This window comes from Alosa pseudoharengus, unplaced genomic scaffold (genome assembly GCF_046254945.1).
Source record: "Alosa pseudoharengus isolate Yale_2024_CS ecotype anadromous, Long Island Sound unplaced genomic scaffold, YU_APseudo_1.1 YU_APseudo_1.1_scf_15, whole genome shotgun sequence".
Lineage (NCBI taxonomy): Eukaryota > Metazoa > Chordata > Actinopteri > Clupeiformes > Clupeidae > Alosa > Alosa pseudoharengus.
In genome coordinates, this window is record NW_027468620.1 from 18,132,180 (window position 1) to 18,204,268 (window position 72,089).

At 40.6% G+C, this 72,089-nt stretch overlaps 1 protein-coding gene and 5 long non-coding RNA genes across 7 annotated transcripts; 2 read left to right on the plus strand and 4 right to left on the minus strand.

Moving 5' to 3' along the window:
• The first annotated feature begins 11 nt into the window (after nt 1–11).
• On the plus strand, nt 12–7,766 carry LOC143124343 (rho-related GTP-binding protein RhoQ-like). The gene is made up of 5 exons (XM_076285777.1): nt 12–391; nt 659–717; nt 5,273–5,437; nt 5,713–5,808; nt 6,644–7,766. The coding sequence occupies exons 1-5, from the start codon at nt 187–189 to the stop codon at nt 6,806–6,808; spliced, it is 690 nt and encodes a 229-aa protein (XP_076141892.1). The 5' UTR covers nt 12–186; the 3' UTR covers nt 6,809–7,766.
• A 16,970-nt stretch (nt 7,767–24,736) lies between these two features.
• Nucleotides 24,737–26,202, plus strand: LOC143123782 (uncharacterized). The gene is made up of 4 exons (XR_012986898.1): nt 24,737–24,840; nt 25,285–25,533; nt 25,655–25,925; nt 26,023–26,202. It is a non-coding gene; the product is annotated as an uncharacterized LOC143123782 (long non-coding RNA).
• Nucleotides 26,203–28,433: 2,231 nt separating this feature from the next.
• Nucleotides 28,434–29,459, minus strand: LOC143123783 (uncharacterized). Its single transcript, XR_012986899.1, has 3 exons — nt 29,135–29,459; nt 28,737–28,915; nt 28,434–28,602 (listed from the first exon to the last, which is right to left on the minus strand). It is a non-coding gene; the product is annotated as an uncharacterized LOC143123783 (long non-coding RNA).
• A 241-nt stretch (nt 29,460–29,700) lies between these two features.
• Nucleotides 29,701–30,709, minus strand: LOC143123784 (uncharacterized). The gene is made up of 3 exons (XR_012986900.1): nt 30,627–30,709; nt 30,347–30,517; nt 29,701–29,799 (listed from the first exon to the last, which is right to left on the minus strand). It is a non-coding gene; the product is annotated as an uncharacterized LOC143123784 (long non-coding RNA).
• A 1,046-nt stretch (nt 30,710–31,755) lies between these two features.
• Nucleotides 31,756–32,256, minus strand: LOC143123785 (uncharacterized). The gene is made up of 3 exons (XR_012986901.1): nt 32,188–32,256; nt 31,983–32,083; nt 31,756–31,841 (listed from the first exon to the last, which is right to left on the minus strand). It is a non-coding gene; the product is annotated as an uncharacterized LOC143123785 (long non-coding RNA).
• Nucleotides 32,257–70,188: 37,932 nt separating this feature from the next.
• LOC143123786 (uncharacterized) lies at nt 70,189–71,116 on the minus strand. Of its 2 annotated transcripts, none has more exons than XR_012986903.1 (3): nt 71,057–71,116; nt 70,885–70,968; nt 70,189–70,447 (listed from the first exon to the last, which is right to left on the minus strand). It is a non-coding gene; the product is annotated as an uncharacterized LOC143123786 (long non-coding RNA). The 2 variants fall into 2 exon arrangements; XR_012986902.1 differs by lacking the exon at nt 70,189–70,447 and adding an exon at nt 70,636–70,713.
• Nucleotides 71,117–72,089: the final 973 nt, after the last annotated feature.

Below are 72,089 nucleotides of genomic sequence, written 5' to 3' on the forward strand. Positions count from 1 at the left end.
AAAGGGAAACACTGGCTGGTGTCACCATGACCATAGGACTGTCATCCTCCTTACTAGTGTCGCAACTGTCACATGTCGCATGATATAATATATTAATTTAACTGGTTTATTTAGTGCGCCAAGGGTAATGTTTATTAAGCCATAGCCTACTAGAGATGTCAAATTAGAATTTGCGGCTGGCGCACCATGACTCTCCACCGGAGTTCACCGACCAACTCTGGACTGGTGGCTGATGATGATTTCTCCAGTATAGCAAACGGGACGGCCGTTACTGCGCTTAAATGCGTGGTTGTCGGTGACGGCGCAGTAGGGAAAACCTGCTTGCTAATGAGTTATGCCAATGATGCGTTTCCCGAGGAATATGTGCCGACTGTTTTTGACCATTACGCAGGTAAGTTATATTCGGCTGTTGGGAAAGTGTATTCTTAATGTGTCAAATCTAAAACATTCTGTTTAGTTAGATCTTAATTACGTGAAGGTGGGAAACATTGCGCCATAACTGTTGTTAAAATTTGGCTTGGATTAAAGAGTGATTGATTGTATTCAATCGTTGGACACTTGTTGCTTTCGCTAACCGAATGATGAGTGCTTTCCCACTGGCTTGGGTGTTGTTCTTTGTCCTCACAGCCCTCTAACACTGTCTTTGTTAATTCTACAGTGAGTGTGAGCGTCGGAGGAAAACAGTATTTACTGGGCCTGTATGACACAGCTGGACAGGTAATGTTTGCCATCACCATGGATGTTTGTGACACTGACAATAAACCTATGTCAGCTTAGGCAAAACATTGTTGAATATTATGTGTACAAAAGTTATTGGAGAATAGCGTATTAGTACACTGAAGGTTGAAGGTCACTTCTGTGAAAATACAATCATGGAAGATACTACAGTTACAAGCTTAGCGTTACAAACTTAAAGTAAATGCACTTATATCAAGTCTTATGTCATTGTCATTTAAAATGTAATGCATTTTTTCCAATATTTTCCAATATCCAGTAGTGAGGATTTGGAAGTTGAAGCTGAGTGGATCAAGTGTGAGAATTGGAGAATATGTGTGGTGATTGAAACAGTACAAGCTCAGTTACCTATTTGGATCTTGGTCTGATTATGTTTGTCTGTCTTTCTCAGCTGCTGGTTTGTGTGTGTGTGTGTGTGTGTGTGTGTGTGTGTGTGTGTGTGTGTGTGTGTGTCAGTGTATGGCCTGATGGAATAGAGAAAGTCTGTGGTTCAGACACCACCAAAAAAGAATTCGTTTTAGAACCGTTTTAGTGCTACCTGACTGAATGTGTGTGTGTGTGTGTGTGTGTGTGTGTGTGTATGTGTGTGTGTCAAGGGGACTACTTCTTGACACACAGTATTGCCTCTATTCTGGACATAGTTTCCATGTCATGGGTACACTGATTGACACATGAATGGGCAGTCTCTCTCTCTCTCTTTTTTTCTGTGTGTGTGTGACATCATACAGGCAATGACTCATACCTGTCACACCAAAATTAAATTAATCTCAGCAGATGAGAGCATAGATTGGGAGTCTTGTTGAGCACCACTGCTTTGTCATCAGACATGAGTGCAGCAACTGCTAATGTTTTTAATGAAAGATGAGAAAAAATAATGGTGTTCATAATGGTTTTACTCATGGCATCTTTAAACAATCTAAAGACATCTGAGCTAAATAATCTTTCATTTGAGTTTAGCTTTACTGATTCAACAATGCAAGCTGACAATACATTTGTGTTTCTGACTTGTTTGTGAAGGTCTGTACAGACAGGCAGGCAGCCTCTCATTCCTCTCTCTAGTGGAAAGTGTACACAGAGGACCAGCTGGGTTATCTCTGCTGAGACACTGGCACAATAAGCAGTGATATGTTTCTCAGGTGCTGCAAACTTAAGCTGGATGTTTACTATAAACTGCTCAGATGTGTTGCTAAATGGGACATGTCTTATGCCCGGTGCATCGCAGCTCCAGGTGCACCATAATTACAGTGCATGAAAATGCACTGTACTGTTCTTCCTAGGCTTCTTATTACAGTGCATGAAAATGCACTGTACTGTTCTTCCTAGGCTTCTTCTTCTTCTTCTTCTAACGCATTTAATGCAGCTTCAACCGTTTAACGTAGAAACTTCATTCAAACTATGTTACGTAGGTCTTACTTACCTGGGCAATGTATTTTTCAACTTTGTAACTTTTATACATTTTAAACTATTAATTAAAAACTGTTCAAAATTTCCCCATAGACTTAACATGGGCTGATGACATCACAATAGAGCCGTTAAGCAATTAGAATCCTATGGCAGGTGTTCGGGCCACCTGCATCAACTGCCAGTCTCAGGCTTTAAGCATACAAACTGGCCCTATTAAGACTACACATCCTGTTCAACTGCTTAGTTAGTGCATAGTTACTGCATAGTTAGCATGCTAACATGTTAGCAAACTAGTTAGCATTGTTAACATAACTGCTAAAAATGATTAGCGAAGTTAGCTAAGTCACATGGTTAGCATAGTTAACATGCTAGTTAGCATAGTTAGCATAACTGCTAAAAATGATTAGTGAAGTTAGCTAAGTCACATGGTGAACATAGTTAGCATGCTAGCATGTTAGCATGTTAGTTAGCATAGTTAGCATAACTGTTAAAAATGATGATGAGTTAGCTAAGTCACATGGTTAGCATAATTAGCATGTTAGCATGCTAGTTAGCATAGTTAACATTTTAACATTGTTAGCATGCTAGTTAGCATAGTAACTTGGTTAACATTATTATCTTTGTTAACATAGTTAGCAGAACTGCTAGCAAACATTGGAGCCATTCCAACTGTTAGTTATCGTCAACTATCTGCCTAAATAATTTAACCATTTCAATTATCAACCTATTTAACTGTTCAGTCATTCCAACTATATTAAACCTTATCTACCAAGCAAATAATTTAACCATATGAACTCATATTTTTGCATTTTCATGCACTGTATTTCCTTCAGGAAATGCTTTTCTAGTTCTTATTCTTATTCTTCCGCTAACGCGTTTAATGCAGCTTCAACCGTTTAACGTAGAAACTTCATTCAAACTTTGTTACGTAGGTAAGAGTGCTATGTATTTTTCATCTTTGTAACTTTTATACTTTTTAAACTATTAATTAAAAACTACTCAAAATGTCCCCATTGACTTAACATTGGGCCTTTATGACATCACAGCAATTAGAATCCTATGGCAGGTGTTCAGGCCACCTGTCCCAACTGCCATTCTCAGGCTTTAAGCATACAAACTGGCCCTATTAAGACTACACACCCTATTCAACTGCTTCCTCTGCCAAAAACTGTTTCAAAATAAAAGTCCTCACTACAATATTTCACTGTTAAACAATTTAACCCTTTAAACTACTGAACTTTTTAACTGTTCAGCCATTGGAACTGTTACTTGTCATCAACTATGACTCCTACCCACTGTAGCTAGTTAGCATGGTTAGCATAGTTAGCATGTTAACATTGCTAACATTTTTAGCAAAACTGCTAAAAATGATTAGCTAAGTTAGCTAAGTAACATGGTTAACATAGTTAGCATGCTAACATGCTAGTTAGCATTTTTAGCAAAACTGCTAAGAATGATTAGCTAAGTTAGCTAAGTAACATGGTTAGCATAGTTAGCATGCTAACATGTTAACATGCTAGCTAGCATTTTTAGCAAAACTGCTAAAAATGATTAGCTAAGTTAGCTAAGTAACATGGTTAGCATAATTGGCATGTTAGCATGCTAGTTTACATAACTAATAAAAATGATTAGCTAGGTTAGCTAAGTCATATGGTTAGCATAGTTAACATTTTAACATTGTTAGCATGTTTGTTAACATAGTTAGCATAACTACTAGCAAACATTGGAGCCATTCCAACTGTTAGTTATCGTCAACTATCTGCCTAAATAATTTAACCATTTCAATTATCAACCTATTTAACTGTTCAGTCATTCCAACTATATTAAACCTTATCTACCAAGCAAATAATTTAACCATATGAACTCATATTTTTGCATTTTCATGCACTATATTTCCTTCAGGAAATGCTTTTCTAGTTATCTTTGCTAGCTTGTGGCCAATGCTGTCATCATTTTTCGGCCAGGTTGATAATGTGTTTTGTGAGTTGCCTGTGTTTTTTTTATTTGTTGTGTTTTTTTCTATTTGTTGTTCACTTTGCATTTCAGGACCACCATAGGGTTTATCTTTTAAAATTCTTTCAACTTTATGTAAACATTTATTTGAAAGTGTACTGAAATGAGAGCAGCTCGATTATGTATGTGTTTAGTATGTCAGTCAAACTATGTTTAAAATCTTGACGTTTGTATTGTAAATTTTCTCAGTCACATTGGTGCCTTTCTCGAATCATAATGCACATTTGCACAGCAGTTAGTACATTTCTCTAAACAATTAGTGCAAACTGCACCGCATAACCTGCAAAAGTGTGCACCTTGCTCAAAATGCTTAGTTAATGCCTCAAAAGCAAATATTTATGCTAACAAAACGGTCAGTGCAATCAAAATTACAAGTCATGATGCCATTGTTTATGTCAAGAGAGTCAAACTGTTTTGTCTTGTTGTCAATATGACAGATTACTCTGTAAGTATTTTCTAATGAACAATGTACAAGGCAGTACTATTTTCTATTTCAAAACTACAGTTATACATTATTGTGTGTGGAAGGGGTTGATTGCAAGACAGTACATTTGTTTCAAAGTTTTTTCTGTTGACAAGACATTGTGACAGTATGAAGTAAATAAAGGCTTTTACAGCATTGTGCAAATGGAAAATAGCCAATACAGTAAACACCCCTTGGTCAGAGTCAGAGCTGTGCACTGTACATCTTTCTATATATTCTGACGTTCCTGTCTGTCAGATCACATAGTATTTATGTATGCTAGACAGACTATGATAACTACTGTAGTTATGACATCTAGTTCAACACATTTGCATGTAATGGCACAAGCGATGAAATAGATTCAATGATATGCACAAGTGATAAGATGATATGAAGTTTGAACAAACAGTTTTGAGACTTACCATTCTGATCTGAGAAATGTGCCAAAGCAACTGAGAAAAACTGTAATAAATGAACATATTTCTACTTCTATCATATTAATGTATATTTGATATATGTTTCCTGCCTTCATTTGAATGTGATGAACAGCATACAGGTAGTAGTGCTATTCACTGCTTACTCTACAGGCTAAGACTACGTACTGTATCATCTGTATTAGGGCTAGCTCACGTAATCACAGTGCCCTCTGCTTCGCAGGAGGACTATGACCGCTTGCGTCCTCTGTCCTACCCTATGACGGATGTCTTCCTCATCTGCTTCTCTGTGGTGAATCCGGCCAGCTTCCACAACGCTCGGCTGGAGTGGGTACCAGAACTCGAGGAACATGCACCTGGGGTTCCCTTTCTTCTCATCGGAACACAGGTGACCCCCCCCCCCCCCAACAGTGTACAGATGTATTTAGAACTAATCTTACTATGGCTGAAACAAATGTTAATTACCGGCTCACATTGAATATTCAGCTCATATGTCTTTAAGGATATTCTTTAGTTAGTTATCCTCTTTGAGGATAATCTTTAGATAACAATCTTTCATCAAAATCAAATGCAAATGCAAGCAGTCACATAGACACTAATACTCTACAGTAATGCAGACAATCTTAGCATCGTAGACTGTATTCTCCCTGTCCCTTTGATCAGATTGACTTGCGTGATGATCCGAAGACCATCACCAGGCTGAACAGCATGAAGGAAAGAGCCATTACAGCAGAGCAGGGTCACAAGCTCGCCAGAGAGGTGCAGTAAAATCTTCTCTAACGGTACAGAGAGGTGCAGTAACATCTTCTCTAACTCTATAGGGTGCAGTAACATCTTCTCTAACTCTAGAGGTGCAGTAACACTATAGAGAGGTGCAGTAACATCTTATCTAACTCTAGAGGTGCAGTAACATCTTCTCTAACTCTAGAGGTGCAGTGACATCTTCTCTCAGTAACACTATAGAGAGGTGCAGTAACATCTTATCTAACTCTAGAGGTGCAGTAACATCTTCTCTAACTCTAGAGGTGCAGTGACATCTTCTCTCAGTAACACTATAGAGAGGTGCAGTAACATCTTCTCTAACTCTAGAGGTGCAGTAACATCTTCTCTAACTCTAGAGGTGCAGTGACATCTTCTCTCAGTAACACTATAGAGAGGTGCAGTAACATCTTCTCTCAGTAACACTATAGAGAGGTGCAGTAACATCTTCTCTAACTCTAGAGGTGCAGTAACATCTTCTCTAACGGTACAGAGAGGTGCAGTAACATCTTCTCTAACGGTACAGAGGTGCAGTAACATCTTCTCTCAGTAACACTACAGAGGTGCAGTAACATCTTCTCTAACTCTAGAGGTGCAGTAACATCTTCTCTAACCAAGGGAGAAGATTAAGAATGAAGTCAGGAATTATTAGGTGCACTGTGTAGTAGTATTCTGATTCCAAGTTTGGTGTAATTGACAAGGAATTACCACCAAACATTAGCACAACAACTTTGTACCCATACTGTATAATTAGTGTACAATCCTCCACACCACACACCACACCTTGCCATTCCATGCAAGTGCCATCATGTCCTCTTTTCTACTTGTCCTTCAGGTAGGGGCTCGTTGTTACTCTGAGTGCTCCGCACTGACCCAGCAGGGCCTGAAGGCTGTGTTCGATGAGGCCATCATCACTATCCTCACGCCGAAAAAGAGGAAGAGGAGGGCTCTGAGGAGATGGCTGTGGCCCGGCTGCCTTCACTGCTGCCCGATCACATGATCCGCGGGACACGAGAAGGAGCAGTGGACTACTGGAAGATGGACGATTAAAACTGAGCACTCCAACTCTGTCCACTGTCATGGCTGGTTTGGTATGAGGTCAAGAGCCTCATGGAAAAAAATTGTCGTCTGTCACATTTTTGTCATTGAAACAATAGGCTATAGCAAAATAGTGGAATAGAAGAGCCTGAAACTACATGCACAAGGAAAGCTTTGGTGGACTTATTAATGCAAATGAGAGACTGGAGGGGATAAGAGAAAGGCAGATACGATGGAGATCAGAACAGACTTTCAAATGAATGAAAGCACAAATTCTGGTAGCACATTTACACCAGAATGATTGCTCTGAAACACACTATGAATTTGTTGTTATTTATTTTCTAAGAGGTGTTCATATGAGATTAATGTTGCATACAGTAGTTGTCTGTCACTTTATATTATATTTTAACTGTGCCATTTACAAAATCCTCCATTTTGAGGAAAATAATTTTCACTTTCTGTTTTCTATGGGACATCAAACACCTCTTGGTCAAGCCTTTTTTGTCACTTATGGTCAAGCTGGATGCCACAGCTCTTAGACACAGTGATCTACTGATGCAATATTTCATATGTCAGCACTGTGCCCGTGACTGTGAGATCTGTTAAAAATGAACTGCTATTCTAAGAGCTCCCACACTACTTCTTAGGTTCTTTGATGGCATTAAGATATGGATTAGTTAAACAAAAACTTACAATACCTTTAACATCATGGCCATAACTTTTTGCATAATGTTATATTGCTGATATATTTCAAATAGTGTTACTGCTGCAGATATCCAGCATATGTCTAGCCTACCACTAGCAATTATATTCACCATCACAAAAAAAATATACTGAATTGCAAATACTCTACCTTATTCCCCCATTAATTTATAAAAAAATACAATGGACTTTCTCAATAAACAGTATTGTGTACTCTCGCTTGTACATGTGTTCCTGATCGTATATTTCCTTCGATAAATTTATGTGATTTTTAATTTCTCATTTCACTTTCATTTTCCTTTCCTGTTTTGTTCCTTCTTTTACTCCATCTTTTTCCTGAACCTTACCACAACGGTTCAGTAAGATCCCTTGCCTGAGCATAGCAGTGGTCCCTGCATCAAACTTTCAAGTTGAGTGAAAACAATTTTCACAGAGATATGAAAATACTATTCCCCTAATACATCACTGTCATGGTGACCTTATTGGCAGGCCTATAGATATTTTTTTTTTATTATGTTACAAACTGAAATGTTTTTTTTTTATTAAAAAAAACAACAACATATATATAAACATTTTGGAGCTGAGTTGTATCTTATCTTATGATTTGAGAGGAGCCATGCTTTGTTCCCACCATGAGTATGTGGTATTGAGAAAGCACAAGGTATCAGTGGTTCCATTTCACATGTTTCTTACTACAATTAATATTTCTGATTACTGCGGTTATCTGAAGAAGCTGTGACTTTGCAGTATTCTATCAGCATTGACACTGCAATGTTCATCACAACATCTCACAGTCAGCACATGCCTCAAGCAGTATAACACAATAATCTTGATGTTTCATGTAAACTTAAACTGTTAAGTTGTGTTTTCCGGCCATGAGTGAATTTTGTAAACTGGAGGAAAAATGTTGCATTGATTTAACAGATTTTGTTACATTTTGTTAATGTGCCACCACATAACACAAGACATGCCATATAGTAGATTAATTTATTAGTGATGTATAATGATTGAGCATTTCATAAATAATTGAGTGCAAGTGCAGAAAAGACCACTCCTAAAAAAATACATTAATTGATTTCACACAGATTACACATCTGACATTATATTATGTAATTTAGAGAAGTTAACAATTACTTAAAGGATAAATAAATTATGTGATTATTTTAAATTAAAATACACAATTCAGCAATCTAAAAGATAAATGGAAGAAAAAGTAGCATGAATACAAATTAATTAATACACAATAGAATTTAAAGTACGCTACTGCGCACATGCCCATATAGGTTCATGGTCAATGCAGCATCAGGAGCGATATGAGCAACACACACATCCTCAGGGCCAAGGAGTTCTGGTGAGACACATCTCCTCTATTAGTGGAAGGGTGAACTGGGAACAAAGCAATACACAATAGCACATTAACAACAACAAAAACAGAAAGTAGAACCAACAGCAACAGTGATGTAATGGTGTGTTGCTGCTTGAGAACCAGAGCCTAAAATAAGTGAACTGATGCTGTAATGTTTAAAATAAAATATAATGTTTAAAGTGTATAAATGTATATTGTTCTGAATTGGTCAGTGTGGACAGACCCTGCATTCTGTGTATCTTGATAAAATATGCTAATTTACTCGAATTCCTGTCGTGCTAACTAGCATCTAGAGCAGATTGGAACATATCATAGTATTGTAAAACAACAGTCCAGTTTAGCTGTGCAGATAAGGGAAAGTGGACAGATTGGGAGTCAGAGTTAAAACAGAGTACAAACATCTGAATAAAAATGTGTGAGTAGGAACATAAATGTATGGTCCATTCATTGGATCCTACCTGTTGTGGTGGCGGTGGTGGTGGTGGTGTTGGTGTTACTGGCATCGTTTGTAGCATTGGCCAAAGGTGTGGCAGTAACAGTGGCAACAGAGGCTTTCCCTCCCGTCAAACCAAGACCCAGCTTGTCGAGCTCCGACTGAAGCTGCTCAGTGATCCATGCCTGGATAATGGAGTTGTTCTCAAAGGTCTTCAGGTCGTTAATGTTGATTGAGCCGAGGAGTCCAAGAACTTCGCTCACTCTTAGATTCTGAAAATTTTGAGAGAAAAAAACAAAATAATAAATAATATATCATCAATATCATGTTTCAGGCATATTCTTGAAACAACAACAAAAATCAACTTGAGAATGGAAAAAGCATGTAATAATATTACTTTCTTGTATTAAGTCCTATCATGATTATAGGTTTGAGGCTACAGTAATAATGAATTGGATTGGGAAAAAATCATCTGAGGCTACAATAATAATGACTAATAAAAAATGACAATGCATATTCATGTATATTCATGTATATTCATGTCCATTGCTATTCTCTTGACATTCACTGTACAGATAGGTTGTTGAATTTTAGTGGTCTGTGTTCTCCCAGAGATTTGAAACAATGACACATTGCTCAGCCACAGAAGGGTTATTACTGATGTCAATCCAATCGGATACCATAAATCATGCTAATACACAGGCTGGTGTTTACCTTAATGACATCAAGATTGAGGGTAAGGAATGTGGTGATGTCCATGCTAACGTTCTCTGCTGCCAGGCTACGGATGTCAGCCAGGGGAGCACCGCCTGAGGGAGAGAGTCAATAAGTCTGTCCTTAGTGTCACATAACTATAATAACCATACTATTTATTCATATAGCACATGTAAATCACATACTATATGTGCTTTATATAATACAATGGTAACAAGGTTATGAGTTTGATACAGTGTAGCTTCTTTCTCTACTTTGGAGCCATGAGAGCTGATGAGCCTTGGTGTTGCTAGCACCTGGTTGACACTCTACACAGGCACACATGCTTACCCAGGTACTGGCTGATGAGTTGGTAATACGAGGTGGAGGCTCTGGTGCTCCTTTGCTGTCTAACTGAGATGAAGGAGACCTTGGCAGTGGTGTAGAGGGCAGTCTTCTGCTGGCCGGAGCAGGAGCTCAGGTCCACAGTCTCTGCGTCCCTGTAAAGGGAGAGAGAGATAGAGAGAGAGAAAGGGTACATTAAGGGCTACTTTGGGGCACTGGGTGGACTAGTGTTAAAATAGGGAGAAAAGCAGCAGGTGGGAGATTAGGGTCAGTGGTGAGGTACTATTTTAGGTGGGTGTTCTAGGAATAAAATGGTGACAGGAAGTGGGGATTCCATGCTTACATGTCACATTGTAACCCCTGAGTAGGAAAATGCAAATGTTTGAGGTTTGTAAGAGCTCTGGGTACAAATTCAAAAGGTAGTGTTGGAAATCCCAGTCACTTTCCTGTCACTCTACTGGGAGACATGCCCACTTCCTGAAGCTTCCTCCATCTGAGGATAATTACCAATCAACCTCACTAGTGTGTGTCTCTCTGTGCTGACTGCTTGCTCCTCTGCCTGCTGCATGGGTTTGCTGCGTCTATGACTTTGTACGTTTATTTAATAATTTGTAATTGACATTAATTTGATAACTGTTAAATGTTTCACTTGGTTAAAGATTTCCTTTGTGGTTATGTGAATGTACAGAACTTATTATTATAATGATCTGTATCAGTAAAGCTGGCTTTGTTTGATTGTAGATACCAGCAATATGCATCAATTGTAAACCAACATTGAGAAAGCAAACAACAAGGAATGAAGCAAATGGCAATAAAGATCAATTGTGAAGTAATTCCTGGACTCATTCCTGTGTTCTAATCGACACACCATTCTGGTAGCACTCATCCTGAACCAGCCAAACACCAGATATTTTACAGGTAGTAATGTAATTTTAGCAAGGGATATACGGTAGTAAACATCAGTGAGTTAAGTACTTTGCTAGCCTATTCACTCTGCCTTATCAAAAACACAAATATTCTGGTGGATCTTGCCATTTGTTGCAATTTGTTTGTGTCTTTGCAGTGATCTAATATCCAACAATTGGTGGATATCAGAAATAGTTTGTGGGGCAGCATACATTGGCCTTCAGGGATAATGTGTGCACTCACTTTAAGCTGGCTGATGTAATGTTACTCAGCACACTGGTGTCCAGACCGCAAAGATTGGAGCCAATGGTGTTGATCTCGTCGCTGCCAAGTGTGTTCTTGGCTGTGCTCAGGTACTTCATAATGACTGCTTTACTCTGAAAACCAACACAGGGTAGAGAAATAGTGAGTGTGTGTGAGAATAAGATGGTTGTGGGCCCTTTATGTTGCCTACCAAAAATATTTGAGGAGAAAAATTCCAAGACAAACCAGCCGTCTCATTCTCATATTCGTGACCTCTCAGACTCTGAGACAAAACAGTTCTTAAGAGGAAGTTAGTGATTGATTGTAGTTGTGAATACTAAAGATAGCATTGCATAAGCTAATAAAAATAAGCTTCAATGAGTCCAAAATAGGTACTAAAATATCTATAGAAATTATGGTTATAGGAACCACAATTGACCCCACCTTCCCACGCGAAAAAGGTGGAGTTCCTCAAAATGTTCATCTGATGTGAATCGACCATCTCTCCATTATCTTTTCCCTACTTCTTGACACTCACCATTGTGGTGTTCCACTCTCCATCGTCTGTGTTCATTAGTGCTGCCAGCGTGTCGATCAGGGTGATGTTCCACTTACTGATGTCCTCTGTGGTGGCCACACGGGCTGTGGAACCCAGGAGCTGGAGCTCTGAGTCCTTTAGGCCCTCTGGGTATGCCTGATAGAATGCAGCACAAGACAAATGGAATATAATAATTTGTGACATAGCTCAATGTACATGTAGGACATGAGAATATTAATGTTGGCATGTGTGTAGTCTATGCCTGATTTCATACTGCATATAAACATTTATGCCAGACGTATGTGTGGTGGAAAACCCACGCCAGCCGTCCACTAAAAGACCAATTAGCACTCTGGAGAAAACTCGACCCAAAGAAGACACGCCGAGACCAGAGAGCTGCCGTTGACCATGTGCAAAATCTGTAGATGAAGCTGCTGTGCTCCGACTTTTATGCTAGAAGCGGGGTCCATGGACCTCCTGTTTCCTATACATACTGTAACACGTCCAATCAGGATTTGGGGTTCGTCCCCTCAGCAGGTGACTGACTTTTTGGCTAACCAATTAGGGTTTTTAGAAGGAAACGGATTAATCATATTGCTGGAAAGGTCCGCCATCATTTCCATAAAATAACATATGACATCAGTTTAGCCTTATGTCATATGTGCTGATTATTCTGAATAAAGCGTCTATCATTTGTGCTGACTGTTCTGTATAAAGCGTCCTTGGGTTTTGGGTTAGGCTTGGGTCTGTGGACATTAGGTGCTGACCTAGGGGATTTTGTACTGGGCAAGTTCCAACAGGTGCTTACCTGAGTCAGGTTAACTAGCAATGGCTTCTGTTGCATAGTTGGTACATAGGCTTTTCTGGATAATTACTACATATGCCAAACATTTCTTGCCAGATTAGAAATTAGAAAGTGATTAGGGTTATTCAACTGGCTGCTACAATGTGAAACAAAGAATAATTGCTCTATTTCCAGAACTGTAAGTGACACTAATGGAGATACCTGGTTTAACTTGGCCAGGATAATGGTCTGGAAGTCTTCATCGTCCACCCTTTCAGTTACTGTGGCCAGGTTGTTCTTGAGGATGTCCAAGTCCAGACAGAGGTTGAACTGCGTTGCATCGTAACCGAATGGGAAGGACGGATCATTGACGGTCGACTCAGTGATGTTCCCAAGCACACATCCTGGAGTAAGAGTTAAAAAGTATTAGTAAAGCTATAGTGATGCTAAAGTAAGCTTCTACAAGTGGTTCCATGTCTTCTTCTTTTTTCATCTCATACTCTTATTCTACATTTATATTTTCACCAATTATTACATGGCTGGCATGTAATATGGAATATAAAATATAAATATATTTACATTTTGAATATAGATACACACATAAAGATGTATGTATTCTTGCAGCATATGATGAATTATGTATAAATTATGTGTGGACCAAGAGCCCTAAAATGGGATTTTCAGTATCACTTGGGCTTGACTTTTGACCCAATGACATTGAATACCAGTCCATCTGACCTTCTTAGTGATTAAGTGTTTGATGAAGATCCTTGTGTAAGATAAGTGAAAAACTCATTTTGAGTTGGAGATCTACTACCTCTTAGGCAATGAAATCACACCATCCGATTCAAAATGAGTTACCAGATCCAACTTGCAGCATTACATTCCAGACATGCATACCTTTCAGAGAAATATACTGAAAATTTGACCCCCTGAAGTGCTATTGGTGACTTCAGCTCATGCACTAAATGACAGGAGTGTAGAAGGATGTATTGTGTGGTAAGATGATGGAGTATGATTAAGTACTGTGCAGTGTGGGACAGTATGGTGGAGTATGATTAAGTGTGCAGTGTGGGACAGTATGATGGAGTATGATTAAGCATTGTGCAGTGTGGGACAGTATGGTGGAGTATGATTAAGTGTGCAGTGTGGGACAGTATGGTGGAGTATGATTAAGTATTGTGCAGTGTGGGACAGTATGGTGGAGTATGATTAAGTATTGTGCAGTGTGGGACAGTATGGTGGAGTATGATTAAGTATTGTGCAGTGTGGGACAGTATGGTGGAGTATGATTAAGTATTGTGCAGTGTGGGACAGTATGGTGGAGTATGATTAAGTATTGTGCAGTGTGGGACAGTATGGTGGAGCACAGTGATTGACGCAGCGATGTTTCCCGACCTGCTCCGCGTATGAACCGGCGTCTGAACTGGCTGTGGCACCGCCTGAAGAGCATCCGCAGTTTCCTCTTCTGGACCTTGTGGCTCCTCAGTGACGGCAGGAAGGACCTGAGGAACGCTCTTTTCTCCGACTGTCAGCAGATGAAGACACAATGCCAATGCGGGTTAACATTGGTGGTTTCATTAAGACACACATAGGTGAAGAATAAGGCTGAAAAGGAACGAGGAGGCTGCATAGAGCTTGCATGGCAACCATGTTGGGGAACCTCACCGTGCTGAAATTGTCCCAGAAGGTCTGTGTGAGGTACAGGGGGAGGATGCCCAGATCCTGCAGAGTCTGCTGATTCCAAGTGGATGAGTTTCTAAAGAGAATAAACACATAAGAAATGTATCAGATGCATGCTGAATGTTACTACACAATAACGATTCTAAATCAATGCTGAAACAATGATTAACCTGAATGTTCATTTCAATGCATACTAGTGACTAAACTCATTGTTTAGTTGATGTTAATTTCTGGGACCTTATGAATTAAAACATAGTTATACATGGTTGACGTACCCATATGTTGTGTTTCTTGTGAATAGGAGGGTCTCTATGGCTGAGACCTGGGCATCTGTGAAGTCTGGGCAGTTCTTCAGTTTCTCCAGAATGGCCGGGTCAGAGTTCTGGATGTAGGTGCCATCCAGGGTGCACACCATGTTGCCCAGGATACCCACGTCCTCAGAGCTGAGGTTGAAACCAATGATACCCTATGGTGCGCCAAGGACACAGAGAAAACATTCTCAAATTAAATATTTCTTTACTGAACCATAATGAAACAATGGATTGAACTGCTTTGGTTTGGCAAATGTAAAAAAAAAAACATTGGTTTGGCAAATGTAAAAAATTTTTTTTGGGGGGACACAGTATGAACAAACAAAAATATGAACAAACCCAATGGTAGTAGTACGCCTTTTTGACAATCTGTAAATGTATGTACAGTAAAGCTAGGCCTACGTCCTGACTGCCAGTGTGGTTTATTATCAGTTTGTAAAGTTTAGGTGAAGAAACGGTAGGAAGAAACGTGTCAGTCATTTTAGTGTCTAGTTTTAGTCAAAAGAAAACTAAAGGTATCTTAGTCAAGTTTTAGTCAAAACATGTTGACTTTTTTTTAACGTAATAACACATTATTTCTGATTACCATTTCAGTCAAATAGTGTTTCACACATCTCAAAATATTGTGTGTCTACAGGGCTACTCATCTGTTATAATTACTCATTCTGATTTTTTTGTCAGTATGTTTACATGCACAGGTAATTCGAGCTACAGTTATAGCTTGGCTGTGATTTGACCACAGTAAAAGACTTGACTGGACCACTGTCATGATCTTCGTAGACCAAGTATTAATGTTTTACAGATTTTATCTTAGTTTTTATTTTATGCAAAACATTTTAGTCTCGTCTTTTTTCGTCAACAATAATGCATCTTAAGATAGTCTAGGCCAGTGTTTCTCAAACTTTTTTTCTGGGGACCCACTTTTTAAAAATGACAGACTATCGCGACCCACTCGTGACTGTGGTAGTTAACAAACTAGATCCTATAGAAAGCTGTTAGCTTTCCTAAGCTATATAAGGTATAAGGAACCAATGAGATAGACAACAAATTTTATGTTATTGTGTAGCTTAGTACCCTGGGAGTGAGACAGCTACTTTTTGAGTCACTCCTTAGAGCAGTGGTTCTCAAACGTTTTCTTTCATTCCCCACTTTGATCAAGGGGGCATTCTCGAGCCCCACCTGTCCCTCATCGCTCTAAGAAAGTGGTAGGTCAAGCTTAAATTGTCAAATTGAAATAATGACAAGTTCTAAATATATCCTCTTCAACAGAGTTAAAATCAGCTGGTGCTGCAGATATAATAATAAATAAATAAATACATAATAACACACATATTTCTGTTTTCCAGCAACATAAGCATAGGCCATTTTACAGCATTGTACAATATATTCAATGAAATACCAACATGCTGCATTAAATGGATCCATAATCCAGTCATACTGAGCACTGCTGGTTGGGAAATATTTTTGAAATAAACTTTGCAGGGATGTGATATAGGCCTAATGTTTAACACATGGGATCACAAGAGTGGCTCCCGAATCAGACGTTTCAGCGATTTCGCTCAGAAATCTCAAATGCATAATACTGTCGCGATCGAGGCGCCTGTCCCATACCTCAAGTTTTTTTGGTGAATGCAGTAATCTTATTTGCTAGGTGAGGTAGGTGCTTGTCTTTGCCTTGTAACTGGACATTTAACTCATGTATCGCTAAGATATATCAAATATATCGCTAGGCCAGCTTCCTCAAGAAATGTTCATTAGTGAACGTGCTTGCAGATTCAAACATGCACTCTTCCTCCAAGAAGAGGCGACTCGGAGCTCAAACACGCGCGACAGCACTTTAGGCTACCTCGGGAAAGCCATCTTGCCTCGCTGTGAAACAGTACAGCCTTTTGGTCAGCTACCATCTCTTCGCAAAGTGCGGAGAATAGACGCGCTTTTAAGGGCCGGGTTTTGATGAAATTCACCACTCTCACAACAACTCACAACAACGTTCAAAATCTCATGTAGGTCGGGACCAACTAAGCTGCCTTGACACGAGCGCTTCCCTGTGAATAGCACAGTGCGTCTATTGCGCATCGGGTGCTAGCCTATCTGGGCCCAGGCTGCAGATAAAAAAATAAATAAAAAAAACTCCTGTTTTTCACGTCAGTTCGCGCCCCACCTGGCATGTCTCCGCGACCCAGTAGTGGGTCGCGACCCACAGTTTGAGAAACGCTGACGTAGCCTAACCGGCCGGCTGATCCGACTAACCCGGATTGCTACTGAGTCCCATGGTCTGCGAGTCTGCAATGTTTCCGGCTCTGCGGGAAGTTAACCAGTTATCTCGGACTGCCTGCTCACTCAGTCGCTTGAGTTGATTTGTGGAGTTGTGGTTGCCTACAAAATTGTTACATTTTTGGCAGCTACGATGGCTAGGGCTAGGAGGCTAGCTAATGTTGCAAGAGGTTTGTGTGTGGCGCTGTTTATCGTTTTAGATTGAATTGTAGTAGGACTCAACTGATCCGAGTTAATGATACTAGAGACTCGCGACTCATGGGTTAATTGAAAGACACGGGTGAAAGATCCGAGTGAGTCACGACTCAAACACCTTTAATGTTAAATTAGATATAGCCTAGTCACCTACAAATGAAACAGAGGGCGCTTGTTTTATTGAGCAGGTCTTGCATAGAAGCCATAATAAGGCCATATCTGTGTATTATTTGAAATTTTAGGCTATGGTATGTTCATTTTTTCTTTACACAGGATGTTAGTGGGCCGTGGCACAAAAAAGGTTGAAAAACACTGCCATAACACACTCACTCACACACACACACACACACACACACACACACAAACCACTATCAGTTTGAAAGATGACATCAGTCACCTGTTGATTGGCCGATCATGTATTGTTTGTTGAAGCGTTGAAGCCGAAGATGTTTTCTGACTGTACAACTGACAGATGAGCAAAAACACTGTTAAATCCTTCCACTCTGCAAAGCAATCAAAAGATGTGTGAGCTTACAACACAGCTCCAGCCCTCTCATACAGTATACATTTTATTTATACTTACCACACACATATATGCACATACATCCTATATGTTAAACTTGGAGAGGAAACAATTACACTCAAAAGACATCCTTTCCACTTATGCTATTCCTTAAAGGGAAACTTGGCAAGATTTCCCCCTCTGCTGGAGAAATTGTGCATTATGCTATTTCAAACTGTGGAAAAGGGTAACGATAAAGCACATGGATTTGTTTAAAAGCTAGCAAAACGGTTAGCATAAGTTCGGCAGTACAATGTGGATGTTACAAGGTAAGAAACACAATTTAAAACAAGTTTCTTGTTTCTCACTTCTCTTTCCGGAACGGTAGTCTCAATGTTGCAAGGTTGGTTTTCAGCCTGGGGACGCTAGGGGCAGCGGGAAAAGTCACCATTTTCACCGGAACAGGTCATTTAACCATCCAAATGATTTCTAAACGGGTTTATTACATTGAAATAGTTGCCAAGTTCCCCTTTCCTTAAAGCAACACTATGCAGCAATTACACTTTGCAACCACTTTTTGCGGTCATGCAACACGTTTTGATGTCATCTTCAAATTCATTTTGATATATGGTCATGAGAAAGACATGCCTTTCCCACCAGCCATCCAGGACATTCAAAATATATTTCACAGAAGAACACTGATTAGATGACTATATTGCCAAAAGACACGCGTTAGTATGTTAGAATGTTTCTAGCAGTGGCAACAAATCTGCTTTTTCACATATACAGATTTTTCATGTATTGTAGCCAAAAGATTGTACAACACTTTGTAGTGTTGCTTTAATATCTATGCTAATTGTGATGGATGTTTCAGTTGGGGTTTAAACATTTACATTATACAGAACATTCATTGTAATGTCCATCACAGAGTAAATATTACAGTAATAGAGAGGCAGACTCACATTTCACGGTAGGAGTCACAGCTAATGTTTGTTGGAATTACGGCAAGGCCCGTAGGATCGATGCTGGTAGGAAAAGAACAAGATAGTTCAGGAACCACAGAGTGAAATTCTCTGGACTGAAGTAGTGGAACTTGGGAGCAAGTCCAGTCAGGGTCAGGTTCAAAACAATGTCCCGCACACCGGTAGGGATGGCTGTCAAGTTTTTCTGAAAACACAAAATTAGGAATGAGGAGTTAATAGATACAGGTTTGAGTAAAATAGTTTTCACCAAATAATGTTGATGTAGAAAATTTACAAATTAGAAAAAAAACAATGTATATGGTAGAATATAGGATGCCTTTTGGTAGAATGTGTAAAGCACAAACAAAGCCACATGAATGCTTCCACCAGGGCTCACCTCAACTGCAATGTTATTGACTGAAGTGAAAAAACCTGTGAGTTGACTCTCATAATTAGACTCTAGCAGGCTAGTAACAATATTCCCAACGAGAGATTCATCCTGGGTTGCACCATTACTGGAGTCCAGTATGAACTCTGCTTTCTGCCCTGCGGTGAAAGATGAGATCACTGATGCCTGAAGAAAAAAGAAAGAAAAGAAGATTGCACCACAAAAAAAGATTGCACCACAATTTCTCATCTGACTGTTAAAAAACTGAGACTGATAAAAATGAACTATTTGTGGTAAGGGCACACATACCTAAAACTTGTGAGAAGAAAGGAGGATGAGAATTTGAAAGTACAAATAAGGTGTTTCTTACTCCTATAATATTCAGCTCCTTCAAAGCAGAGGAGCATGCGAGGTCTCCCATGCTGAAATTGCAAAGCGTCCCAGTGGAGTTCACAGAGGCCAGGAGATCCTGCTCTGAGATGCTGTGTCACAATGGAAAACACGTTACTGACATGTCTGACACAGACTACTTCAAAACTTGACTATGCCTCTAATGGTTCACTCACCTGCTGGCGTTAGCACAAAGACTCTCCTCTGTAGAAGACAAGATTCACATGAAGATTTTAGGGACCAAACCAATTTTAAGAAAAATACATGTTTCTTTGAAAAGACAAATACTAGGCACCCTGGAGAGGGACTTACCATCCACCACGGTCTCTGCGCACTGGAGGAGAGAAAAACATACAGTAACTCAGCTGAATCATTGAAATAACAAGGTACTTGGAAATACATTAAGTCAATGTGAGGGCATGTTTTGCAGTGTGATTTTGCTTTAGAGGCTACTTACCACGTCCACTGGAGGTGGTGGTGGTGTACAGCCTGTATGAGGAGACAAAAAGGGCAAAGCTTAGAGGAGAGCAGGCCACAGTCATACCAAGAAGGAATCACATACTCTACACATAAGCATCACATCACCAGTTGTGCATCTCGTACCTGGAGGCAACCTCTGTTCCAGGTAGTCTCTGCTTGACTGGAGGTCTGCTGAGACACCCGGTGGGAGCGTCTTCAAAGATTCGTCAAAAGCCCCGATTCTAAGTCAAAGGAAATTTCACATGCATCAGCTGGAGATTGCATATCTTGTCATTTGCCTCATTTAAACTTTACCCTGGTGTTAGGACCTCTGCTGAAATTGAAAAAAAAAAGAGGTATGAGTGTCTCACATGGCTTTGAGAGAGTCGCAGCTGATGTTCATGGGGATGACGTTCAGACTCGCAGGACGGATGCTGACCAGCAGAACAGCCAGATTGACTTGGAACCACAAGGTGAAGTCGCTGGGTTGGAAGGTGGGGAATCTGGGAGCCAGGGTCGTCAGTGTCAGGTTGAGCATGGTGTCTCTCACAGCAGTGTTTATAATGTAGGTGATGTTTTGCTAAAAGGCAAAAAGACAAATGAGTTAGGCATGAGGCCAGACACAGACCTATATTGGTTGCCACTGTCGATCCAGGTGCGTTTTGGGCAGTGGTCAAGTTTGACCTTTATTGCTACACCCTCACCTGTATTGTGAAAATGACAAAAGTCTGGAAGAAGTCGTCGAGTTGCTCAACTTCTGGAGATGCTGTTACGCTGACAAAGACTTCCTTCAAGACAGTCACATTCTCCAGAGCACCGGTGCTGGGATCCAGAACCAGCTCAGCTTTCTGCTCTGGTGAAAGCAAATCCAAAGTTGCCAGCTGTGGAAGCAAAATAATTATTGGTGAAAAAAAGTTCATGCAAGTGCCCGCAGCTAAATCTTGAAATGGCAAAAAGCACTTTCTTTAATGGTGCGGCGTGCGCTGTGGACAGGAAAGTTGGAGAGTACAAATAAGGTGTTTCTTACTCCTGTAATGTTCAGCTCCTTCAAAGCAGAGTAGTCTACTTCTTTGGCGAAAGGACCCAGGTTGACCTCTAGCCATTGGGCATCATTCTGGATGTCAAGTCTGCAGGCTACAAAATAAACCAAACCTTGGTCAAAGCCTGAGGTAAGTGCCACCATTTCTGGAATTTTGAGCAAGACTAAGAAAATGGCAAGCTCCAACAAGGCTCGGGAAACCTTTCGTCAAAACCCAGGTTAAGTACGATAGTGTGGTCAAATACCTATCTCGCTGAAGGTGGCGGAAAATTGCTTGAGGTGTTGGACGAGGACGTTGGCGATTCCTTTTCTTCTGGTCAGCGGCATCTTTTCGAAGACCATGCCCATTCCTCTCACACTACGAGAGAAGAATTGTTCACATATCAAAAGTTAGGAAGCTTGCTAGCCCACATCAGGCATTTCTACTGCCGTGGCAACTGGCATCATTCAGGTCTGGTGATGTAGAGCCATCAGAGAGATTGCACCGTGCTTACATGACTTGGTAGTTGGTGCAGTTTGCCTGTGCAGTTGTTTGAGTGAGCATCACTGTAGTGAAACTGGGGAGGATAGGAATGAGTTTCACTTGGAACCAGGAGATCCAGGCTGATACATCAAAGTGCAAGAAATTGACACTGATGACTTGGAAGGTGCTGTTCATGACAAAGTCTCTCACGGGAGGGGCAATATCTGGAATCTGTGAAAACAGGACATACAGTACAGTACATCAGCGCTCATATCCCTTATGAAGCGCACCAGTGTGGTGTGCTGGAAATCTTTGTCGTCTTAACTTGATGGTGTGAATTACCTCAGGAGCCGCGCTCAGCGTCGTCAGAAACGCATCAACATTTACGAGAGCATCTCCCACCAACAGGACTTGAAAGATGGCCGTGATTTTGGTGGAGTCATTCAGTGCTCCGGACGTCAGAGTCAGCTGCGCTGCCTGGGATGGTGTCAGCAGTTCCAGAGACTCAAACTGCAGTGGGCAACGCAAAAGCAGTTAGAGGCCTGCTGGGCTGGGAAGCTAACAGGATATTTTGTGTGCACAATCAGGAAAAAGTACAAGCCACTTACGCTGGAGAAGTTGACATTGAGTTTTTGTAGATCTTCCAGAGGCGCATAAACCGAAAATTGGCCAAAGTTCGTCTGAAGCCAATCTTTGCTGCCCATGGTGCCAATAATGCAGCCAGGATCTGAAACAAATGCAGCAAAGAAAGACTATAGCCACGCAGGTTCTCTGACTGTTGAGAGACATTACCATGTCAAGTATGAACCTTTTGTCAAAGCCTAGAAGTCTTTTCCCAAGCACAAACCTGATGAGTCTCCTCTTGATAGGAACGGATACAGGAAGCGAGTGAAGATGGCTTTCTTTTGCTCCTCATTCATGGCTGTTGACCGGTTGCTGAGAGCTGCCACCTTGAATGGAGAAAGACAGAAGAATACATAAGATCACCTTGCTCGTGAGGAACATTGAAGCGGCGTTAAGTATTGAGTGTCTGTAGAGTGTCTGTACGTACACAGCCTGGAAGGTCTCACAACTGAAACTCTGGTTGGTTAGGCATGTCAGGAACTTTGGGGTCTGATGTTAAACCACTGGCTGATGAATGCTTTGTCTTTCAACTGTGCTTCAGTTAAGTTGTTGAGTTTGACTTCTCGTATCACTTCGAGGACCGTGGGCACGGACAGAGTGAGGTTTTGGACCTGTAAAGAGGGGGGGGGGGGGCATTGTTCATGTCCACGTCCGCTTATGATGCTGAAGAGTTGGGTAAGACTGGAGAACCACACCTACCTTGCCAGAATATTGGACAAGGGCTTCATCAAGGATGCCGGCCACTTTGACAAAGAAGGCCTTCCAGGTTTCTTTGGGATAAGTGTTGCTGTTGGGAAGCTTGCACTCCAGCAGTGTGGCCAAGCCGTCCGCAGATAGAGATTCCAGCTTAAGGAAGACAAGAAAAGTGTGATTAATGACAACGGGCCCAAGCCTAACTTTAGCTGTTGGATGCCAAAACACCAAATGATGCCTGCCAGCACTTCCGAAAGCATTTGTCGGCAAGGTTCGTGTACGCCTACCGAGGAGCATGCGAGGTCTCCCATGCTGAAATTGCAAAGCGTCCCAGTGGAGTTCACAGAGGCCAGGAGATCCTGCTCTGAGATGCTGTGTGTCACAATGGAAAACACGTTACTGGCATGTCTGACACAGACTACTTCAAAACTTGACTATGCCTCTAATGGTTCACTCACCTGCTGGCGTTAGCACAAAGACTCTCCTCTGTAGAAGACAAGATTCACATGAAGAAAGATTTTAGGGACCAAACCCACCTTATGTTCTCAAAGGACACTTGCAATTCATCGCGTTAGCATGACAAGGGTAAAATTGGCTAGCGGTTATGGAGGACCGCAGGTGTCACTGAAAAAGTAATACAAGATTTCATTAATTTGCCATTGTAAACATTAAAATATGAAAACAACTTTTAAATTATGTATTAATCCATCAATAAATGCTTTTAATTCAAAGGGGGATTTACAAAACCAACATTAAACACCCAATAAAAAAATTAAATTGCAAAGTACATTAATGAATTTGTAATTAAATGATGGATTTTCATAATCTTTTTGAAAATTCAGTTTAATAAAATAGATAAGTAATTGGGTACTCCAATTTAATATTATAATCTCGCATTTTAAATTATTTATTTTGGTTATCTGTTTTCCAGCTGCTTTTCCTTTTCCTTTTTCAAATTCGATTTGCAAAAGAACCATTGAAAAGAACGCTTCTTAAGAATGTTGATGGACGGCTGGTGGAGTCATAGCGCGTAGTGCTCTAGAATCTGTGGTCATAGCCTAAACAAGAATGGAAGAGGTGACAATAAGGTGCAACGTAACTGCCCTAATTTCACTGTCACATTATGTTGACACCGTGGCAGTGGACTATGATTGTGCGTTAGCCAGGCTGCTTCAAATAAAAGAAAACCTGGAAGAAACGAGCCAGCTGGAGGATGATATTGGGATCAGATTTGATCAAGCTGAGCATCTACTGCGCAAACACATCGCCCTTTCTCCCAACACTGATGCCTGCCGTAATATGGAAAGAGAGCAATTAAAGCGTCAGATCAAACTTGGACTTCCGCGCAAGGAAATGGCGAGGAACTTTGGTGTGTCTCTGAAGACTGCAACGCAGGATTGCCCAATGGGGGTTAAGGTAAGAAAGCAAAATTGAGTTGTATGACGCCAAGTTAGCTAGCATTAGATAGTTAGGCTATAGGTTGCCTAGTAACGCTAACGCTTTGGAACTTGACAGCTCCGTCTGAATAGTAGGCCTATTTATTCATCGTCACTGGTTGTAGAACTAATGCCTTTCATGTGTGTGGTCTCAGACGGGATGATTTGGATAACAGTATCAGTGACCAGGAATTGGATGTAATTGTGTCTGACATTCATCGCCATTACCCCAGCGCTGGCTACAAGATGATATTGGGTCACCTGAGATCAAGGCAACATTTTGTTAAAAGTAAGTTATGCACACTTAGTGAACAGCTCATGTCAAAGTCAGAAACTGATTAGCATGTAACGTTATTTTTTGCTATTGCATAACAAATGTCTTGAACAGAAATATTGTGCCCTTGCTTTTGTAGAGAGGCGAGTGCTGGCATCATTAAGGCGTGTGGATCGATCCGCAAGGTGTACTGATGCGCAGGCTGTCACTACGAACCATAAGGCGAAGGCGTTACTCTGTTCCGGCCCCCAACAGCCTTTGGCATATCGACGGAAATCACAAACTTATACGGTATGACTACAACCTTTGTTTGTACAGCAGGCAGCCAGAGGCTGTAACACTGCTGAAAAAAACCTCACCTCCTGTCTAGCATTCGCACTTTAGCTGTTACTAGTTTACCTGTTTACTTTTTACTACTGCACTGTTTACATTGACTGTATTGCACTGCTTACCTGTTTACATTTACTCCGATACTGTCTCACCTATAGCCTAACCTTGCACTGCTAACACCCCATACTATACATTATATTTATAGTCTACCTGCACTTGGTATTTAATGCTTCTTTGCACTTCTGGTTGGATGTCAACTGCATTTCATTGGCTCTGCACCTGTACTCTGCTAAATGACAATAAAGTTGAATCTAATCTGAATCTAATTTCTAAAAGCAGCACTAGAAGCTTTACCCAATATGAACATGATACTGTGTAATCAAAGTTTCTTTTTCATATTCGTAGATGGAGAGTGGTTGTGCACGGAGGTATTGATGGGTTTTCACGACTGATCGTTTACCTGACAGCGGCAAATAACAACAGAGCTCAAACTGTTGTTGAGAGTTTCCTTACTGCTGTATACCACTACGGTATCCCCTCAAGAGTGCGTTCAGACAAAGGAGGAGAGAACATCCTTGTGGCACGTTTCATGGTGACCAATAATGGACTCAATAGGAACTCTCATATTGCTGGAAGAAGTGTCCACAATCAGAGGTGCTTACTTAGCCTAACACCAGAATTTCGATCTATTGTAATAGACAACATAGCAGTTTCAAAGAATGGCAATGACAGGTGAATGGTGAAACAAACTGACTTTCTTTTTTTTTTTTTTTAGAGTGGAACGGCTGTGGAGGGATGTTTTTGAAAATGTCCTGGATCTGTTTTACACTACGTTCCTGCGACTGGAAACTATGGGATTGCTGAATCCTGTTAATGACACAGACCTGTATGCGTTACATAGATGTTACATGCCTCACATACAGTCCAATCTGCAGCAATTCCAGAGAGCCTGGAACAACCACTCTGTAAGATCAGAAAGAAACAAAACTCCTCTGCAATTGTGGTTTAGCAAAGCAAGAGATGGGAACAGGACAAGCCCTTGTCAGGTGATTGAAATACTTTCAATTAATTCAAAGTACATAAGCTTACCAGACTCAAATAACTGAACAATGTCACTTTTATCCCTAATGAACACAATTACAGGCAGATGATACCCGTATAGTTGACTGGAGTGGGCCACAGAGACCAGATGAAGTTCACATCCCTGAATTGGAGCTGTCCCGTGCTTTGTCTGCCACAGAATTGGCAACACTGCCAAATCCCTCTGTCCCATTCCCAGAGACAATACCTACTTACATTGAGACTGTACGTATTCTTCGAACCTTGTTGGAGCATTGATTTGGGAGTTAAAGACTGCATCAGATGAAATGACAAAATTAATGTTGATGAATGTAATGTAAATTATTTTAATAATAAAATGACATTTTAAAATACCAGTATATCTTCAATTCATCACATAAATGGAGTGTTTACATGTTTTCACATAAATGGAGTGTTTACATGTTTAAATAACAATTTGTTTTTCAAGTAATACTAGTTAACTTTTGTTCAAGTAACAGGTTTTTAAGCTAATACAGTGTTTACATGTTAAAATAACAATTTGTTTTTCAAGTAATACTAGTTAACTTTTGTTCAAGTAACAGGTTTTTAAGCTAACAAGCAAAAACAACTAAACAAACATCATATGAGAGGCACTTTTTAGTAGCACGCACGCGCGCACACACACACACACAATTTGTTTTTCAAGTAATACTAGTTAGCTTAAAAACCTGTTACTTGAACAAAAGTTAACAAGCAAAAACAACTAAACAAACATCATATGAGAGGCACTTTTTAGTAGCATGCACGCACACACACACACACCGCGCGCGCACACACACACACACACACACACACACAACGCACGCACACACACACGCGCACACACACACGCACACACACACAATTTTATGCTACGCCAAATGTTGGAGCCCATAGAATTCCATTGCACATGTTTCTTTTGAATAATTCGAAATCTCTGAGAATGGGCAATTTTAAAATTATATTGCACGTGTTGGCCTCAGGGAAAATCTTGCCGGATTCTGAAGATAAAAACTCTATAGTTGGCTGGAAAAGGAAGCCATTTGGGGGGACAGAAGATGAGCCCGAACAGAACTCCAGGACTTTTTCCAACGTTAAAGGGGCACTTTCTCCTTCTGAAACGAAAGTTGAGTTTGTTGTTGAAAACGGATTTTCCCTGCATTTCAAACACCTGTCCCCTGTTATGGTTATGAGATTTGGCTGGCAGTTTTGTCCAAAGCTACTTACAAATAAAACAATACAATAGTGAAATTAACAATGAACAGTTTTCAAAAGTTGTTAAGACTATATTAAGGAGAATAGCAATAATAAACATTTTAAATGCAATCATTAGCCTAATTAAAATAAACATTGTAAATAAAAATAATAAAATACTATAATATAATATACAAACCCTTACTCACAAGAAACACTTCATTTACTAAGTGCATGCTTAAAGGTTGTATCAGCGATAGCGGGGATACGTCACTTCTGTTGATGTTCAAACAAAACAGAGAGCTAGCTCGCTACTCCCTCCCCCCCGTGCAATTAAAACTCTCCTAAACGTGCATCTCGTCGGTTATTGGTTGCAATTGTTGGTAGCAATTGTTTTTGTGTACAGATCTCGGAGCCTAGGCTGCCTACAGAGACGCGTTTTTTTGACGGCCTGCTTATGGGGCAGGCAGCTAGCGGATCGTTAGGAAAGATTAGATGAATGTGATCATTTATGTTTGGGCCTTTTCTTGGGCCTGAAATCGATGATACAACCTTTAACAGATATGCCTTTACATCCCTTCTTAAAGACCCAAAACTAGAACAGGAACGGAGAGCACTGGGCAACTCATTCCAACTAGGAACCACTGAGGAAACAAGGAAGGCTTTAAAAAGGCAGATGGTTTATTACCTTCAACATCAATGAGCCAGTCTCTCCAGAAGCATATGGTTTGATTTTCCCGTTCTCTAGCGTGGGTTCCTGTTGCTGAGAAGTTTACTTGAAAGAGTGATGACAAGTCAGTGGCCTTCAAGGGGGCCGCATTCTCCACAAACAATCCATGGAAGAGATCCGGGTGAGCCCTTATCTCCTGGAGGAGTCCGAGGGTGTTGAAACCCTCCACAAACCTGAGCACACAAATCAATGTTAACATTAGTTATTACAAGGCTCTCTTAATAATGCTGTAGAATGCTCCATTCACTTGAATGAGCCCACCCTACGTTCAGATGTCTGACAATTTTGTATAATAGACTGCTGCCAAGGAAATATGTTTTGTGCCTCTGAATTCAGTCTTTCATATATATAATAATACGTCCCTTCAGGACGAAGCAAGACCCATCCGCGTCGGGGTCCTGTTCGCCCTGTGGGGACTTAATTTTTCGATAATGACTGGCGGACAATACAGTATCCCTTACTTATTTAATCATGGAGAGTCCTAAAATTTAAGGTGTAGAGAAATACCAGAACAAATCTGTCTCACAAGTTTAAACTAATACTTACTGTTGCAATGCAGCATGTAATCTGCCCCCAACAAAGAATTCGACAGCCGAATTCACCAGGGCATCCCTCTGTTTGAGAGTTGTGATGTTCCTACACGCTCCAACAAGAGCCAGGCTGTCCTCTGCGTTCTCAATTGCCGCTTTCGCGTTTTGGACTGTTCTCGCTTCTTTGATCTAAAATAGGTATAAACAATTGTTGCACTGACAATCTGGAATAGACTTTTATCAAAAATCCATGATATTCCAGAAATTTCATGACCTGTGGGAACCCTAATTAAAAAAATAATAAATAAAATAAAAAAACTCACCTTCAACATTTTCTCCTTAAACGCCTCATCACTTATGTCATCAATTGTTGCTTGGGGAGTAGGTTTGTCGCAAAGCTGGCAAAATAGTCTCTCTGAGAAAAAGCTTGGTTGCACATCTCCATGTACTATACACACAGATATCATCCTCGATATCTGTGCATACAGTTTTTTTTCCAAGGCTGCAAACCGAAAGTATTGAAAGCTGTAATATCTATTAAGCATCTGCCAAGAACCATAACTATAATATTTGATTACTGATGTCGTCACAGGGACTCAAAGTGCCAAATTCCGGAATTATCCTTTAAGCTGTCAAAAAACATTTCAACACAAAACTAGACAAACTAAACATTTTCATGCACTGTAATAAGGAATACAAGTAAAAAGGATGGTGGAATTACCAAGGGTGTCGAGGGTCAATCTCTTATCGGTCTCAGGTCCTTCAAAAATGCTGGACTGATGAATGGCCTTCATCAGAAGCCTCAAATACTCTCTAGTGGGTCCACCACCATCTATAGCACCTTCAGCGGTTTCTTCCGCATCAACAAACACCACATCCAGCCTAGCCTCTGGATTGAATCGCCGTCGGCTGAATGCCTGAAGGCTACTTTTGAAGATGTTGTGTACATTGCCAGTGTAGTCCCTGCATATGTTTACTTGATTGCTTGTTGGGGCTGAAGTGTCGTCAACTTTCTCCCGAAGACGGTTAAGAATTGTTCTAAGGTCAGTCCTGTGGAAATTCAAATAAGCGTACAAACAAATAAGGTTTTTAGTGATGGGAAAAGCAGATTTTGGAAACAAGGAGACAAGAGAAAATATTGTGTCGGTTTTACAACTATTTTATCAGAGGATTTGCATGGGAGTTGTTTGTAGAAAAGCATAAGATTTCATACATAACAAGGGCCGGGCATATTAAAACTAAAACCATGTACTGTATTTCTATAACAACATACCTTTCAGGAGAAGAACAGCGTGAAAGCACAGGTGATGACAAGAGAGAGGAGGGGGCAAAGTTGTCAGAATTGGAATGTTCAATTTCTTGGTTTGAATCAAGTGCTGGCTCAAACTGCAATGAATTAGTAACACAAAAGTGCTTGAATATGAGTGCTTGTACATTTGAATTGCTCTAAGTTAAAGGTGCTCTAAGCGATGCTGGGTAACGTCACATCTGTTGACTTTCAAACAAAACAGAGAGCTAGCTTGCTACTTCCTCCCTCCCCCTCCCTCCGTGCTGCTCCCGTGCAATTGAAACCCTCCTAAACGCGCATCTCGCCTGTGATTTGCTGGAACAGTTTGTTATGTTTTTATGGGCTAGGTTTGCCCAGGTTGTTTTTGTTGCCTTTTTTGGAGCCTGGGCTGTCCACAGAGATCAGGTTTTGTTACAGTGTATTCAGGACACAGACAGCTAGCAGTTGGTTAGGTGATGTTTGCAGTAAGTGACATCAAATGTTTTAGCCTAAAACGCATGGCATTGCTTAGAGGACCTTTAACTTTCATACATTCTAATAAGCTTGCATTGGAATAAAGTTATCCATTCACCTTACAAACTAGCAAAATACTAAAAACAAAGGTGATGCAGCTAAGTTTCAAATCTCAAATCCCATGTCTCTCACCTCAGGATCATCAGGTTGAACCCAGTGCACATACAGTGTTCTTGACCCCCTAATTTTATTCTCCAAAAGTGTTCCAGACATGTTGCTTTTAAGGGTTGCTATTGACAGGGCATCTTGAATATGGAAACATTCTGTGGCATCATCATTTTCTCCCACAAAGTCGAATAAAATCTAAACAATGTTTAAAGATTTAAATTTACATTCATCTTCATCACTGAAAATATTGTGTAGTAGTCACTGTCTGTATCACAATAACAATAAAAGTGTACACCATAACAACCTGGATGGATTCAGATAGTTCAAATCTTCTTGTTCTGATAATGCCACTGGGGTATTTAAATCTGAGGGGAACCCCATGAGCTGTGAGCCATTCTCAATTGCCTCTCACGTATGATCTGTGGGGGGGGGGGGGGGGGGGGGGTGTAATTAAATAAACTGTATATGCAATGGTTATGTTTTACACTTGTTAGTCTGACACATACCTTTCTGCGCCTTTCATCTATTTCAGATGATGCCGTCAGGAGATCGATCATGCGGTGATTAATATTGAGAGAAAGTGGAATAGAACATTATGTCCAATATTCCAATATGTGGTTTAATGTTCTGCATTTCTCATTAGTGGGTCACTTTTATACTAAAAATATGATTCTATGTAATGACTGTATGATATCTGTACTGTCCCTGTGTATATCTGTGTGTGACTGTGTTTAGAGATAAGCATGAATATTATGACTTTGCAGTGTTTCACTGTTCTGCATGGCTGCGTCAGTAGCTATCTGCTCCAGATTGCCAGGCTGCCACTAATCAGGGTCTGATTCAGTGTAGTCCACGTGAGATGGGATGACCAACGGCATCTCCCGTCAGCCTGGAAGGATACTTAAACTCTAACTATTTCCTTGTCTAGTTAGAGCAGCTGATGGATCTTTAGGTGAAGTCATGCTGTCTCTCCCTTGATGCGCATCATTGTAAATAAACTCTATTCCTGATTTTTCATACTATTGGTCTGACTGGGTCTCTATTAAATCTATGGTATCAAAATTACCATCAATATTTTTAAACGAGACGATTAATATACATTTTTTTACCATGGTCGATGTTATTAATCCATGTCTTGAGCAGATATATAAAAGGTGACAGACGTACCTTTTCTTGATCAGCAACCAAAGACTCTTGGTACTCTTGGTCCTGCTGATGACGCACCGCTCTCCACTCATCCAAAGACTCCTAACAATAATTTTTCCAAGAATAAAATAATAGCAATAAAAAAGAAACTCAATTAGACAACAAATTTGAGACAAGCATGCGCCAATCTATAGAAGTGTCACAAGTTACCTGCATTGCTTCGTCTTCGGTTAAATCAATGAGCTGTAATGGTGAAGCATCTGTGGATGACTCTCCGTCGGCTTCATTTGGACTAGGGGTGAAGCAGCAGTACTCTGGGCTGTCTGGAGTGCAAATGACGTTAGGCGATGCCCTGCCGTTTTCACTTGAATGCCTTTAAAGAAAATGAAAATGTATGTTAGTGTATTAGCGACCACACGCTACACTACACTGTTCAATATAGTACATTAGAGAAGGTTTACATCCTTTTAAAATTCACATGCAGGGGAGGGGTCAGTTAAGATCCTGTGCATACCTGCAGTGTTTCAGATGATCTTTTAAGTCATTAAAAAATATGTCTTCGTGACAAAATATACACTTCTCTTTTGGCCCAGGCACAACAGCCTCAAGTTCCACCTATGGTGAGAGGTTAGGAGTTAAAGTCACCAGACAAAATACGAAGGACAATACTAGTTTGTTTTGGATAATTTCCTTCTATCAAAATACTCTTTAAAACCTACAGGTATTACATTGATGTTTTTTTGCATCGGCCGGATGTATATGATGGCGCTCTTAATGGTGTTTTTTATTAATTTGATTGTATATCCTGTACTTGGACAAGGCATCACAGTTTTTTGCTTCTTGTCATACCCCCCAACCTCAAAATTTAAAATCCCCCACAGTCTGACAGTTTTGGGTAAGCTCCCAGAATATGTGCCCTAAAGTCCTCCACACTGTTCTCATCTCCTGCAAAAAAGAGAAAAAACAGAAATAACAAACAATTAATCGATTAGTTGTAGACCATTAAATTGACTAAGATGGCGATATGCGCCCAAATGCAACACATTCCCCAAACAAACTCTCCATCTTAGCCATAGCTAACTTGCTAGCGAACTTTCCATATTAGCTTACTTGCTAGCAAACTTTGCATCATCAGTCTAACTAGTAAAATAGTTGACATTACATGATGAACATTTTCGTATGGACATTCTGGGGGATGTTAATTTGTTTGAGAGAAGCTTCAACTTCTGGGTATGTAGCATTGTGGCATAAAGCTTAGGTAGTTAGTTTGCTAACTCTGGCAGAAATCTCCAGTGTTCTTGTTCCATGTTGCAGCCACAGACTAGCCTACAGGAAAGCTGTTGCGTATGAACTCATTCGGAATATTTTGAAAACGTAAGAGCTAGATATTCTGTCTTCTCATTTTGTAGACGAGATTTTATCTTAGTTTTTATTTCATGCAAAACATTTTAGTCTCGTCTTTTTTCGTCAACAATAATGCATCTTAAGATAGTCTTAGTCAGTGTTTCAGGACATTACTGCCGTCTTGACATTGTCTCGTCTTAGTAATGAAAAAAAAGGTCGTTGACGAACATATTTCCTCTTGTCTCGTCTGACGAAATTAACACTAGCTGCTACTTTATAGACCAAGCATCCTATTGATTAACAAATAACTGATTAATTGTCAACAATCAAACTGACCCTTTATAAACCCTTCACCAAACTTAACAAAAAAAGTTAGTTTATTTTCACCAAGACCCACTGCACCAAGTCTGGCTTTCTCATCTCTACTGGGCACAAATAAATCATCCATTTCGCTGAAACAAAAGTAGGTCCTAGTGTAGCTGGATCGTCGTCTTGGGGTAGAGGAATTGCAGGGATATGGCGCAAATATTCTGCTTACTTCAGCTGGAAAACATTTATATTTACTGGATTAGTAAGGTGAACACTTGAGGAACTAACTACATCAGTCAACATATCATTTTGAGAGGCTATCTAAAACATGCATCTGTTCCCATTGTTGACATTCACTTTAGTCGACATAATACGTTATATAATAATGACTTAATAACTTACAATCGACATCATTTTTAACATGTTTACCAATTGACTGTGATATCAGATTTGTGAACATTTTCCTTGAGCCAGGTGGACAGCTAGCTTCTAGTGCTACTCACAAAAAGGTGCTTAACTAGCAGTAGAATACTATTAAAGTCAGTTCTAGCTCGCGAGCTAACGTTACCGTTGAAGACCCCTGAGATAACGTTAGGCTAGCTGCTAACATTACATCAAGTGACGCTAACGTTCACTTTAGTCGACATAATACGTTGTATAATAATGACTTAATTACTTACAATCGACAATTTGATACTTTGATATTTTGATACCAGATTTGTGAACATTTTCCTTGAGCCAGGCGGACAGGTAGCTTCTAGTGCTAGTTCTACTCAGAGCAAAGGTATTCATGGGTTTCATCAGGTCCCTTTACACAGGTGTATTAATCAAGCACCATGCAGTCTGCATTCATAATCAAGGTGCATGATTGTATACACCTGTGGAAAGGGACCTGATGAAACCCATGAATATCGTATGGTTAACAGCTGTGAAGTTCTGAGGGGGCTGGTCTATGTTACCGATGGCTAACAGCTGATGCACTTTTCATAACATGGCTTACCATCAACGGGGTGGGCCGCAGAAGAAGTACTCGCCCCTCTGGTCCGTTCCATCTCAGCAGCGAGGTCCCTCAAAATCCGTGAGATGTCCATTTGTCCATCCGTTTGTCTTTGAGAGGGTTAACGTGTTTACCCACTAGAACTAGAATAGGTGTGTTACAATGTTTCATCAGCGTTCTTTTAAGGCATTCTTTGCCAAACGGATTTGCCAAATGACCAGCCGTCCATCAACATTCTTAAGAAGCGTTCTTTTCAATGGTTCTTTTGCAAATCGAATTTGAAAAAGGAAAAGGAAAAGCAGCTGGAAAACAGATAACCAAAATAAATAATTTAAAATGCGAGATTATTAAATTGGAGTACCCAATTACTTATCTATTTTATTAAACTGAATTTTCAAAAAGATTATGAAAATCCATCATTTATTCACAAATTCATTAATGTACTTTGCAATTTAATTTTTTTATTGGGTGTTTAATGTTGGTTTTGTAAATCCCCCTTTGAATTAAAAGCATTTATTGATGGATTAATACATAATTTAAAAGTTGTTTTCATATTTTAATGTTTACAATGGCAAATTAATGAAATCTTGTATTACTTTTTCAGTGACACCTGCGGTCCTCCATACGCGGTAGCCTTTTTTGGGCAATCCTTCCCGGGCGTTTGGCAGCGCGCTAAAAATACCGGGACGGCCTGGCAATTTTCCACAGTCCGAGGGCTACCGGGTGGCCCCGTGTCTCCAGCACTCTCGGTGTCCGAGCTGTGATTTTTCAAAGTTTTGGCCCTTTGTTCCAATTTGTCAAAGTACCCTTTTTGGTCATCAGGTGGCGGACAAAAGGGAATAATTTTGACAATTCCAATGCAGTAATTTCGGAAGATTTTTGACATTTCCAATGCATCGGGTCCGCTGGCGAAATTTCCCACTTTCATTGGAAATGTCATTTAGAATGATTTCGAATTGTCAGAAAGGACTAATCGTAGGCTATGCTTTCAAAATGTCAGAATGACAAATCACAAGCGGTAATGTTATGTGTTTTGTTTCTTGACCATGATGCTTTCGAAATGTCAAAAGGTCAAATCGCAGGCTATGCTTTTGAAATTTCAGCATGACACATCACAAGCGGTAATGTTATGTGTTTCTTGACCATGATGCTGTCGTAATGTCAAAAGGTCAAATCACAGGCTATGCTTTTGAAATTTCAGCATGACAAATCACAAGCGGTAATGTTATGTGTTTCTTGACCATGATGCTGTCGAAATGTCAAAAGGTCAAATCGCAGGCTATGCTTTTGAAATTTCAGCATGACAAATCACAAGCGGTAATGTTATGTGTTTCTTGACCATGATGCTGTCGAAATGTCAAAAGGTCAAATCGCAAGCTGTAATGTCATGTCTGTGGGCACATTTCAAACTTCCATATCTCGGCACAGGAAATACCTAGAGGCACCAAATTTGACACAGTAGTGTCTGTAGCCTAGAACAAGATCACATGGTCAAACACCCTCTAATTCATTCGGGGAACAAACCAGGTCAAGGTTCTTCGTCACGCTCCGTTATTCTACCTATTCGGAGCTCATAGTGACCGGCCAAAACATGAGTGTGCCTATGGGTTCTAAATCTAAGAAGGGGCATTGAATTCTCACAACACTGTAAATACTTTGAACAAGTTGAACATTTTATTTTAACACACACAAACACTAATTTGTAAACTACTAAAAACAACTTACACACTACTAAAAATAACTATTTACAATAACAAACAAAAAATATTTAGAAAAAACAAACAAAAAATATTCACAAACTATTTACATGCCACATGTGTCAGTGGAGGGGAGGGCTGTAGTGGTGGCAGAGGGGTCAGCGGAGGGGAGGTCTGTGGAGGCAGAGGGGTACGATGCCTGGAGGGCTCTTCTGGACCTCAGCGTATACTTCGCCCTCTCCACAGTTTTCGTGGGCGTCCAAAGATTCCTGATCTTGACCGGTGTCAAGGAGACCCTCAAATGCTTCTTCTTTTGTTCTGGTGTCTGTTGAGGAAGTATAAACATAAAAACTTGACACTGAGTTTTGAGCAAGCATAAAAACACAACTGGCAATGAGTGAGATTGATGTCCATCGAGGTGTAAAAGTAAGTCAGCTTACTTTTTTCACCTCCTCCCGGTCTTCATCATCAAGCTAGGGGGAGGACAGATAAACAGAAAACTGACAATGAGTGTTGAGAAAGTCAAAACACAAAACTGGCATTTAGCGAGTATGTCCACTAAGGTCTAGCATCAGTCACACTCAACTTACCTCTCCCTCCATCTCCTTCCTCATCTCCTCCAGCTCCTCGTCTAGGCAGGAGCTGCCCGACTCCTGGTATGGAACTGCCGTTCCATCTTCAGAAGAGGAGCTGGAGGGTGACGGGCTCCTCTTCCTCTTCCTTTTCCCCCTGACCTCTGCTGGGGCTGCTGCTGCTGCTGCTGCTGGGGCTGGGGCTGCTGCTGCTGCTGGCAAATTTGGATACGCCAGCTGCACCGCATCAGGTAGGGCAAGGGAGGTGGCCTCCTCGAAGTATATACGCATGCGCACTGGGCCCTATTGAGCCCAAGCGCATAATACCGGTCCGCCGTCTCCGGATTGTGGCACATATAATTGCAGATTTGGTCCCTAATTTCTGTCGGGTGCACAATCTTGGCCTAGATAGAAAAGAAGAAAAAGGTTACCACTGCGCATCTCTAGGCCATAGCAGACTTTTGAACACATTAACCTTTAACATTGACCTGTGTGTGTGTGTGGGTGGGTGTGCTTCTGTGTGTGCATGCATGCATGCATGTGTGTGGGAACATTGGTGGTCAGTTGTAGGAGTGTGTGTAAGGAGATGTTTTTTATCTCCTGGATGGAAATTATACTCTTTCCCATTAATTTCCAAAGAAAGTGTTTCTAAGTTGAATAAATCACTCAAAATTCAAAGAAAGTAGTCTCAATAAATTCTATATATGCAGAGACGGCGGACCGGACGTCGGTAAATGAGGGCTTGCCCGGCAAGCCCCACTCCAGCCAAACCTGGCGGAAATAGGCTGCCAGGTTTTTGGCGGGCCCCCTCCCCAGTGTATAAAACACCAGGTTGTTCTTTGGGGGCGGCTGGGCCCTGGCCCGGATGGACAGCCAGCGGTCCAGCCACTGGAACTCCTCCGGGTGGAGGAACAGCTGGACCGCCCCAAAGTCCCTGGTGGTCTTGTGGTCATCAATCTGCAATACAGAGGATGGAAAAACAAATTGCTCCCAAATGTTAGTCCCAAACACCCCCGTGTTATCAAACACAGTACAGAAATGGACTATGGCTACAATTTGAGAGTTTGGCACTCACGTTGATGATATACAGTGGGCATCGCTTTCAAATGACCACTTCATTCGCGCATTACGAGGCGTGAAGCTGCGTGAAGCTTTAGTACCACTTTCAGCCACTGTGCGTCGCTCTGCCACTGTACATCGCTCTGCCTGCCGCCCCTACTGAAAAAGCAGGAGACTAATCCCAGAGAGTAATCCCAGCCTACGAATTCAATAACAAAATAAATCATGCATAATTAAACATTACCTCGATTTAGGCTACTTGGGTATGTCTTAAGGCTTGACTACACGGTGGTAACGAAAATCGAAATCGAAATTTGCTGTCTACATTATTGTCAGTGTTGGGGGTAACGCAGCTACGCAAATCAAAACAGTGGTGTGATAAATGAGCCAGTAGAGAAATAACTGTTGTGAATTAATCTGTAGCCTTGGGTAGGCTTCTGCAGAAAACAATGTTGTTGCAGATTTAATACTATGGCGACGTTTTTAACAGGCTACGCAATAGAGGCTTAGACAACTATGACCCACGTTTTGGTTTCGTAAATTAATTTGCCCTACTTCTTGACTGCAATGTAGTCAATTGACTGCTTGACATGTCATTTTTATTTTTCTGTACAATAAACAAATACATCTGCTTTGTGCCGCAGAATTACATTCATATTTGGCTGACTTCTGCAGACGCGCAAAAAAACACTGCCAGGCATATTTTCGTTTGCCGTAACCCGACCGACCCTGTCAATTTAGAACCGACCCAAATATTTTTTTTTTTCCCCTTTTAGTCCGACCGACTTGCCGGTTGTAAACTTGCGTTAAGACCGACCGATTCTTTTTTTACTCTAAACAACCAATACAAATAAAATACTATTTATTTTAGTAGGCCTATGTATTGTGAATATAAATTGCCTACATACAAACGTAGGCTCTCTTAAGGCCCTTTCACACTGGCGAAATCGCCGCGATTTTATGTACCTTTCACATAGACCGAGGCGGAACGGCGGGACAAAGTGTCTCACCAAATTTACTACCAAGCCCCCTAGACATTTTGCCGAGTTTTTTCGTTCCGGCACCAGTGTGAATGGGTCAAGGCGGAAAGGGGAATCTGGGCGGGCATTTCGATGCTATGTCCAGCCCACCACAGGAGATTGCAAATCAATCTGATCAAAAGCAGCAATAGCAGAGACACTACATTATGTCAATCTATAGCCTAAATTCACAAAGTCTCCAGTCATTCAGTGCCTGCTAGAGTTGACTGTAGCTTGGAATGCAATCAGTTGCCATAATAGGCTATCATAAAATCCAGCGAAAAAACAAAGCATGAACTCATGAGCGTCTGCTGCCCTGTATGTATATCCTCTGATTGTAATGCTTACAGATATCTAGGCGATATTTGTAACATTTGTTTTGTATTTGGCCTGTTATAAAATCATGTAGACCTATTGAACAATTTAAACACATTAGGAACCGCAAAGTTGGAGACATGCATAAAGACATTGCTGCAAATTTTAAACCGGATTACTCTGGAATGGCTAACTGTACAGGGGCATGCTTTACACCTTTGTGTTCGATAGGGTCTGCTGTTTATTCTGATATATGGGTTGTCATGTGTTGAGGTAAAGTTCGCGAAGTATTCCACCAAGATGAATGGGTAGGGAGACAGGCGCAAAAAATATGATTAGATTAAAGTTACTTTTCTCGCAAACCGTTTACCACAACAACTAACCACTAACATTGTTTCACTAGTTCACATTCCTGAATTTGCATAAAGACATAAAAGCATAATACATAAAAGCATAATAGAAAAGCATGTTTGGCGAGGTCTCTGGCCATGGTCCTGAAGGGCTTCGCGGAATCGTGCCGGAGTCGACTGCGCAGGCAGGATTTGGGCAGGATTCCGCCATACACCCCCTTATCCTTTAACTATGGAAGACGGGAGGCATAAGGGGAGGTGGTGGGTTGCGAGCGGAGTAACACCGATGCTGCAACTTCGGCATGTAGACTGCGAATAAATAACCTGACTGATTGAAGAAGGAGGCGTGGCAAATTCTGTCACGCTCCTCCCGAACTTCCGTTTGTAAAACGCCATTTCACTAGTTCACATTCCTGAATTTGCATAAAGACATAAAAGCATAATACATAAAAGCATAATAGAAAAGCATGTTTGGCGAGGTCTCTGGCCATGGTCCTGAAGGGCTTCGCGGAATCGTGCCGACTGCGCAGGCAGGAGTCGGGGAGGATTCCGCCATACACCCCAAAAATTGCATTTGAAGATGAAGGACCCTATGGCAAGAACCATGCTGAGCAAATTCAATGGGAGTGCGCGAGGTGCGCTTTCCTCAGATCAGAGATTTGATCTGATATATGAGTGATAGGCGTCGGAGGACCACCGGCCGAGAGTTTTGAGGGCTTGACCGGACAGACCGCTATTTGCCGCAGTGGTGGCTGCACCAATTCTAAAAGAATGAGTTGAGTAACGGTCTGCTGGGATTCCGACTTGCGTTAGAACAGCTTGAGCTGCATTTGAAACCAGAAGCAAGTGACTGAGCGTCCGTCGTCTGTAGCAAAGGGGGGATCTAAAGGGGATGCAATAGAGGAACGACTTGAATTAATGGCAATCGTCTATGGCAGAAGGAGATCTAATGATGATGCAAATGCCAATCTATGAGTTGACATTCAAAACAGCAAACTTGTTTGGCAAGATCCCTAACCAGGGTGGAGAAGTGCTTAGCTGATTGGTCAGACCACCAGCCATTTCAATCCTGAAATAATGGGAAGCTTGAGAGCTAACTTAACATGCATGCACTTGCACACATAACATGCACTTAACATGACATGCAGGGCAATGAGCTTGCAGTTGCAGAGCTCGGGGTCAGTGCAGGGGAGTACAGCTTGCAGTTGCAGAGCTCGGGGTCAGTGCAGGGGAGTACAGCTTGCAGTTGCAGAGCTCGGGGTCAGTGCAGGGGAGTACAGCTTGCAGTTGCAGAGCTCGGGGTCAGTGTAGGGGAGTACAGCTTGCAGAGCTCAGGATCAGTGCCGGGGAGTACAGCTTGCAGTAGCAGAGCTCGGGATCAGTGCAGTGGGAATAGAGGACTGATGTAGTTGCTGATGCTCATGGCATGTGATTCGAAGATCCCTAGCCAGGGTCATGGAGTGCTTTGCAGGGATCTTGCAGGAGTGTACTGCGCTGGCAGGAATCAAGCAGGATCCATGTGATCACCCCAAAAAATGCAACCCAATTCAAAAGGCCCTGGCTAGGACCATGTAAGCTATAGATAATGTGACATGAAAGGTATCTAAGGCCCCTGGAGTATTTGAGCAAATGCTCGGGTAGACCGTTATTTGCCTGAATGAAACCTAAAACGGTCTGTGCCAATACCAATATGCGTTGGTAGATATTCGAGTTGCCCTTAAAACCAATGAGGGTTTGTGCAAAAAAGTCAAATATATGCTATAAGGGGAACTTAGACATTGCGTAGCATGTACACATGGTCTGAATATAGTTACTGAAAGGTAACCAGATTTAAGCACAATTTAGTACAACCTGGAAAATCATTGTGTGGTGGTCAATGTTGATATTGTGGTAGGCCGCTACAAATAAGTCAATGTATGGGAAACACTGGGTGACCCCATGGGTGGTGGCACCAATCCAGGGAAAGAGGGGTGAGGGAAAACCAGGGACGCGGTCCCTGGCTGGGGAAGAGACGCGGGCGCGAACACGGTTCGCGCCGGCGGGAGAGGATGGGGAAAGGGGAAGGGCAGCGACGCGGTCGCTACAGGGGGAGGGGGAGGAGGTTGCACAGCACCCTGGGTCTGCAAAGAGAAGAGGGGAGGCTTGATTAGCTGGAATAGAGGAAGAGAGACCGCAGTAGTGGAAGGCAAGGTAGAGGGCTGCACGCGGGCACCCATAACTTGCTGGGTTGACAAGCATGTTGCATGGACAAAGGGAGAGACGCCGGAGGAACGGAGCTCTGCTCTGCGGCGCAGGTGCTCGGTTGATTGGCTAGCAGGAGGGAAAGAGAAAAGGATTGAGTATCTGCTCAACACTCTGACTGAGGAGAAGTTTCAGGAGAAAATCAGGAAAGTGTTGGCCTTGATTTGAAATTGTTTAAGAATGTATGTTTCATTTTAGCCAACACCTATCAAGCAATTTAAAATGAGCGAATTACATTTAGCCACAAAGTACAATGGAGACGATAGTAGTCTAGTAGTTGTAGGCTGTTGCTTACAACATGCTTTGATGACTAACACCCCAGGATAGTGCATATAATTACATAGAGTTGTGATAATTGAGTTTGAGTAATCCAGGGATAGCAATAGCGCCAATGTAGCAATATGAGGTGCTATAGAAAACAGGAAGTAATTAAAATACTGTAGCTAACAGCAAGAGAAGTGGTGAGCAGCACATTATTAGAAAGGATTCCAGGGAACAGCAGAGCTACACGCTGGTGTAGGTGCTTCCATGGTCAGCTAGGAGTGTAACAGAGCAAAGCTGCACGCTGGTGTACCTGTGCTCCCATGGTCAGCTAGGGAAGGCTTTAAAGGAACACGCCACCCAAAATCAGTAGTAATATATGTTCTTACCTTAATTTTCACGAGTTGAGTCGTACCTCTCCCGCGTCGGTATGTGCACTCAAACGCTCTGGCGCGCGGCGCAAATGTGTTAGCATGTTGCTATGCTAGCGGGCTCTGCCGTGGCCATAGAGAGAGTAAGATGGCATTAATCAAACACATCCACATTTTCCCTACTTAAATACAGTTGCACAAGTAGTTGATTAAAAATGTTAGGGCACACAACATGAAACATGACGATTTTCCAAGCGAATAAACAGGAGAACTACAATGTCTGGCGCGATAGCACTTGGGAGTACTTCGACCTAGGTAGTAATATTAATTAACACCTAATTGTAGATCCTATCCACCACAGAGTTTAGAATCCATGCTTGATCGACCCCTCAGCCTCCCCCTCCCCTATGAGCGAGAGAGAGGCACACACACTAGAGATGCGCTGATGGGCTATATTATAACATTGCTGTGTTTATAATGTATATGGGATGTTTTTAATGTAGCCTATATGGGACACGGCGCTGCTGACGTGAGGCTAGAAAGCTCTTGCCTGTTCTTTCTAGAAAGACTGATCCAATGCAGCAAATATATTAAAAGGCTAAAGTCCTACATTGGCTATGTTGTAGCCTATATCCCCAGAATATCAGCAGCAAACTCGGTCTCCGTCTTGCAAAACAGTCTCCAAATAAAACGCACATCGGCCTGTTGCCTAGCCTATTCTGTGTGCCAATATAGCCTATCGTCCAATATGCTTGATTGCATTGCATTCTCCACATTTTTAGCTAAATTTTCATGTACCATATCAGCGTTTTTGTTTAGTGAATCTTTTGTAAATTGCTTTACAATAGCGTCGGGCCCTTGTCAGCAGCCTTCGGCTTGACTCTTGCCACTATTCACTCCTTCGCCTTCAACATTCCCTGTAGAATTCTCAATATTTTTGGCCTCAATGTGTTTATTTAGGCCTAGGCCCAACGGTAATTGTAAAGCAATTTACAAAAGATTCACTGAACAAAAACGCTGATGTGGTACATGAAAATTTAGCTAAAAATTGGAGAATGCAATGCAATCAAGCATTTTGGACGACGTAGAGAGACAAGCCGGCAGCAGATTAAATGCTCGAGAGAGAAAAATATGCTGTTTTAAAAGGACGTGCAGACCGAAACTGCAGCAAACAGGTGATATTTAGACATTTATTTCACAAAATCCAAGACTAAGAACAGACAGACTATGTAATTGGACACGTTGAGGCCAAAAATATTGAGAATTCTACAGGGAATGTTGAAGACGAAGGAGTGAATAGTGGCAAGAGTCAAGCCGAAGGCTGCTGACAAGGGCCCGACGCTATTGTAAAGCAATTTACAAAAGATTCACTGAACAAAAACGCTGATATGGTACATGAGAATTTAGCTAAAAATGTGGAGAATGCAATGCAATCAAGCATTTTGGACGATAAGCTATATTGGCACACAGAATAGGCTAGGCAACAGGCCGATGTGCGTTTTATTTGGAGACTGTTTTGCAAGACGGAGACTGAGTTTGCTGCTGATATTCTGGGGATATAGGCTATAACATAGTAGAGGCCGACCGATTTATCGGCGGGCCGATATTATCGGCCGATATTAGGCATTTTCCAAACTATCGGTATCGGCATTTATAATGGCCGATAAATGAATATTTTAAAAATAAAATAAAAACGGACGAAACACCCTTCAACCATGTCATGAGTGTCTGCGTTGTATAGTTTGTCCACCAGAGGGCATTCTACACTGTCCCTGCTGGCAACACTCGTGTATAACGCGCCACACATCCTGCAACCTGCTGATACAGCCGAGTCGGGCAGAGAGAACCAGTTCTCCGCGAGTGAGATTATCAGTGAAGTGTGTTCATGGTGATTTGGTCACGAGACATACATTGCTTGAATAACAATTAAAAGAACATCCCCATCAGTTCTCTTAACTCAAATAAGCATGACAAAATTCGTGAAAACAATGTCCAGTTTTGCTGCTGTTAAATAAGTCGAGAGTGAAGCGGAATTAGCTAGTAATTACGTTACGTTGTTACAGTGTAGTTGACTGTCTGTCCTTTTAACTTTTGACAATGTGACTGAAGATGTATTTCTTTAATAGCGTGACAGTTATAGCAGTGAGACGTATCATCTCTCCCCGGCCTGTCATTTTGAAAGCGCATGTTTTACAATTTGCAGTATGACGTTATCCATTGCTAAATTATGGCTCATCATAGACTAGCTAACCAAAAAGCTAGCTAATGCCATGAATATCAGTGGAAGACCGCTAACGTTAACATTAATGAGCTTGGAAACCACAACGAACTTATTCTGCCTAAATAAAGTAATGATTACTGTATTTATAACTAGTATATCTGTAGTTACAGTCCCTGCATTGTAAAATGTAAGTTAGACGTGTGAGGAGTGAACATTTAGACATAGAGAAAAAGTATCAAACGTAGCTTGTGCAAAACGTAACTTGTGCAAAACGTAGCTTGTGCATAAAAGTTAGCTTTTCTTTTACACGTGTGTGAAATCTAAAGGTGTTCGAGTCGTGACTCACTCGATCTTTCACCCGTGTCTTTAAATTAACCCATGAGTCGCGAGTCTCTAGTATCATTAACTCGGATCAGTTGAGTCCTACTACAATTCAATCTAAAACGATAAACAGGGCCACACAAACCTCTTGCAACATTAGCTAGCCTCCTAGCCCTAGCCATCGTCTGCCAAAAATGTAACAATTTCGTAGGCAACCACAACTCCACAAATCAACTGCAACTGAGTGAGCAGGCAGTCCGAGATAACTGGTTAACTTCCCGCAGAGCCGGAAACATTGCAGACTCACAGACCATGGGACTCAGATTGGAGCGGCTGAGTAGCAATCCGGGTTAGTTGGATCAGCCGGCCGGTTAGGCTACGTTGAGTATGAGTTAGTCGAATCAGCCGGCTACGTTGTCATGAGTAGATCTGCGAGAGCGAGTAGCTCCTCCTTGAGGTGAAAAGCAATTCCACAACAAAAGCCATTTCTTTCACTTCTGAAATAACATTCAATGTTCTGCATGGAGCCTAGACATAATTCGATTTGGTGTATAGATGTAGTATATTAAAATGCAATTAGGTCGTGCACTGCACGCTCATGGAGCTGCTTGAGTAGCCTATCTACCCGGGTCAGTCGAATCAGCTGGGCGGGCCGGTTAGGTTGTTATGAGTGCGAGTCAGCCGGCTACGTTGTCATGAGTGATCTTTAGAGTAACTCCTCGTCAAGGTGAAAAACAAATCCACAACAAAAGCCATGCTTTCACTTCTGAAATAACATATGTTCTGCATGCATAGCCTACTTTAAAATGCAATTAGGTCGCGAAGACAGTCCGAAACATTGCAAGCTCTGTATGGAGAGTAGCCTAGGCTAGCCAGTCGGATCAGCCAAGCGGGCCGGTTACGTTGTTGTTATGAGTGCGAGTCAGCCGAATCAGCCGGCTACGTCATGAGTGGATCTTTAGAGGAGCGAGTAACTCCTCGTCAAGGTTAAAAGAAAATCCACAACAAAAGCCATGCTTTCACTTCTGAAATAACATATTCTGCACGCATAGCCTACTTTAAAATGCAATTAGGTCGCGAAGATAGTCCGAAACATTGCAAGCTAGGAGAGTAGCCAGTCGGATAAGCCAAGCGGGCCGGTTACGTTGTTGTTATGAGTGCGAGTCAGCCGAATCAGCCGGCTACGTTGTCATGAGTGGATCTTTAGAGGAGCGAGTAACTCCTCGTCAAGGTTAAAAGAAAATCCACAACAAAAGCCATGCTTTCACTTCTGAAATAACATATATTCTGCACGCATAGCCTACTTTAAAATGCAATTAGGTCGCGAAGACAGTCCGAAACATTGCAAGCTCTGTATAGAGTTGCTTGAGTAGGCTAGCCTACCTGGGTGATTTGGATCAGCCGAGCGGACCGGTTACATTATGTTATGAGTGCGAGTCAGTCGAATCAGCCGGCTACATTGTCATGAGTGGATCTGTAGACGAGCAAGTAGCCTAGTTTCTACTCGTGTCAAGGTGATAATAATATAGGCCTAATGAGAATAGTAGGCTAGTAGTAGTAGTAATAATAATAATAGTAATAATAACAATAATAATAATGTATTCACTGCAGGGCATTTCTACGTTCCTGTTTCTATGTCTACATTGAAAGTCAATTGCTTAGGCTAGGTTAAAGGAACACGCCACCCAAAATCAGTAGTGATATATGTTCTTACCGTAACTTTCACGAGTTGAGTCGTACCTCTCCCGCGTCGGTAGGTGCACTCAAACGCTCTGTCGCGCGGCGGGAATGTGTTAGCATGTTGCTATGCTAGCGGGCTCTGCCGTGGCCGTAGAGAGAGGCACATAGCAGTATTCAAACACCTCCACGTTTTACCTACTTAAATACAGTTGCAGGAGTAGTTGATGAAAAATGTTAGGGCACACAACATGAAACGTGACGATTTTCCAAGCGAATAAACATGAGAACTACAATGTGTGGCGCAATAGCACTTGGGAGTACTTCGACCTAGCGTGGTAATATTATTAACACCTAATTGTAGATCCTATCCACCACAGAGTTTAGAATCCATGCTGGATCGACCCTCAGCCTCTCCCTCCAGTCTGAGCGAGAGAGGCACAAACACTAGAGGTGGTGGCTGGTTGTTTTAATGTAGGCTATATAGGTGATGCAGCGCTGCTGACGTGAGGCTAGAAAGCCCTTGCCTGTTCTAGAAAGACTGATCTAATTCAGCAAATAGGGGAGCGCGGGGCACAAAGTAACGCGGGGTTAAATGTAACACGGACTTTTTCCCTATTTGCAGGGGGTTGATCGAGGCATGCTATTGGTCAGTTAATCACACTACTATGAGACGGTGTTCCACAAATTTTCAGTCAGTATGGACGTGTTTCCACGTAGATCTGCAGCAAAACGCCTTTTGAAGACATCAACGTAAATGTCTAGGTTGTACTTGTCTTTCCAATACTGAGTTGTGGGTGCAGCTCACTGACTCCAATCTTGTATCATCTTAATAACCGTCTTGTAGGCTAAAAATGAACACCGTTTTGAAACATGTAGCCAACTCATAGCAGGAGCTAGCTTATTTTATAACAAACGTGACCCAGCGGGGTTAGTTGTAACGCGCTGTTACAACTAAGCCACTCATACTGTATAATGATGTTGCAATACAAAAATATGCGCGTATTAGTGTTAGTTTAGTTAGTTTTTGTGATGTTTTGCATTTTGCCTCATGTGTTTTCAGGTTTGAGGGCTTTTCTTGGCAGGATTGACCTTGGTTAGACTCCATTGGCGCATATTTCTCATGTTATTTCTCCGTATAGAAAATAAAGTCAATTTTCGACACACGTCTGTTGTTAGTTCATGACTTATGTATCATAAATAGTCAGATCCTATTCTATCATACACATTCAGATACATTTATTGAATTAATTTAATTAAAAACAGCCTTTGGGATGAGTGTTACAACTAACCCCGCATATGGGGCAGGTTGTAACATTTCACCTATCGCCACTCTCGGTGGAATTGTAAAAGAACAGTAGCTCCTACAAACAAACTTCCAGTGCATATGTGTAACAGAGATATGTATGTTGCTTGTTAAAAAGTATAACTAGTGAAACTCAAATGATTTTAGAATTATTTAGCCATAACCAAAAAGTGTTACTTTGTGCCCCGCGCTCCCCTATATTAAAAGGCAAAAGTCGTACATTGGCTAGGCCTATCCCCAGAATATCAGCAGCAAACTCAGTCTCTGTCGCGCAAAACAGTCTCCAAATAAAACGCACATCGGCCTGTTGCCTATTATGCCAGCTTGTGACAATATATCGTCCAAAATGCTTGATTGCATTGCATTCTCCACATTTTTAGCTACATTTTCATGTACCACATCAGCATTTTTGTTCAGTGAATCTTTTGTAAATTGCTTTACAATTACCGTCGGGCCTATAGGCCTATTGCCTGGCTTGCCTCAGCTTCGGTCACGTCCTTTTACAATTTTATCATTGTAATAAAAAACGCAATTTGCCACATAATTTCAGCATGCTCCTGGCCTACTAATTAATGCCTATTGTACTTTATTTTTTGCAAAAAGAAAGAAATCCTTGATAACAAGTCATTCACATTATAGGCTACTTTACACACTGTTATGTCAGGTTGACTGACAAGCCTGTTCTGAAGACTCCCATTCATTTTGACTGCACGAGCGCGTCTTTTTCAGACAGACATCGCAATTAATTTTATAGCAGGCCATCGGACAAATATGACGCCTCGATATTAAAGAAACTCCGACTCCATTCATTCTGAAAGTCCACCGCACAACAATGCAACGTGCATGTTCACATTTTTAGTAACAACCGCCAAACTTGCTTGCTTGCCTTACACATCTAAGTTTTCCGACTATTTTTCTTACCTTCTTTTTCCGCTGTGGATGTTAGTGAGTTTGTAGAAGTTTTAGCTCTTACGTTCTGAACATCTCGCACTGCCATCGCCCGATGTCATTTCTTAGTCATATCACTCTCTGTCTCTCTTTTAAATGCCTATTCCCTGAATGGTAGGCTACAATTATGTGTTTTATATATAGGCTAATATCTAAACAAAATAACCCAGGCAGTCTCATCTAGGATATAACACAGGTTGAAGTTGGTTCTATTTAGGGAGGTGAACATCTGTAGATGACTCAGAAATGACATCGGAAGACAAGGAGTGGCAAGAGGCAAGCCGAAGTCTGCTGACAAGGGCCCGACGGTAATTGTAAAGCAATTTACAAAAGATTCACTGAACAAAAATGCTGATGTGGTACATGAAAATGTAGCTAAAAATGTGGAGAATGCAATGCAATCAAGCATTTTGGACGATATATTGTCACAAGCTGGCAGAATAGGCAACAGGCCGATGTGCGTTTTATTTGGAGACTGTTTTGCGCGGCAGAGACTGAGTTTGCTGCTGATATTCTGGGGATAGGCCTAGCCAATGTAGGGGAGCGCGGGGCACAAAGTAACACTTTTTGGTTATGGCTAAATAATTCTAAAATCATTTGAGTTTCACTAGTTATACTTTTTAACAAGCAACATACATATCTCTGTTACACATATGCACTGGAAGTTTGTTTGTAGGAGCTACTGTTCTTATACAATTCCACCGACAGTGGCGATAGGTGAAATGTTACAACCTGCCCCATATGCGGGGTTAGTTGTAACACTCATCCCAAAGGCTGTTTTTAATTAAATGAATTCAATAAATGTATCTGAATGTGTATGATAGAATAGGATCTGACTATTTATGATACATAAGTCATGAACTAACAACAGACATGTGTCGAAAATTGACTTTATTTTCTATACGGAGAAATAACATGAGAAATATGCGCCAATGGAAGCAAAGAGTCTAACCAAGGTCAATCCTGCCAAGAAAAGCCCTCAAACCTGAAAACACATGAGGCAAAATGCAAAACATCACAAAAACGAACTAAACTAACACTAATACGCGCATATTTTTGTATTGCAACATCATTGTACAGTATGAGTGGCTTAGTTGTAACAGCGTGTTACAACTAACCCCGCTGGGTCACGTTTGTTATAAGATAAGCTAGCTCCTGCTATGAGTTGGCTACATGTTTCAAAACGGTGTTCATTTTTAGCCTACAAGACGGTTATTAAGATGATAGAAGATTGGAGTCAGTGAGCTGCACCCACAACTCAGTAATGGAAAGACAAGTACCACCTAGACATTTAAGTTGATGTCTTCAAAAGGCGTTTTGCTGCAGATCTACGTGGAAACACGTCCATACTGACTGAAAATTTGTGGAACACCGTCTCATAGTAATATGATTAACTGACCAATAGCATGCCTCGATCAACCCCCTGCAAATAGGGAAAAAGTCCGTGTTACATTTAACCCCGCGTTATGTGCCCCGCGCTCCCCTACGACTTTTGCCTTTTAATATATTTGCTGAATTAGATCAGTCTTTCTAGAACAGGCAAGGGCTTTCTAGCCTCACGTCAGCAGCGCTGCATCACCCATATAGCCTACATTAAAACAACCAGCCACCACCTCTAGTGTGTGTGCCTCTCTCGCTCAGAGGGGAGGGAGAGGCTGAGGGTCGATCCAGCATGGATTCTAAACTCTGTGGTGGATAGGATCTACAATTAGGTGTTAATAATATTACCACGCTAGGTCGAAGTACTCCCAAGTGCTATTGCGCCACACATTGTAGTTCTCATGTTTATTCGCTTGGAAAATCGTCACGTTTCATGTTGTGTGCCCTAACATTTTTCATCAACTACTTGTGCAACTGTATTTAAGTAGGTAAAACGTGGAGGTGTTTGAATACTGCTATGTGCCTCTCTCTACGGCCACGGCAGAGCCCGCTAGCATAGCAACATGCTAACACATTCGCGCCGCGCGACAGAGCGTTTGAGTGCACCTACCGACGCGGGAGAGGTACGACTCAACTCGTGAAAGTTACGGTAAGAACATATATCACTACTGATTTTGGGTGGCGTGTTCCTTTAAGACAATAAATAAACAGTCTGGCTCAAACTGCTTTCTTTCCCGTGAGTGGGTGGAGGTTTTGATGCTATATTAGGCTATTTTATATTATATTATATGATATTATATTAGGCTACCTAACATGATATATATATATGATTAATAGGCTAATAATATTAGTTGCCTAGTATTAGCTGCATATAATACCTATTAGAATAGATTCCTAGTAGCCTACTATTAGTATATAGTAGTGGTAATAAACATTGTAGCAGAGTAGCATTAGACCTAGGCAAATTTTCTATTGTTAACAAAACAACAACAAATAATTAATTATTATAATATAGGCTACCCTCTCTGTCAATAAGATCAAAGTTTCTGAACATGAGCACCAAAAAGATGAACAATGTGTGGATGCACTTTGACCAGGAGAGCAAAACTCTTAGGCTAAATGCAAGTACTGCAAAAACCTGGTTTCAAATCATGGAGGATCCACATCCAACATGAGAAGGCACTTAACGAAATGAAGCACCCCACTGCACTGCTTGAACGTAGGACTGAATTTCTTTGCGATTTAGCAATACTGACTCAAGTGACTCAAGTGACTCGTTCAACCCGGATCAGTTTAGTGAGTGACTCAGAATAACCCGGATCCTTAAAAGGAATCGAGTTTGACAGGCCTAGTGAAATCCAATGACGCCAAGTGTGCGTTTCAGACTGTCGTTCAGCCGCAGCATTAACGTGTTACATAATGGATTTAGATCACTAAATAGTAGATTTTAGAAGGCAGGCAGCAACTGATGATTGAAAATGGTTTGATGTAGCTTGATGGAAATAATTTTAAAAGTGCAGGTAAAGGGATAAGCAAGCTGACATTGTAATTATAAGGTAGCTTATAAGGCAATAGGGACTAACTAGACTGCATTTCCGGTGGGAACTGCAAAAGTGTGCTTGCCCTGGTCCGGTCACCAACGTGAGCAGACAGTGGCATACGCCATGCTGAACCTGGCTTGATCCAAGCATTCTTACAGTGCCTTTCAGTGTTGGAGCAGTGGCAATACCTCAAAAGCTCTATTCAACTATTGCCTTGCGGGGTGAATGCGGTTCGTTGGATTTTACCTGTGGCCTGCCTTCGAATTTAGCTTCTATGACTAAAATCAAATCAATAAAATAAAACAACAGCAGTGATTGGCTGCAAAAATAAATAATGTCACGCGTCTTGCACCTCTCAAACTGGGCTATCAGGTAACCTAGAGAAAAATGTGAAATTATGAAATATGACTAAGGCATTAAAATGCTGCTTGTTTGTCAGGATACTTTTTCACTGATTTATTTTAAAAATATGAGCTATGAGTGTGAATGTTATATATTCCATCCCCTAATTCTGTTTTACTGGTTTATTTGACAAATAATCAATATGGATTTGCTCTATAAAGACCTTATGTCTGTTTGGTATTGTTTTGAGAGCCTATTGATGTATCTCAGAATAAAGGAATGTCCACAAGATTACTGATGTTTTTTTTGTGTGTGTGAATGTATTTTACTTAACTCATTGAATGTAGCTGGATACTCATGAACATATGTCTCTAATAGCCACAATAGGAGTAATTTTAGCAACACCGTATTTTGTGTGGCCCATAACAACCCAGTGGATCATGAAAACGTGCCAAAATTCCCATTCCTTGCTTGTTGTTGGTACATTACATTCAGATTGCCACTTATCTGTGATGTAAGAGTTCAGTATAGGTTTAAGGTCTGGGGCAGGGATATGACATTCTGTGACTTCTTCATTGAGGGCTTGCTTAGCAGCACTGTCCGCTTTCTCATTTCACCTCAGACCAACATGGCCTGGGACCCAGCAAAAAACTACACTCAAGTTCTGGTTCTTTAGACGTTCTAGTTGATCAAGCTCAGCTTTGGTTGTACTTTTTGCGTGACATTAAAGCCTACTGGAAAGATATTTTTAATTGCAATTTAATTGAATGCAATTTACTTTTACGATTAAATAAAATTAATTTATCCCTCTCCCCCATAGTTTTCTATTTATTTACATAGGCCTACTGTAATTACATTTATACATAGTTATTCTACTGATCTTTATACTATTCATCCTGCACCCCACAGGTATTTGGTAACTCTCACCATTCACCTTTGCACCATTCACCTTCTATCACAATGCCTTCCAAGTATGCTCAATGCCTCTGGGCAGCCACAATGTCTTGGGGCAACCTTGCCCAATCATGAAATCCTTGCTCTGCCATGGGATAGTATGGACTTACGAACTGATATAGCAAGAACAGTAGCTATATATAGCTTACATAATAGAGTTGTTTTTACATTGACGGTATTCAAATAAAATTTTTCATTATTGTTAAATATCATGATGGGAGAGTATTATTAAAAATGTTACAAGTATGCAAATTCATATGTTTACGGGAAATTAGGTTTTACTGTGTTGTTTTGTTGTAAAGACAAGGTGAATGGTGCAAAGGTGAATGGTGAGAGTTACCAAATACCTGTGGGTGGTTTGGCAAATGATGGAAACTTTTGGAATATGTCTTTTTTTTTTTTTAGCTTATGCACCCTCACACTGGAGTCCCCAGTTCATATACAAAATTTGGTATCGATATGTGACAGTGTTCCTGAGATATGGACGACTTCCTGTTTCGGAGCTTCGCCGCCGATTTCGTTTGGCTGTGACGGGCAAACACTTTCGAAAATCAAAAATCCTTCTAGTAACTTTTGTGAGGCTTGGTCCAATGATAATGTACGTCAAGTTTCGTGGCGTTCGGACCAAATTTGTGACCTGTGAAAATTTAGTTTCGCTTTCTATTCAATCCAATATGGCGGACGAACGACACGCCCACTTGACGTCATCTTCTCGAGCAAGTTACACCGGTACTGCCCGGACGTTTTAAAGTTGGAACGGTGTCTCTGTCTCAAAGGGCCTAGGCACAGGAGCTGGAAAAAAATTAGGGAGACGGGAATAATAATAAATATCACCGCAAGCGGTGATTTACGGGGTCCGAGCAAAACGAACATGAGGTAGCATAGCTTTTTATGCTTTGATTGTTTGGGCACAATTGTTCAAAAGTAACGTGATCGGGTTTCGGTTATCGAATTTCAGTTACCGGATTTCGGCTATTGGATTGGATCCAATCTTGAAAATGGGTTGTTCAAAGGGAAACAAGGATCCTGAAATTGGATTAGATCACAATCTATTCTTGGTTTTGATCTGGATAAAACCTTCACTTTGTGTTGTTCAAAACTTTTAAGTTGGATTGGAATAAATTTGATCCATAAAATTAGGATTTCCCTGTGCTGTAACATTATAGTGTGCTAACCTCCACAACCCAACAGTATTCTAACAGTACTCTATTCTAGTGTGCTAACCTCCACAACCCAACAGTACTCTATTCTAGTGTGCTAATCTCTACAACCCAATATTATTCTAACAATACTCTATTTCAGGACTATTTATTTGTCGTTGATAAGATGAAGGGTCTGATAGTGAAAGACAGTGTTTCCCACAGAATTGAATTGTATTTGTGGTGGTAGGTGAAGGGGGGGGGGGGGTGGGTTCTGTGTCGGAGTCAATAAGATGAACAGCCTATAATTATAGTTATACTTGCCTTGCACGACAAGTCCTGACAAGTAGCTATAACGTTATAGTGTGCTAACCTCCACAACCCCACAGTATTCTAACAGTATTCTATTCTAGTATGCTAACCTCCACAACCCAACTGAAGGAACTGTAGGGGGCGATGTGGGTCGAGGTAGAGTGAGTGTGTGGCGAGCAGGCAGAGCCTTGGTCAGAAGGTTCAATGGCATGGAGTGATGACACGGAGATGGCAGGTTTCGGTGCAACACAAGTTAACTTTATTTGAGTTTCAATTCATCTGTTCTTTTGTTCTTTACTTGTATGTGTGCTGCATCAAAGAGGAAACAAACAGAAAATGGAGTAATCAGTTTAATGGGGTAAATCAGTACAGATCCCAACTCACAAACAAACCAATTGACATTTGAGCAATAAACTGAAATCATATGGCTATATAAGGTACAACTAAACAATACTTGACCAACCAACATCATCTAATCATCTCTCACATGGGACTCCAACACACCAAACCAACAAACAAAGACCTTAACTTTACACATGATGGCAGAGCTACTCACTGCAAACTGATAAACATCACAAAAGTCATAGTGAGGGTCATTAAAGTGATGACTTACGTTAACTCAAAGACGCACACAAAGCAGGACACACTGGAGTGCTGGGTTGAGATGAACAAAAGAGTGAACTGAGGGCGAGCAAACAATTTATCCTGGTCTGAGCCCCTGCTCCGGAGCTACAGGGTTTCCCAGCAGGTAAACTGGGCGTGGTTAGGTTGCAGAGCCAAACAATGCTGCAATTTCTCCACAGCACTTTCACCTCAAGGACTTTGTGCAGATTTAAGTGTACATTCGAAAATGAGAAACAATATAATAATAATAAAATATATATGAAATAGATATGACAAATCCTAAAGATCTAATGGGGATTTGAACTCTCAACCTAACAAACACCAGCACTTGGCATTATCCCACTGAGCCACTGCCAATCCTAAATAATGGGCAGTCACATTCACATGGTGAAAATGTGTGTTGGTAAACACACAAGAAAAACTCCAAGCATACATTTGACAATAAAATTAAGGGCTTTCCTGAAAGAGTACACCTGAAAACTTGTTGAAATTCTGGGGCAATTATACATTTGTAGAGAAGAACACTAATGGATGAAATATAAATATGATAGACTTAATGATGAAGGAAAAATAGTAAACAAAGAAGTTCCCCTAAATGTCAGAGTGGCTCAGCATTCTGATTCTTGGCAACTAATGACTGTGTATGTTGATTGCATGATGTCATTCAGGTGCTGTTCAATTGTGTGAATCTTCAATAACCAATAGCATTCGACCATGAGCCTAAAGTTCTACCAGGGATTTGAACTCTCAACCTAACAAACACCAGCACTTGGCATTAGCCCACAGAGCCACTGCCAATCCTACATATTGGGTAGTCACATTGACATGGTGAAAATAACATCAAGAAAATTCCTACCATACATTTGACAATAGAATTAAGGGCTTTATAAAAAAGAGTACAGATCTGAAAATGTGCACTGTTAATGGTATCCACCTAATGATGGTTGTATGCTTGTTATCCAAGAAAAAAAAAAATACTCATATAGGAATATAGGTGATATAGGATAAATGGGCTGAGTGGTCGAACTTTATTGGCCTATATCTCTGAAATGGAACAACATATCCAAATTATTTTGATAAGTTGTGTGAGGCTTTGTCTAAACATTGTCTGTGAGAATTTTGGTGAAGATGTGATAATTTTTGAAGCCTGTGAAACTTTTTATGATCTGAAATTGTGGCAAAAGTAAACATTTTTAGAGCATAAGACCAGGGTGAAAAAGATGTATCTGAATGTAGAGATTAATATGATGAAAGAATTTTGAGTCTAGGTCAATCTGGTAAAGAGAAATAAGCATTTTTGACAAGAGTGCCACCTTTGGGTGCAGTACCCCAAATTTTGGGTTATGGGTAGTGGGGGGTACTGGTAACAATACTTGAAAATGTGAAGTTTCTAGGACTTACGGTTTATAGGAATATAGGTGATCTAGGAAAAATGGCCTAAGTGGTCTAACTTTATTGGCCTATATCTCTGAAATGGAACAAAATATCAAAATCCTGAGTAGTAACTTTTGTGAGGCTTGGTTTAAACATTGTCTGTGAAAATTTTGGTGAAGTTTTGAGTATTTTTGAAGAGTGTCTCTGTACTCTGTACGCTGCTCGGACCCCTAATAATATTAATAATAAGAAAACTTAAGAAGAACAATAAGTGTGCTGCTTTGCAAGCACACTTAATAAAACTTAAGAAGAACAATAAGTGTGCTTTGCAAGCACACTTAATTATTACACACGCACACTCAAACATTTAAGGGACCGTTCGTTATTTATAAACGGGGCCACCGGAGGAAAATAGGGTAGGGTCATGTCTTTTTATTCTTTGTTGAGGGGAGGGTCACCTAACTTTTTTTTGTCTAAGAGGGGGGGTCACCCATCTTTTGTATTAATGAAAACAGCAAAAACAGCTAACAGCCTATATCCATTTGGTCAACTTCATCCAGCCCTAAAAAAGCTAAATTTAACTTTGGTTTACTTGTAGTTTACCGTGTAGCCTAACTTTAAACAGTGTGCATGCTTAACATAAAGCATACTTGTGCTTCATCCACACATCCAGCTCCTAACGTTCTGACAAGCATTTCTACCAATTGACCTTGTTCCTGCCCATCTCTAGCTTTGCTGTCTCGACTCCATCCTTTTTGTTTTTGTTGTTTGCAAAAAAAAAAAATAGTATTTATTGGTAACCAGCAACAAGTGCAATTTGTTCATCGCTAGCAGTAGTCCATGAGCCACAGGCCCAAAAAGGGGCGTGTCACTACCACTTGGGGGGGCAAATTCTCACTATATTACAATTATTATTATTATTATTATTATTATCATACTTAAAATTGTCTTTCATCTGATGTTAAAATAATTTCCATTGAAAAGAAATAATAACTATTTTCCAAGACTTGATCTACAAGTACATACATTTACAACAGTTTTAAAAATTCTACACAGTTCTGATGAGATGAGACAGAAACTGAAATTGGATCAATCCATTTTCAGAGGAACATGAGTTAATTTGCATATCTACAGCAGGCAAAGCAACACAAGAGGTTAGGGATGATCTGATTCAGGCTCATACTACAGGCAAAGAGCATGACATAGAGGCTGGAGTCAGATACACCTAAGCACAAATTCCATGATACATTGACAAAGCAAAAATTAAAGACATTTACGAGCATGAGTCAAAAAAGAAAACACAGGCACATGGCAAGACCATCATGTTAAAGACTGGACATGAGAGAAGTCTTTTGTCACCCTCTTGGACCTTGGCGACACCTGAGGGGATCCCAAGGAAAACCTCTAAAGCAGCACTTGCAAAGCATTTGCAGAAACTTGCATCACTATCAGATAATCTTCCAGATGAACATAATACAGCAACAATCATTGATGGAATGTCTCTGGTCCAGAAGGTCAATAACAATGTCTCAACTTATGCAGACATTGCTGCTGCTATTCATAGCATGATCCATAAAGAGGCAAAGCAGAGGCAGATAATTTTTTAGATTAAATTAGATTAGATTTAGCTTTATTGTCATTGTGCAGAGAACAAGTACAGAGACAACGAAATGCAGTTTGCATCTAACCAGAAGTGCAGAAAAGTGCAATGTGATATACTGTACACAGTATAGGCAGGTGGTGCATAGACAGGACAAGAAATATAGTGCAGTGTAGACAGTAGTATACAGTTGTTTTGCAGAAGGTGGTTTAGAGTAGCATAAATTAAATATAAATATGTGCAGTGTATTAGCAGTTACCTTATAAGAGCAGAATAAATATGGCTATGTACTGTAATATGAACAATGTATGAACAACATGTACAGGTATGTGCAATGTAGTGGCGGTACCATTATAGTAGTAGTAAGAACAATATAGATATATGCAGTGTATTAACAAAATATATTACTGAATATAAACTGAATAAATATGGATATTTAGTATGAACCATATAGACAGATATGTACAGTATGTACAACTATGTGCAGTGTGGTAACAGTACCATTGTAGTGCAGAAACAGTAACATTACAATAGTATTAATAATAAGTGTATGTGCAGGCTGAAAAGCAGTGGACTATGGCTATGTACAGTATAAGTGTAATTACAGTATGTACATTTGTAAATAAATAGATGGATGGGATAGATGGGTGGGATAGGGTAGGGGATGTCCGCCTCCTTGTTGTCCCTGTCAAGGTTGCCATGGTCGTGGACACCTCAACAGGCACAGGCAAGGAGGCATCAGGCTGGGCCGGGGCAGGGGGTGATTGGGGCTTAGTTGGTTGGATGTCACGGGGATGCAGAGCTAGAGTTCAGTAGGGTGACAGCCGTAGGAAAGAAGCTTCCTCTGAACCTGCTGGTTCGGATGTGGAGAGACCTGTAACGCCTCCCGGAGGGGAGTGGAGTGAACAGTCTGTGGTTGGGGTGAGAACAGTCTTTGAAGATGCGCGCCTTACGCAAGCATCGCTTGCCCTGGATGGCCTCGATGGAGGGGAGTGAGGAACCGGTGATGTGTTGGGCAGTTTTCACCACCCTCTGCAGTGCTTTCCGGTCGTGGGCAGACCAGTTGCCATACCAAACTATGATACAGTTGGTGAGGATGCTCTCGATGTTGCAGCGGTAGACGTTCACCAGGATCTGAGGAGACAGATGGACCTCAGAAAGAAGAGACGCTGGTGAGCCTTTTTGATCAGGGTAGAGGTGTTGAGGGTCCAAGAGAGGTCCTCAGAGATGTGGACACCCAGAAACTTGAATCTGGTGACATGCTCCACCTCAGTCCTGTTGATGAGAATGGGTGTGTGTGTGCTAGCTTTAGACTTCCTGAAGTCCACAATGAGCTCTTTGGTCTTCTTGGTGTTGAGAGCCAAGTTGTTATCAGTGCACCACGATGTTAGGTGCTGGACCTCCTCCCTGTAGGCAGTCTCATCGTTATTGCTGATGAGCCAAATCACCATAGTGTCATCTTTAAACTTGACAATGGTGTTAGAGCCATGTACAGGTGTGCAGTAGGTGAAGAGGGAGTAGAGGAGAGGGCTCAGCACACATCCCTGTGGTACACTGGTGTTCGATGGTTGAGGAGGTGCGATTATCTAACCTAACAGACTGAGGTCTGTTGGTTAGGAAGTCCAGAATCCATAAGTTTGGTTTTTCTTTTATCACAGACACATATATTGGTAGATGTTTTTTCTTTACCTTAATAGGCTGATCCTATTTACTCGTTTCAGCTACAATTTAAAAAACATTTGTACTGCAGACCTATGTATGTCATCATTTAGGGCTGCAGTAACAAACTTGCTCGCTCTGTTTCAACATTATGTCTGTGGTTTGGAATTATTTTCAAGTGTCTCCTTCGGACGTTAAACTTGCGATTTGCAATAGGCTTGTTTGAGATGGACTGAGTCTGACTTGGTCTGGCTTAGCCTACTACGTAAACGTGATCTTCAGAGGCTAGCCGGGAGGAGCTACAACAGAGGGCAGCTCATCCCGGACAGACAGGCTACAGTCTGCCTGACGTGACTCGCGGGAGACATCGCGGAATTTTGTTGGCAATAAATACAGCAGAACTTTCATTCTTACTCATTAAAATGAGCATGATGACTGACGAAATAAATCCTTATGATGTAGTTTAAATAAACCACTGTTGTCATACAGTTAACAGGCCTGCATTGTAGCACATAAATTCAATATCAAGTGTTTTCCCTATATGTGTGTCTATCTATTTAACCAACAGCAGAAAACAACAGAATATCCGTTTTCAGTAGGCTAGCCTACCATTGTTGCAGAAATTACGTATAAGAAGGTATCCCTTGTTGCATTCAAGAATGCATCCAGTGGGGCATCACAATAATGTGTTAATTCCACAACAGGAGATATGTGATGTTACCTAAATTAGTTTTGAGGAAAAATAACCCACATATTGACATCGGTATCGGCTGATATCGGAATCGAAAATTGAGAGTTGGACAATATCGGCATATCGGATATCGGCAAAAAAGCCAATATCAGACATCCCTACATAATTCCAAGCAAACTTTACCAAAGAACCACGAAGGACTGAAAGCCTGATTTATCAGAAATGTCACGTCTATATAACATGGCCGCTTGCAATGTTCAAGTGTGATTCACGGGATATTTAGCCTACTATTTAGACCGAAAAGTCGTTAGCTAAAAACAGGAAAATAGCAAACAAGTGCCTTCATCTAGTAAGCTATACATGTTTGTGACATGTATCTCAACATTCAGCAGGAACGAGTGGGCTTTACAAACAGCTCTAATACAAAGCAACAAGATAAGAACTACCTCCCTCCAGTAGTTTCCCATGCAACCTAGACCATGAAAGTCTGTAACAGATAATGGGCAGCAAGTTCTGCTTGACACAAGAGAGCAAACCGGTAGTCACTGCGAGCAGAGTAACACCGATGCTGCAACTTCGGCAGGTAGACTGCGAATAAATAACCTGACTGATTGAAGAAGGAGGCGTAGCAAATTCCGTCACGCTCCTCCCGAACTTCCGTTTGTAAAACGCCATTTAAAAGCTGAGAAAAGGCTCTTTCGTGTGATACATGTGATGTCTGTGATGAATACAATATCATCCGGCTGCGGACACAAATAGGCGTTCCCGTGCTGGTGACCAAAACGCCCCCTTCTTCGTCACTATCAACAACATCCGGCTCCCTTGGCCTACTTCTTCGCCTCCTGAATGCGACGGTCGACATTTGGGTTATAGCATTCGCTAGAGTGGCGGACCGTCAGGGCCTTCAAAGCCTTCTCTGAAGGCCTAACTATTTTCAAACGAATGAAAAATAATAGTGTCTTTAATAGCATTGTACTTTAGCATTTATTATTTGCTTCTGCTTCTCTCCTTCCCCGATCGTTCTTGACTACTTATATCCCACCGCTGTCCGATATGTGATTTGTGTTGTGTTCTGTAATACTGTAATACAGCTTTATTATTCCGCCACTAGGAGGCACTGTTACAGAATGTATGCTGGTGCAGTCACATTCTATGTTAGAAGAAGATGTATGAGTTGGATACAGCATGCGTTTGCTACTGCTTGAAGTTTTCAGTAAAAGCTATTTACTAAGTTGCTATTTGCCGTTATTCTGAAGCTCCACTACACCACAATTTGATTGGCAGATTGTGTGAACAAATAGTGAGGGGGTGCGATACATTTTTATCCAATCGCACGTCTTCTCTTGTTAAGTCCCGCATCAGGCCTTCACAAGGAATCACTGCGTTTTCGGTACCTAAGCAACCATTGACCTCTCCAGAATAAGTCCCGCCTCCGTAACTTCCGTATCCATCCAACTTCCGGGCGTGGATTGTCTATGAGAAATAACATGGCGTTTCGAAATATCATACCGGTAAAACATCTGTAGGTAGCGAAGTTGAAAAAGCTGGTGGGCAGATTGGCCTACACACTTCTGCCATATAGTTTCCACTGGATTTTTTGATTGTCGGTGCCGTTTAAGTAGTATACTATAGACTATACTACTTAAACGGCACCGAAAATCAAAAAATCCAGTGGAAACTAGATGGCAGAAGTGTGTAGGTCAATCTGCCCAGCAGCTTTTTTTAATTTGTCACCTACAGAGTTTGACAGGTACGATCTTTCAAAACGCCATGTTATTTCCTATAGACAATCCACGCCCGGAAGTTGGATGGATACGGAAGTTAGGAGGCGGGATATATTCTGGAGAAGTCTATTAGAAATCATATGTTTGGATTCGGCTTGATTGATGGCTACAGCTGACTGATTAGCCAATCAAATCGACCTGTTATGGCGAGGTAGGCAGGTCTGACTGCAGCTGGGCCTGCAATGTTCCAAAAGAATACCCGGAACCGTTCATCACGAATTTGGACGCTGTCTGTTTTACGTGATGAACTTCGTGAGCAACTTCTGTCAGTCAGACAGACAAACATTCACTGGAAAAGTATGTCACACTGACATGACTATGGTTATAGTTATGAACAGTAAATTGACCGTTTTTGTTAAAAATAAATATATTGATACGCCTTCATTAAGCAAAATAACGTGTCAGCTGGACTTAGCAAGATGCACATAACGTCAGCTAGCTCTGCATGTAGCTGGTAACCTATGCAGGAATTGGTAAGTTTTGTTTTATGTTAATTTGATAACATAGACTTGTAGTACAGTAGTACTATAGATGCTTGTTATCTGGCCCTTTTATATATAAAAACTTTTTTTGTGCTGCTTGCAGACTGCAGTGTCTGCTTGGTTACTCTACTGTATGCTAGCTTGAGGAGTTGGTGGCTTTGGTGAAGATGTCTGGATCGGCATCTATGTGAAAACTGTCATTTGTCTTTGGTTCCCTGCCCTGCTAGTTTAGTCTGACTTTTTATCTCTCTGAGTTTTGTGGAAATTATTGGTGAAATCAGACCATCAGACCAGGTTATCAGACATTCTAAAATAACCAACATAGAGGGAGAGCAGCTTCACAGATCAGAACTTCTGACGGCAAATTTGAGGAAAAGTTGGTAAACCATTCTTCTTACCTAATTTGAGGGTGCTGATTCTGAATATTTTGTTTACCAAGCTCAATTCTGAGTTCTAAGCTGCCATACTATAGTTTATTAACGTATTTAATGGGAAAATGATTACAGTTAACATGTAATAAACTTGGAAATTCTAATCAAAACACAACCATATTTTTATTGCTAACATAGTGAGTCACTCGTGGTGTTTAATGCATTTCATCACAATAACAAATTGCACAGATAACATTCAACTCAGAATATATCCTACAGTACATATGAACTTAAATAGCGGGAATAAGCCTAATGCAGAACTGCATCTACCGTCAGCAACAACCGTTAAGTAAAAAACATTTTACTTCTAGTAACACTGGATTTGGTATGTGTGCTTGCCTCCATACTAGAGCTTGATAATGTGCTCTTCTAATATGCCATTGAGCAGGATCACTTGTTGGTGGTAGAGCCTCCGATCCATGACATCTAGAAAACAGAGTGGCTCTGGCATTGTGTTGTCACAATACCAAAATTATGACTTCGATACAATGCCTGCCATAAATATCTTGATACTCGATACTGAAGCGATATCCAAATTCTAAAATACCTGGAAAAGAAAGGACGCAGGCCTCCTACAAGTGTATTGAGTCATTTGTGTTTAATTTGGTGCACTTTTGGTCAATTCTGGGTTTCAAACTTCTAAACATCCTACATAATTATTATTTTTGTAGTCAGTAAAATAGTAGTTTGTGTGTGATTAAGTCCATTATTGTTTGTTATAGCTCATTTATATCGTGTGATGTTTTGGCAAAAAATTACCTTTAAACAGTCAAAGTAGGCTAGATCAAGGTCAGTGTTCAAATTACTGCATGCAAATCACTTAATGCTATGCAGAAGAGCCTAATCTTTAGGCCATCTGATGTAGGCTACCCTAGGCCTTCCTGTGTTTATGGGATTTCTTTGACAGTTGCAAAGGGAAAAAAGTGAAGATAGTCTTTTTTGCTCCCAGTGTAATTTAATAAGTACGTTTCAACCACTCTTTGGGTCTTAATCAGATATGCCTACACCATTATTACATTACATTACATTACATTACATTACATTTGGCTGACGCATTTTTAACCAGAGTACAGTAAGAATAAGTGCTAGGATCAGCAAGACTAGTTGTAAGTAGTGCTATGAGAGGATATGTTCTCTAAAGAGCTGGGTCTTCAGGAGTTTTTTGAAAATGGAGAGGGATGCCCCTGCCCTTGTAGGAACTGGCAGTGTGTTCCACCAACGAGGAACAACAGATGAGAAAAGTTTGGATTGGCCTGAGCGTATCTGTTGCAATATCTGTGTGCATTCCTACATTAGGTCTATTTCTTTGATAGTCAACATCATTTGCTACCACATAACAAATACCAAATAACAATACAAAAGTTTCTTACAAAGTTTCCTGCATACTTCTTTAATGTGCTGCAGTCAGATGGGTGCCCTAAAGACATAACTAGATCTAGAGCATCTATTACCAGTGTTGAATGAGCAGTTTGTAGTGATCACTACTGGACATTCCACATTGCTAGACAGCACTTGAGTGAGGATGACTTATTTCCATTTTTTCACAAATAACCATTGCTATCTGTTGAACTGTGTAATGCTTCACTTAAGGGAAGAGGAGAGATAGACTTCTATGCTTAGTCTGTCTGCCTCTCCACCCTCTCCATGTTTGAGTACTGACTGCCCACTACTGCTTTACTACTGTTTTACTAATGTCCACAGCCTAATGTTTTTACTACTGTTTTCCTGCTACACTGTTTTCATGCTATATTAGCACACATGATCAATGGCTTCTGCTACAATACTGAATGGCTGTAACCCTATTACCTCAACCTGTTCTTGCACTGACATAGTTTTTTATAGTTTTCTATATTACCTTGTCTACATTATACTTTACTCTCCTATTTGTCCATATTATTTATGCTGGTCTCTAGACCTTATTATTGCACTGTTGCACTGTTGGACTAATGTTGGACTACTTTTTGCACCTTCACCATGACACTCACTCTCTTGAGCACCTTACCATACACACAGAACTACAGGACTACTGTTGGACTACTTTTGCACCTTCACCATGACACTCACTCTCTTGAGCACCTCACCATGCACATAGAACTACAGGCCCTGTCACTACAAGCGTCTCATGCCCTCAAGCACACTGGATTTTTTACATTTAATTTATATAGTATATTTAGTATTTAGTTTTGTTAGTTTTTCTTATCTCCTACTGTCTCTATTGTACAGTGGAGTTTGGTTATATGTTTATACTTATACTTATATTTAAGTATGTGTGCATGTTGTGTGTGATGTCTGTATGCTACTGAGACCCCCTGAATTTCCCCTTGGGGATCAATAAAGTATCTATCTATCTATCTGTCTATCTATCTATCTATCTATCTGCAATAGCTACAGTACAGGGACATTAATCAGTTCATAGCTGAGGATTTGTCCTATGTCCACTTCCCTTTCAGCATCATATGCAGTAATGATGCACTGGAGAATGTTTCTTTTTGTTGCACTATAAAGGATATCTTGTCTAAATTTTATTTTTATTTGCAAATAATGCAATCTCCATAGCACTCTTCAGCAACCCTCAAACATGCACACTCTTCCATTTTTTTGCATGGCTGGGATTTGAATGATAGGAAAGAGCACCAGTGAGATGTTTTAACTAGGCTAGCACAGTCGCCATTACAGTAAAACAAATACAGTGTAAATCCTCTGTAAAGACTGACAACTGTTCATAATAGTTAGTGACAAAGTACTTTCTACAGAAAAATGAGCAGTCACCTACTATTGTATCAATTTATTATCAAGGAATCTATTTTGCTTCTAAACGTCATACTGAATTTTAGCTATTATATTTTAATTTTATCTTATTTTCATTTGCTACTTGAGGGTCATTGGGGTAATTCCTGTCCTGTCCTACAACATATCTGATACATAAAGAGTATATTAATGCCTTATTTTTTTGCAATTCATATGATATCTGATGGCAAAACCAAAAAGTATGTGAATTATGCTAATTATGCTAATTAGCAACCTTAAAACTCAAAATTGAGCTTGGTAAACAAAATATTTGAATTCAGCACCCTCAAATTGTGTGAAATAGCCCCTTTACCGACTTTTCCTCAAATTTGCCAACAGGACTTTTTCTGAACGTTTGTTAGCTATCTGCTCTCCCTCTAACAAGCAGTAGCAGCATTAGGGCAATACACATAGATATACGGCAATACATCTGGTGACTTTTATGTTTAATAGCATGGTGGTGTGCTGTGACATTTTTTTTTAAATAATTTTCTGTTGTGACATTTTCTCATAGTGTAGGCCTACCGCGAAATAGCCTACGCTTGGCAAACAATGTAGGATATCCTACTGTAGTTTCACGTGAGTAATCAGAGCAGCGTGGTACCTACAACAGTTGCACTGTAACGTTAACGTTAGAGCTACAACTAAATAGGAGAGCCACAGTCTGAAGCAAGTTGGCTGATGTCAGATTAAACTACTAAATGGTTTGGACACATCATTGTAGACCGGTGGCAGTGCTATATGTGCGTGCGAGTCATGAACATAAATTAGGCAACCGATAGCCTAAATATTTCAAAGTAGTCTGCACAAACCCATACTTGAGTACACTTGGTGTTCACTTTCAATATGACATGGACTAAATTGCACGTCTTTGTTGGCAGCAGCAGGCAGCAGTTTATAATGTACTTGTGAATATGGGTGGTAAATAAATAGCCTAGCAGCCTACTTTGCTGCTGAGGGTGATCTGTTAACCAATAAGCAATCGGAGCATTAATTGTTTGTGTAACGAAGATTCTAGTGCTACAGACTCGCGTAAGAGAGAGAAAACTATTCCCCCCACCATGAAATGCTGGGAAATTGCACACATTTTAACGCTGAAATGTAAAAAAAAAAAATCTCCGCCGTAACGCCCCCTTATTATTATTTTTGTCAAAAAATGGTCATCATTGAAGGCCTAACCACTGAACGCACGGTCCGCCACTAACTTTCTGAAGAAGTTGTTTTAGAATAACACTTAGAACACAAAGAGTAATAGAACTAGGACATGTAGCGTAGAACTAGCGTTAGCGACAATACAGAACGTTAGTCCTATTAGCCTACAGTACAAGTTTACATTTGATCTACGTGTAGGATCTAAGCACAAGCAGACGTCAGCTAGCATCGAGATGCTTGTTTAGGTGTAATTTCCTGATTACAGTAGCCTAAACTACGATAATTTCAGGGAGGCTCCATGGTAGCCAAATCTAATGAGAATGTTGGGGCTGTGTAGTTATCTCTGGAGAGAGCATGGGACTTTGTACCGTTCTAATCCAGATACCATAGGCTACACTCCCCTCCACATTAAAAGAGAGCTGGCCGATAGCATCAGGGGTCAGTAAAGAATGCATTCAGTGTATTGTGAATAATTCACAAATTCACAGTTACTTGCAAAGATTCAAAAATAAAAACATAATTAAATAATAATAATAATAATAATAATAATAAAAACACTCTTACACTAGGAGCTTATTCACCTGTAGGCTAACAAGCCCCATAGGCATATAACTGATTTGCCAAATAGGCTGTGAAACCCCAAAAACCTGTTCTGCCAAAGCATCATTAATGTAAATGGAGGGGTGGAAGGGCTTTGCAAGTGTTTTGAAAGATTTAGATAGATAGATACTTTATTGATTCAAGGTCTCAGTAGCATACAGACATCACACACAACATGCACTAACAACAAAAAAAGTAATAAAAGTATATAATATAAAAAACACAACTAAGCAATAAGGACAGTAGAAGATAAAGGGTATACTAAAATACAAATTATACTGAATAACACTAAATCTAAAACAAGTCTAAAACAGTATCCATATTAAGCATGAGGCGCTTGCAATGACTGAGGCAGGGACTGAGCCTGTGATTCTCTGTGCATAGTAAGGTAAGGTGCTCTGTGAGAGTGAGTGTCATGGTGATGGTGCAAATTAGTAAGTCCAACAGTGCAAGAATAAAGTCTAGAGACCAGCATAAAATAAATATGGACATATAAGAGAGTAGACAAGGTAATATAAAAAAGACTATAGAAAAACTATATCAGTGCAAGAATGGGTTGACGTAATAGGGTTACAGGGTCATTCCGTGTGAAATCACCCAATTTCAGCGCAATTTGGCAGGTGACCCCCTCCGAAAAAATCTGAAAAAAATCACAGGTGTTTGTAGACCAAATCCATGCATAGATCTTAAATAGTATATCTGTATAACTAATCGTTGCAAAACTACAGCCCTTTGAAACTTCAAGTCATTTTAAGCATTGTGGTGAACAATCCTTTTTGTTCAACTTCCAGCATTATTGGCTCTTTTGGTATTTCACACACATTAGTGAAACTATGTGATTAGAAGTACATTTTCCTGTTGAATTAAAAAATCCAATCGGATCAGACGTATCTTGTATACTTTCCCCTCTGCAAAGCTCTGAAAATGGCTATAAATTCATAATGTGAAAAGACATCATCACCTTTGAGGGCTTCTCATTCAAAAAGTATGTGACACAAATTCATCAGATTTTTTTCCTACACATATATGTATTATAAGGTCCTGTCCATGCATTAACTTTGGTTGTTATCATTTTCATATTTTCAGAGCATTTTTTTAAAATTGGGCTTGATTTTCAAAAAGCCTGTTTTCATCTTCTCATTTCACCACGTGGACAGTTAACAGGATTTTTTTTAATTTTACCATATATCATTCTGTATGTGAGGATCATCTGCCCAAAATTTGGGCTTGTTGCTGAGTTTCTTCATTGAGATAAGATTTTTTTAAAATATTGTCTATAAATCCACAAAATTTGTACTGGATCTGCAGTACCACTTTGCACCACATGTGGTGCTCTTTTAATACAATGGAAGTCAATGGAAGAGTAAGAGAGTCACTTGTTTGCTGCACATATCCAATCTAAACACACAGTTTATGGTTCATAGTGGTCCAAATAATTATTGCAACATGAACAACATACTACTCATACATAAATCTTATTTAGAGAAAATAAACTGATCAAGTAAATTATACACACATAAGACTGACTGGTCATCATACATGCAGCAAGAGGATTTAGCATAATTACCATCTTTGTAATGAGTTTTCTACACCAGCTTCAACCTATCAGTGCCTATGTGAGCACTTTAATAATTTTTAGCCAGCTGGTTAGGCAAAGTCTATATTCATCGTCATATGCTTGGAATGCAGTCCTCTGTGATACATAGACAAAGAGCATCAAGATGGAGATCAGTGCTTTAACAAACAATGGGTTTCTAAAATTCAGTTCATCAAGGTATTTCACTTGATGAAGATGACCATGTGTGTTTCCATCACAAGTATTCATAACAAGGTTTGAGGACTCGTGGATCCAAGAGGCATTTGTAAAAAGATGATAAATCTTTAGTATTGATTTTTCTGCATCTGACAATGCACTGAATTTTAGAAACCCCTTTTTACTTGAACCATATGAACCATAAACTGTGTGTTTAGATTGGATATGTGCAGCAAACAAGTGACTCTCTTACTCTTCCATTGACTTCCATTGTATTAAAAGAGCACCACATGTGGTGCAAAGTGGTACTGCAGATAAAGTACAAATTCAGTGGATTTATAGACAATATTTGTAAAAAATCTTATCTCAATGAAGAAACTCAGCAACAAGCCGAAATTTTGGGCAGATGATCCTCACATACAGAATGATATATGGTAAAATTAAAAAAAATCCTGTTAACTGTCCACGTGGTGAAATGAGAAGATGAAAACAGGCTTTTTGAAAATGAAGCCCAATTTAATAAAAATGCTCTGACAATATGATAATGTTAACTACCAAAGCTAATGCATGGACATGACCTTATAATCCATACATGAGTGGGAAAAAAATCTGATGAATTTGTGTCACATACTTTTTGAATGACAAGCCCTCAAAGGTGGTGATGTTTTTTCACATAATGAATTTATAGCCATTTTCAGAGCTTTGCAGAGGGGAAATTACACAAGATACACCTGATTTGATTGGATTGTTTAATTCAACAGGAAAATGTACTTCTATTCACATAGTTTCACTAATGTGTATGAAATACCAAAAGAGCCAATAATGTTGGAAGTTGAACAAAAAGGATTGTTCACCACGATGCTTAAAATGACTTGAAACTTCAAAGGGCTGTAGTTTTGGAACCATTAGTGATACAGATATACTATTTAAGATTTATGCATAGGTTTGGTCTACAAACACCCGTGATTTTTTTCTGATTTTTTGGGAGAGGGTGACCTGCCAGCCACTGGGTGATTTGACACGGAATGACCCTACAGCCGTTATACGAGTATTGATTATAAAGCATTAAGTATTAAGTAAAGGTATAAGTGTGGCCACAGTCCGGCTGTGGGGTGGAGGGAGGGGTTATGCATATGTGCTAATATAGCATGCAAACAGTGAAGCAGTAAGACAGTGGTAAAAAGTGGCTAGTGGACAGACAGTACAGCAAGATTTTGATACTCTGTTATAAACACCTAGCATAGACATATCAAGACACAGTGTTTCTCCAATAATTTGTTGTAACACTTCTGGGGGGAAGATTGGCCTGTCACTTGATGTGCTTGATGGAGAGTGTGAGAATGGTCCGACAGCTTGTCCTGTAAGACTAGAGAGAGAGAGAGAAAGAGAGAGAGAGAGAGAGAGAGAAAGAAAGAAGAGAAGAGAATAGATACCATAGATTAGATACCATATTCATTAGCACCAAATACAAATAAATGGCCAAGTTTGTTTTTGTTTCATTTGTAGCCATGTTAGAAAATGGCAAAGTACAGAGACAGTATGTAATAACTTTCACTGCTTGCTGTCTGGAAGGTGGTGCTGAACTGGGCCGATGGAGACGATGGGAGGGGTACGCCAGCTTGTCCTGCAGGGCTAGAGAGAGAGAGAGAAAGAGAGAGAGAGAGAGAGAAAGAAAGAAGAGAAGGGGAGGGAGATTAGATACCATATTCATTAGCACCAAATACAAATAAATGGCTAAGTTTGTTTTTGTTTCATTTGTAGCCATGTTAGAAAATGGCAAAGTACAGAGACAGTATGTAATACCTTTCACTGCTTGCTGTCTGGAAGGTGGTGCTGAACTGGGCCGATGGAGACGATGGGAGGGGTACGCCAGCTTGTCCTGCAGGGCTAGAGAGAAAGAGAGAGAGTTTTTTTTTAACCATCTTCATAAGCAACATAAACTAAATGGCAAAGGACTTAATATAGTAAGTGATACCTTTCACTGCTTGCTTGAGAGGGTGGGAGGGGTCCGCCAGCTTGTCCTACAGGGCTAGAGAGATGAATAACAAACACTACTTACCCTCAATTATACCTGCCACCAAAACGTAGCTTCACATCGACCAATGTAATAGTGTGCCATTGCCATGCTAGCTAGCACGTTAACTCTTACCAACGAACTCTTACCAACGATGCTAACGAACACGAACATCCAAATTAACAATGTACTCTGGTCATTTCAGTCCATATAAGTATTATCTGTGATTTCAGCTACACAGGAAAATACTTGGCAAAGTCTTCGCAGCAAAATCTAACATCTAACTACAAACAGTTTTAAGTTATACATTGCTCTCTTCTGGCTAGCTGCTAAATATGAACAAGATAACATGAGATTACCGAACCACACTTGTTGCTTTTACTATCAGATTCTGATATGACGAAACAACAGCTTAGTGATGTAGGGTAAATGGAAATACTTCCCCAATGTTGTCAAAAAAACAATAGTCAACTTACTGACATCTCTCATTGAATGACCGCAACCGGGGAAATTATCTTATTAATGGAAAATACCGAGAAACCTTCTCTGTGCACACCATAGACAGTGGTGGACACACGGGATGAAATTGAGGAAAAGGAAGAAGATATGACATCATACCCAGCGTCACTTGAAGCTCTTCGTGATTGGTCGATGCTGCAGTACCAGGAACGCCCAATGGGCGTTCTTGTTTAATGACGGACACGCCCATGCCGCAGACGGACCCTACTCGATGAATAGGCTACTTCGCAAGTAGTTCAGCAAATTTGGGTGGGACAGAATACCTTTACAGAGCAGCAGCTCTGGCCATATCGGCTCTGGCTCACATGATGTACTGCTTTAAATGCATTATCGCTTCACTACCCAACACGCGAACAAGAAAGAAAAAAAAAAGAAACCAATGTGCTTATGTCGCGATTTCCGATAGGCCCAGCCCTAGAGAAAAGACAGCTATGGTAACCTAACAATTAGGATTTGCTTTGCCTACACTGCTGTT

Excerpts from the sequence above, each read along its gene's own strand:
- LOC143124343 (XM_076285777.1), top strand. The coding sequence starts at position 187 with ATGACTCTCCACCGGAGTTCACCGACCAACTCTGGACTGGTGGCTGAT. Across the intron at positions 718-5,272 it reads TGTATGACACAGCTGGACAG|GAGGACTATGACCGCTTGCG; the intron begins GTAATGTTTGCC and ends TCTGCTTCGCAG. Across the intron at positions 5,809-6,643 it reads GTCACAAGCTCGCCAGAGAG|GTAGGGGCTCGTTGTTACTC; the intron begins GTGCAGTAAAAT and ends CTTGTCCTTCAG.